Source organism: Fringilla coelebs (genome assembly GCF_963513975.1).
Source record: "Fringilla coelebs genome assembly, chromosome: 21".
Taxonomy (NCBI): Eukaryota; Metazoa; Chordata; class Aves; order Passeriformes; family Fringillidae; genus Fringilla; species Fringilla coelebs.
In genome coordinates, this window is record NC_140047.1 from 9,062,147 (window position 1) to 9,132,247 (window position 70,101).

The following is a 70,101-nucleotide window of genomic DNA, read 5'->3' on the forward strand; positions in this document are numbered from 1 at the left end:
CAGCAGATAAGAAGATTGAGAGCTTAAATTTAGCATCATCAGGAAAAGAATAAGCCCTGCAGCTCTCTTCAAAACATATTTTGTGCTGTGCTGGCCAGGGGCAGGCAGGATAAGGAGAGGCACCGGGGCAGAGAGAGGAGCTCAAGGAGGGGCTGCTCCTTTCCCACTCAGCCCTCGGTGACGGTGGCAGGAGGCTGGCAGCACACAGGGGTGTCCCTGCCTGTCCTCACCCCTCACTGGGGAGCCCCAAGGGGTACAAAGGGTGCCTGCACCTTCCCAGAAAGGGAAAGTGGGCTGGAAATCCCGCGGACAGCACTTGGGAGGACTCCCCCAGTGCTCCCAGTATGGGCTTAGCGCAGCTGGACTGGGTGTCCCTTTACAACACTGCGCACCCAGAGTTGGGTGACACCCCTGGGACTCTCACACCCGTTTTGGGGGGGGGGGGCTTCACTGCCTCCCCGGACCCACAAACCCACCTTGGGGAGCCCCACTGCCATCCCCGGACCCACACATCCAAAGTGGGGAGCCCAGTCTCATATCCCAGATGCCCGCACCCACCTTGGGGAGCCCCACTGCCATCCCCGGACCCACCAACCCACCTTGGGGAGCCTCACTGCCATCCCCAGACCCGCACAACCCTCTTAGGGTACCCCACTGCCATCCCCGGACCTGCTCACCCCACTGGGGTACCCCACTGCCATCCCCGGACCACAGATCCACCTTGGGGAGCCCCAGTGCTATTCCCGGACCCACACACCCCACCGGGGTACCCCACTGCCATCCCCGGCCCCCGTACCCAAAGTGGGGCTCCCCATATCCCCCCCATACCCCCGCACCCCCGGGTACCCTCTGCCCTCCGCACGCCCCGCTCGGGCTGTGCCGCCCCCGGGCCCTCCCCGGTGCCCCCGCCCCGGCCGTGGCTCCTCCCGAGCGCATCACGGCGGGCGGAGCCTGGGCCGGGCGAGCGGAGCCGGGCCGGGCCGGGCCGGGCAGCGCAGCACGGTGGGGCCGGGGCAGCGGCCGGGGGGCGCGGGGGACGCTCGGGGGGCGGCCCGGGAAGGGCGGTGCGGGACCCGCGGCTCGGGGCGGGCGGGGCCGGGGCTGCGGGACACGGCCCCGTGCGGTGCGCGGCGCCGCTGGAAGGGTCTGGGGGCGGGCGGGAGATGGGGGGCACGGAGAGGGAGGCTGGCAGGGCGGGGACCCCCGGTGGCAGCCCGTGGGGTGACTCTCTGTGCCCCGCAGGTGCCGTCCGGAGGTGCCCGGGCCGCCCCCCCGCCCCCAGCTTGGGTACCACAAGCGCGGCCGAGCATCTTCTCCTGCATCCCTGGGCACGTGACGTGCGGGCTCCCGTCCATCCGCGGGGAGAGGCCGAGCGCGGGCCTGGGCACCGCTGACCTCCGGGCTCTGACCTCTGACAGCTTCGGGACCCGTTCTGCAGGGAATTCGGCTCCTCCGGGCCTGGCCTGTCCTGTCCCCCGCAGCCATGGAGGTGCTGCACGGACTGTCCACGCACGGCACGTGTGCGCCCTTCCCGGCATGGAGCACGCAGCAGTAGCAGCGCCGGGTGAGCTCTCACAAGTCCTGGCGGGGTTTCTAAGCAAGGCCAGGCTGCCTGCTGGGATTTTAGGGCGCTGCTCCCTCTCCTGAACGGTGCCAGCAGCTCCTGGATGCCGAGAGCCGTGCCCTGGGATGTTCTCCCTTGAGCTGCGGGCAGCAGCCATCAGCCTGGACAGACCCATCGGGGGTTGTTTGGGAGCTGTTGGGAAGGAGCTCCTGCAGGTGGAGCTCTCCTGGGGCAGATGAGTGACCCGGTGATGAACGGCAGGGTGCCCCTGCCCGAGAAAGCCCTGTCCGAGGGCTACGCCCGGCTGAGGTACAGGGACACCTCCCTGCTCATCTGGCAGCAGCAGCAGCAGAAACTGGAGTCAGCTCCCCCCAACACCTACCTGAGCCGCAGCAGGAGCATGTGGTACTCGCAGTACGGCAACGAGGCCATCCTGGTGCGGGACAAAAACAAGCTGGATGTCTCCAGGGACACGGGCCAGTCCAAGTTCTGTGCTATTATGTAATTCCTCAGAGGAATCCACACGTGGAGAGGAAGCAGAGCCGGGGGAGGTGGGTGTGCACCACCCTCTCACAGCCCTGCACAGGAAGCAGCATTGCAGGAAGGCTGGAGTTTGATTGTTTCTGTTGGGTTTTGCTGTTGACAGACTGCCATTCTGCGTGTCGCTGAGTGTGTGCAGCAAACCCAGCCTTGCTGGGGAGCTCTCAAGCCTGTTGATGCCCAGCATCTTGGCAGGGGCTGTGCTGGACCATGTGTTGCTTCTAAGTGGCTCGTGTGCCCTGAGAAACACCCGCTGGCACCTGGGCACCGTCCCCAGCCACCCTCACTGGCCAGTCCTGGAGCATTTCCAGAGCTCTGGGAATGCTGGTGGGACAGAGGCGGGCACAGATCTGTTCCCATCAAGGCTGTGGTTTGAAGAAGTTGATCTCCAAAACCATCTGGCCTTTAATTGTTCTGTTTGCCCTGTGTGTCTTTAGTTGCTGCCCTGAAGTGGTCTCTTCCAGCCGGGGAATGGAGTGGTTTACTGTGGGAACAGGGAGAGAATGTGTTGAGAATTTAATCCAAGCCTTCAAAACACCTGGTAGGAAAGGTGTGCTGGAGTTTCATGCAAAGCCAAGGGCCCTCTCCGATCCCACAGTGTGGGATCATGCAAATAACAGGAGCTTTGGAGTCAGGGGAGCTGACTCCTTTCGTGCAGATCCCCCAGTAAACCACCTGAAAGGGAGGGACAGGCCCAGGAAAGCAACAGCAGGAAACCCCTGTAAATACACACACGTCCTAAGGGACACGAGGAAACTCCTGCACAGCCCAGAGCCGCTCCTGAGATGGGCTGCAGGAGGAAAGAGGCCGCTGGAGTTTGCTTTGCATTCAAGTTTTAATGCATGCAGTAGCTTGGAAGGGTTTAACTTCTAGTTCAGGTTGGATTGTAGGTTGGGTGCATGTATTTTAAAAGTTGTGTCTGGGATTGTTACAATTAACTGGAGGGTTTTAGGAGGGAGAAGCACTGCCCTGCTTGGGCACAGAGGCTGCTGCTTTCAGGTTTAAGTTTCAGCAAGATCACGCTGAGAAACTCAGCCCAGCAAGCACCTGAATCTTTGTTAAAAACAGAACTACCACTTCCAGGGGTGTGAATTATGTACCCAGGGGTTCAGCATGGAAATTCTTCAGGGTTCTGCCCTTTCTGTCCTGCCTAGGCCATGTGTGCAAGCCAGCAGTGCCTGGGCACAGGCTTAGCTCCAGGCAAATCAGCATTTGATGTCAGCTTCAGGATGGATTATTTACCTGCCTATTATTAGGCACAGTCATTACTTCTGTTCTATTTATCTGAAACCTCCTTTGCATTTTTTCAAGCACTTTATTTTATTTATATTTTTTTTTAAATACAATGAAGAATCTCTTCCACCTCTCCCGTGTGGGTGATACGCTACAACAAACACACAGACACTCAACCTTGCTGAACTCAATGTACTGAGCAGAACACACCTGTTCTAGAGTGAAATCATAGAGGTTTGGTGTACTCAGCCCTGCTCCATAGCACTGCAAACAATAGGCAGCTCGTTGTTTTTTCAAAAGCACTATTTCTGCATGTGTTGGTGTTTGATACCTTGTGTGTGTGTGTGCTCATAGATTTAAACCTCGCTGCTTTGCAGACCTGTGCATTGCTCTGCACACAAATAACCCTCTTGCTTTTGTCAGGACTAGCTCTGCAGGAGAAACAGCCCAGTGAATAAATGTTTTTCAAGCGAGTGCAATGAGATTCACAGACCCAGCGAGGCTCGGCAGGGTGCCGGGGGAGCAGTGCCAGGGATGTGTGACCCACCTGGGCCTCCAGGTCCTGGCTGAGTGAACAGGAGATTATTTACTCCAACAGGCAGGGCCCAGAGCTCCCCTGGGAACTGCAGGTGGATTCACCTGGAGAAGCAGGAGCGAGAGGTGGGTTCCAGGCCAGCCCTGGGGAGCACGTGAACTCTGGGAGTTTAAGGAACAGCACATCCCCCAAACCAGCTGTTCATTTTCTTTTCTTATAGAAAAAGAAATCCAACACTTATTTTCTTTTTAATTTCAGTAAGGAAGATGCTTATTTTGGGTGTAATCAGTCTCTTTTTGTTAACGTGGCTGGTAAACCAAAATTCAGTTATTTTACAGAACAAGACTAAACCCGTAAGAATGTGCATAAATTCTTCCAGGATGGAGGCTGGATGTGACAGTGCAGGAAGAAGAGGATGAGTTGTCCTTCCATCTCTGTGAATGTGACTGTAGTTTTCCATTTCTGTGTGTCACTGGTCACAGCAGGCTTGTGGAGTGGCTGCTGTGGCTGTTCTGTGAGCCAGCTGTGTGGTGGTGATGCACTTGTTTCAAACACTGTTGTAGCCTCTTTGATAAAGTGCATTAAAATGATTTGAATGCAGCTTTGTGAGTGGCTGTTCTTCCCCTGCATGTCCACAGCTCTGGCACAGGTGACAGCTTTTAGCATTCCCCTTTTGGGAGGGAGGAATTCCCCCAGTTACTGGTGAGATTCCCAAGCTGCACCACTGGAGTGGGAGCTGCAGGGGAGGCTCCTCCAGCTCCCCAAGGCCAGCAGCACCTCCAGGATAAGGAAAGCTCTGGATGTCACACTGAATGAGGGAATTATTATGGAAAAGACCTCAGGAATTGTCACATCCAGCCTGGACCTGATCCCCACCTTGTCCCCAGCCCAGAGTGCCACATCCAGGCCTTCCTTGGGCACCTCCAGGAATGGGGACTCCAAACCTCCCTGGACAGCCCCTGCCAAGCCCTGGGCACCCCTTCCTCAAAGGAATTGCTCCTGCTGTCCAACCTGAACCTCCCCTGATGCAGCTTGAGGCTGTTCCCTCTTGTCCTGGCAGGAGTTCCCTGGGAAAGACCAAACCCCCCTCTCAGCCCTGGTTTATGCAGCTGTGGAGAGCAAGGAAGTCTCCCCTGAGCCTTCTTTTCCTCCAGGCTGAGCCCTCTCAGCTGCCCCTCACAGGACAGACTTTCCAGAGCCTTCCCCAGCTCTGTTCCCTTCTCTGGACTCATTCCAGCCCCTCAATGTCCCTCTGGCAGCCCCAGGATTTAAGGCACGAGCAGTGAGAGCTGAACTTGGTGTCCTGCGTGTCCTCCACCTCCTCCCAGGCTGAAGAAACAGCTCTGCTCCCTGCCCCCAGAAAAACTCACCTGCAAATGCCTCAGAAACATCCTCACTGCCTCACAGGAGACTGTTTAGGGGACAGGTTGGACAAACAGCCCCTGGAGTGTCCCTGGTACAGGAGCAGAGTGGAACAGCTCTGCTGAAGCCTTGGAGGGGCAGTGAGCAGGAACAGGGTTAGAGAAAGATTAACCCTGGGGCAGCCTGGCTGTGCTAACCCCAGCTCACACAAAGCAAACAGCAAAGCCAGCCCCAACCCTCTCTGATGACCAAAATAGATCCTGGCCCCCAGACAGCAATGCCAGGACTCTGCTAGCGCTGGCACAGCTGCTCCAGCCCCCCTGTCCAAGCTGTGCCTTCAGGTCACCCTGAGCTCACACAGCAGGTGACAAAGTCCCTCTGCTTCCTGCAGCTCCTGGTGGCTTCCAAGAAGCCAGCAGCAAACCTGGGTGAAATGTGATCTCCTTCCAGCCCAACTTACCTCAATCAGGAGCAATTCTCACAGAATTTAAGACCCTGCAGAGTGCAGGATGCTGGGGAAGAGCTCAAGCCCTTCCTTGGCTGCCCTGGGACATGGGAGCAGCTGAGTTTCTCTCAGCAAAAAAAGGGGATTTAAAGCAGTTGTACTGCAGGTGCTCAGCTGTGATTCAGACACCCCAGAGCTGCCCCACTCTGACATTCCCCAAAACAACTCCCAAATTCCTCCAGGACTCGTGGCACCAGGATTCAATACCCTGGTGTTTGGCACCTGGCACTGCCCAGTCCACGTTTGAGTGCCACACCTGGAAAAGATGAGGAGAGGGGAAAAGATGGGATCAAACTGCACACACCAAACAATTTTTCTTTTTATTATGAAAACAAAACGAATGCCCCAGGACCAGGGTCCGTGATTACCAGTAACATCAAAGATTACTTTCTAACTCTTTTTTTTAATTCTGTTTTGTTTGAGGCCAGCAATTTGCAATAAACAAGCTAAACTACTTACATTGACTCATTTCTTTTCAATAACTGACATTTACAGGAATATACTAGAAATGGCACTAAAAAGTTTTAAGAAAAAGAGTTACGGTAAATTTGCATGCACATCATACAGAAAAGTAACAATTTCTTTTCTTTTTTTTTTTAAATATTAAAAAAACCCCAAAATAACAAAACAAAAAATACAACAACAAATCTTTCTGGATTGGTTATGCCAGTATCAGGGCTGTGTTCTAAGTGGCCTGTGTCAAATCCTAGCTGGTGGTTTAATTTAATTTTTAAAAATGACGTTTTAAAAAGATATGCAAATACCATTTTCTTTACAAAATGCAGCTCGAGCAAGATAATGCTGCTGTGTGAGGAATCCTAAATTTCTCTTTACTGATGCAGAGCCTGCCCACAGTTAGCCCTAGTGGTAACTGCTCAGGGTTGAGAAGAGACTGAGAATTTAAAATCCAGTACTAAAAAGGTTGTGGTTTGTCTTTGTCATGCCCCGATCCCTTCCCCTCAGCTCCAACCCCAGCTTAAAAAAAAACATCATTCCTTTCAAAACAAGGAAAAAAACCAAAATTAAAAACTGCTCTAAAAGTCCCCAAAGCAGAGAAAGAACTAGATTAGGTAACTGCAGTCTGCTTCTACCACACAGAGAAGAGGGAAGAGAGCTCAGGGGGAACTCAGCTGTGGATTTCCACACACAGAAATGATGTTTGTGTGTGTTTGGGGGTCACCACCCTGCCAGCAGTGACACAGCCCTGAAACATCACTCCCACACTCCCAAACCCGGGGCAGGCAAGGTTCAAACCACGCCAGTACCAAAACTGCAACGATTTTGTTGTGTGGATGACACATTTGGTGTGCAGAGAGCTGAGAGACTCCTTCGGTCGCTGGGATGGGGATCTCCCTCTGGTCCCACTGAGCCACGAGACAGGCTGAGTTTACAATCAGAGAAAAGGTTCACAAAGTTTTTTAAAAGGTGCAGTAATGCTGGTTGATTGAGAAAGGTCTGGTCAGATATTTTGTCAAAACAGGAATTAGTCCGAAAAAAGCAGTTTCAATAAAACTCTGTGTGTATGCATACATATGAAATCATACTGATTTCAGTGAAGTTTCCCCTGGAAAACAAAGTTAAACTTTGTTCATTCAAGAAAAATTCTACCATAAAAATTTTAATTTTTTTTTTTTCCTTTTTTATTCTTAAGTTTAAAAATGTCCTTCAAACGTTGTGTGTTTAATCGTTTCCAAGTTATTTTGTGACATCTGGACTGACGTGTCATGCAATAAAACCCAGTTAAATAAATGCTCTGTTGCTTCAGTTCCCAACTCATTTAGGACTGCTGCTACTTACTCTGGACTGGAAACATCTTTTCTTTCCTGGAGAAACTCAGGATGTACAAGAGGCACCCCCATGGACATGGTGGGGATAAAGAGCACTACAAACAAGCTGGGAATGGAAAAAGTGTAAGGACAGCATCTGGAAGGGAGGAGTCACCAAATCCTTCCCTCAGTCATGCCAAAATGGATTTCTCCTCGCTCCATGTCGTTGGGAACAGCTCCCTTTCCGTGCAAAGTTTCCCAGTAAGTGGAAGCCCAAGTTGCAGCTGGTGGATCAGGGATGTGCAGCAGGCTGTTCCCGTTCCGGGGTGGCCATGGCAGCTTGTTTTCCTGGAAGGCCCAGGCTGGGAGGGTTCTCCAGCTCCAGCAGGGATCCTCCTGCAGCGCCGAGCCAGCCTCAGGCTGGTTCTCAACCCTCTGGCTGCAGCTGTGCCAGCTGATTCTGGTGGGGCAGCCCCTGCAGGGATGTCTGTGTGTGCCAGGGGCTGTTCCTGATGGTGCCAGGGCTGACATTCCCAGCTTTTGCCGTGGCAGTGATGCTGTCGCCTCCGGTTTGTCCTCCCCACCACAGCTCAGGGTCAAGCACGCAGGAAAAGGTCCCAGGAAGGGAAAACTGGGAGTTTGTTAATCCAAAAGCCATGGCAGTGAATTGGTTGCAATTATTCCTTAAAATATTCCTTGGTTTTGATCGTTCAAGTCGCAGGCAACAGGAGAAACACAGGTGAAACCCAACCCCGTTAAAAAGAAACCCAAGCTCTTAATTAGGTGAATATTACATTTCCTCATAGTAAATTCTGAAAATATATTACCAGGGATCTGTGTGGGGGAAGGTTTTGTAAGGGCAGAACTTAAAAAAAAATAAAATCAGAATTGAACTTCATTGTTGATGGAAAAGAAAAAACATGAATAAAAGGTGGAACTCCGTTGTTAATGGAAAAGAAAAAGAATTAATTTCAGTCAAAATCTGAACTTTTTTTTTTCAATTGCTGTGAAAGGAAATTTGGGCTGGCCTTGAGGGGCCTCCAGGACCACTCACCTGCAGGGAAAATAAAATCTGGAGCAATCTGCACCACTGGGAGAGCACAGAAGGTGAATTTTAGGGCTACCCCACAGGGGAGAGGCAGTTTTAGGGGCTGGTGCTGGAGATGGAAAGGCAGAATTTTCTGCTAAATTCTGTATTTTTTTTTCTTTACAATAAAGAGAATTTACAATAAAACTTCTGCCCCTCAGATTACAAATTGGATGTAATTATAGAATTGGTGTTTTCCTAAAATTGGATTAGAAAAGGATAAAACCCCCATTGTTCTACCAAAACAAAAAAAGAGGGGAGGAAAAAAAGACCACTGAGAAAATAAAATTGTATTGAAGTGTATGTCTCCAAAATCTGTACAAAACAGGAAAAAAGGGGGCTGGGGTGCAAAGAGGAGGAAAAAAATCTAAAAATGAACACACCAAACATGACAGAGCACCAGACACACGAGAGACTGGACTGTAGCACCTGTAGGTAGAAAGTCCAAGGTATATAAATAAAGTTGTGGATTTTTATTTGCTTTGTTGTTGTTTTGGTTCTTTTTTTAATCTGGTTCAAACCTCATTAAATTCTTCCTGTCTGCTGGCCTGCAGAACTCCAGCTTTGCTTTTGTTAGATTTTATTCTACTTTAAACGACCAATGATGTTTAATAAATAAAGTCATGGTATATACATGAAATTAGGGACACTGAAACCAGGGTGGATTGCAGTAATGCAGGTCAAAACATTAGGCTGGACTAAAAAAATAGCAAGCTTTAAAAAAATTAGCTTTTTTTTTTCCTTCTCCCTCCCCTCTTTCTTCTTTTCATTGAGGTAAAACATTTCAGTGCCTGGAACCTGAACTCTGCCTGACACAGGAGGAGCATCCCCCTTTCTAGGAGCTCACCACCAGAATGATGAGGAGAAGGGAGAAAACCAAAGCAAACTCAAAAGCAAAAAGCCCAAACACACACAAAATCCCTCTCCACTTCCCCTGCCAGCTCAGCCTCAGCTGGAGCTCAAGTGCTGCTTTATTTTAAGCCCAGTCTGAGGTGTTTGTCACGGAGAAAATGCCCAAGATGTGCCCAGTAATGGGCACATGACTTGCCCTGGTCACTGCAGGGATCACTCCAGGCTCCAGCTGACAACTTCCAGCCAAAAAAAACCTCCTGGCAATTCCATGAAAACTTTTCATAGAGAGCGTCCCATTTCCTGGAAATTATCTATTTAATGGTAAAAATAACATTGCCAAGAAACTTGAGTGTGTCCCTTGCTCCCTTCTTCCCAATGAATCCCCAGGAAAAGTGAAGCTTTTGAATGGAAAACCAAGAAATGCAACCAACTTCTATTGCTTGTGTGCTTAAAAGTTAAATTCATGCTTCAAGACCTTCCTGAACAGGTGCCTATGCCTCTACCAAGATTAAAAAAAAAGCATGTTAGCAATCCACAGTACATGAGAATTTTTTTGGATTTTTTTTTGTTGTTTTTATGTAAAAAGATGATAGCATCTGACATTTTCATCACACTGTAGACTTGGAGATTAAGAATACTAGTGCTAATAACAAATACACCAACTAGTTCAAAAGCTAACATCTTTCAGATACAGTACCATTTTACAGAGATTTCTTTAAAAAAAGATGGTTTTTACCTTGTGTGAGCCAGGCAGGCTTATTAAAAGAGAATATTCTGGGGAGAGGGAAGGGCTGGGAGGGAAATGTACTACAAACCTTGCAGATTTTTCTATTTATCTCCTGCTAAGAGCTCAAAGTTCTTCCATTTTCGACCAATTTTCTCCAGATAAATGTAAATTTTAGAGACTTTATGCAAAGGGAACTATTTGTCATAAAGTCTAGTCACACACACACACTCAAAGATCTTTGACCTATTAAAAGAGAGCCCCCTCCCCTCCCCCCCACCCAAAAAAAAAAAATAAAAATGGAGAATACCTTTTGTAACACTGAGTTAAAAAATAAAATAAAAAACAAGTCAGAGAAAAGAGAGAGGGGATAAAACCTGACCACCGTGGCCCGAGAGCAGGGGGTAAGGAGGGGAGGGGACACTGCAGAGCAGGGGCAGCAGGGGGTGTCCGTTTGGGGGGTGTGTCCCAGTGTCCCAGCTCATTCCGAGTCGCTGCTGTCCGAGCTGGAGCCGCTGGAGCTGCTGCTCCCAGACTCGGAGGAGGAGCTGCTGCTGAGCCGGGAGGGGCCTCCGGAGGGAGTGGAGCCGGATTTCTCTGCGGGAAAAGCAGGGATGGGGTCACTGACAGGAACTGCAGCACACGAGGGCTGTCCCCCCTTCGTGCCCAGTGTGACCCACGGGGTGGCAGCGCTCCTGCCCGGGCTTGGCTGAGTGATGCTGCTATCCCCAGTTGTTCTCTTTATGTTCTCTCTATTCTTTTAAATCTCTGGATAATAAGTTTTGCATCTTTAAGGCTGGTTCTGAGGGTGAAGGAGGGGAGAAAAGCAGCTTGGAGTTTGTTTTCAGACACTGCACTCACTCCTCCACATTCCTGCTGCTGGACTGTGCAGTCTGCAGACAGACAGACAGCAAGACAGAGCTCTCCTTTGCTTTTAGTTAGTTTTTAGCTAGCTGAAGCAGAGAAGTTCCCTAAACTGTAGTTTTTATTTTCTTTAGACCTGTTTAAACCTACTCTAACCTGAACACCCAGAAGAGCACCTGGAGCTCACACCTGCAGCCCACCAAGCCAAGCCTGAGCCACAGCATTTCCAACACCAAAAAGGACTGATAAGAGATAAAGTCCAGCTACAGCCCACAAAAGAGACTTTCTGAATTTATCATCTCTTTTAAGGCAGCAAAAAGCTTTATTGTTTAATAATGTTCATTTTCTGTACTAGCAGTGCTTTGCTTATTAAATAAACGGGTTTTTCCCACTTTTCTCCAAAGAAATATTTTCCTGAACCAGTTTTTAAAAAAGCTGATTATATCTACTTTTAAGAAGAACCCCTTCAAAAGTTTTCTCCCAAATTTACCCTAAACTGTGGAAGTTTGGGCTGCACAGAGGAGCTCTGCTGTGGGGCAGTGACAACTCTGAGCATAGGAAATCCCCTGGTGAAAGCTTTGTTTGCACCAGGGGAACCTTTCAGAGCATCCTGAGCTATGTGGGGGTTTGGGATTTCTTTAACCCCACGTGTCAGAAGCTCTGTGGTGTGGGCTGCACACCAGGTTGACAAAGGGAAGATCCTCTCCCAGACAGCTCCTGTTTACCACCCAGCAGTTCCCACCTGGCCAGGGACCACAGCAGCCCCACACAGCAGCTCAGTGGGAACTCCCTGAGCGCTCCTGTCACAGAGACATACCCAAGGCAGAGGTTCTGACCCTGTGACAAGGTCTGTTCACTTTTGGGGGGCTGTTTTCCCATAAAGCCAAAGCCATTACCTTTCTTTGCAGGCTTCTTGTTGTTGTTTAGCTGCCCACTGACGTCCTGTAACCGTTTTTCTAGTTCTTTCTTCTTTTCCTGAGCTAACTCTTCTTTTGACTTTGCTGCTTGCTTTTTGCCACTGGCAGCTGTGGGGGAGGAAGACAGAGTTTCTGAAAGTGCAGGGATGCAGGGGAAAAGAGTGGACATCACTATTTTACAGGGCATGTACATCTGTGTGCACACTCTGCAGTGACACTGCCAACATCCAGTGCTCACACAGCAACTACACATCCCAGAGAGAAGACAACACCTGAAGTTGCCTTGCTCATCAAATCACCACCATCCTGTAACATGCAATTTTTTTTTAAGAGAGATCTTCTGGAAAGTATTTTAGAAGATAGAAATATCCATGTAATAACCTTGTCATTACAGGTTACTTACCAGCCAGTTATATGGTCAATAATTACAGATTTGTAATTACAGAATTGTTACATGGGTTTTCTGCCCTGTAAAATAAAGTGTCCCATTAAAGGTTGTCAGGAGTAAAGCATCTGCCATTAAAACTTCGGATCCCCTCACGCAAGAATCTACTGTGGTTTATGTTGCTCTAAATAGAAAACAAAACAAACAAAGGCAAATTAAAAACCAACTGAGGCAAAGGCTGGCAGACAACAGGAATGTAACTGCATCAGGATGGAAAGGGTGAGAAGGACCAGCAACACTCACACTGCCAAGGAAAGGAAATATTCCTCCAAAGGAGGAGTAATTGAACACAGGTGTTGGCCAGGATTGGAAGCACAAGACAGGAGCCAGATATTTTGCCTGATCCAGCAAGGAAATACCTACATTTCTGTGAGCTGTTTTAAAGCAATGGTTTAAAAAAACAACAAAAAAAGAAAACTGGAAAGCACAGTCCTAGGAGGGAACACTCAGCACAGGAGCCCAGCCAGGCTCAGGCATGCCAGGCTCACAGAGTGGATATCTGAGGTTATCTGTGTTACTCTGTGCTCTGGTTCCAAAATTGAAGGATGCTTCCTGTTCCTAAGAACTCTGGAAAATCCTTTCCTGAGCTAGGCCAACAGTGAAGGACTGGGGGGGGGAATAAAGCAAAAAGAAAGGTCAGAGTCTGTGCTTTGCTTAGGCCTTCCTGAAAATCCTGAGGAAGGAATGGAGATGATCTGCAAGAGCAAGGAGTAGCTTTAGTGTCATAATCTTAAAAGCAAAACTCCCTTAACCAAGAGGGCCAGGAGCACATCAGGTAAGTGATCCCACTGCTGCCCAGCTGGAGCTAAACTCTCCAGGGGCTGCAGGAATTGGCTTTGTGGACGAGACACAAAGTCTGTCCCACACTGAACCACACACTCAGCAGCACACTGACATTCCCCCTCTGAACTGACAGAGGGTGAGGCCAATGTGGTGATCAGGACACACAGCAAGAGCAGTTTTGGGGTGAATACACAACTCAGACACACCCAGAATCCACAGGTAAGCAGGTAACCTTGTGCAAATCATTTATTGCCTTGGTGGTTTGGATCCCAGCCACGTTTTTTGTTTCCTTCCCAATTAGATGCTAAACTATTCAGGATAAGAAACTGATCCTTCCAGATGAATGCATGTAACACCTGACACAATGAGACTGAAACCTTTACAGGGCCTTCCAGAGCCTGGGTAAGTAATAAAGGCATCCCACAGGTCTTGCAGAGGAACACATTGGCTCTCCAGGTCTCTGCAGCAGGACACCATGGGAAGACAGAACAGAGAAAAACAGGAAGTTTCTGTACATTTCCTTGGGAAAAAAAGAATATCTAAAAATTCCTGCCACACATACCCAACAGGTGGATAAGAGAATCTCAATACACATGCCCTGACTCCACAGCTGAGCCCAAGAGCTGCTGGGGGGAACACGTGCCCCGGGAGGTGAACTTACAAAATGGTTTCCTTTGTTTTTTCTGTAAACAAGATTTCACGTATCTCTCCAGTTCTCGTAACGTTGTGGGCTTCAAGGTTTCAAAATCTATTTCAATCTCGTCGGGATTGGAGTCTCTGAGGGAAGGTTCTCTGGACTGGATGATGTGAACCACCCTGCCCAGCTTCTCCCCGGGCAGGCGGTTGATGTCCAGGCTGAGCTGTCGCTTCTCGTCATAGGTCATGGGCAGCCCTTCCTCCTCCTCATCCGAGTCGTAGGTTGCAGATGCCTGTTTGCCTCCTTTCTTGGGCTGCCTGGGGAGGTTGTCAAGCATGAAAACATTCATGGGGACACAGCAATGAATTCTTTTTTTTTTTCCCTGACTCCCTCGTAACAAACATCCCCACGCTCTTGGCTTTGAAGCTCTCGTCAGATGGCTGGAACAGCACCACAAGTGCTGAAAAAGTTCAGCAGCCTGAGATCAGCTGTTGTGTTCCTATTATATTTTAGCCCTGTGAAGTGTGACAATGAGCCCAAGTAGCAGCAGGGGAGCAGCCATGAAATGGCACGTTCTTGGTGGCTGCACAAAAGGCAACCCCCAAAACCTTATCTGAGAGCAATCAGGCAGGGATTCAAAGAGCTGGACAGTGAAAACACAGTGGTTCCACTGCCAGCTCCAAGTTAAAGACTCCCCGGAGTTGTCTGGGAATGGGAACAGTATTCAGCAGCAAATTAACAACTACTGAGCTACTGAGCTTCCCCAGGAATTAGGGGCAGAGCTGGAAGCTCTTGGCTCTCCCCTCAAGGCACCTTGGCTCTCACCTGTTAGCTGTGGTTGTGCTGTTCGCTTTCTTAGCTGGGGCTTTCTTCTGTTGGGCTTGTTTTGGTGGTTGAGCCACCTTGGGTTTCTTCTCCTCCTCAGCTTTGACTTTGTGCTTTTCTTTTTCCTTCTCTTTATCTTTCTTTTTCTTCTCTTTCTCCTTCTTCTCTTTTTTTTTCTTTGGTTTGTTCACTGGCGCTTGGGACAGTGCAGCCAGCTGCTCATGGACGGCTTTCAGCTGGGAGGAAACAGTGCAAAAACCATCAAGGCAAGGTAACTGCTGTCTCCACAAACCCTTCCCTCTACGTCCCAAGGTGTCAGTATATCCTAAAGCCAAAAATCAAGCAGCTCATATCATACTCTGGGATCCCAGAAGGAAGGAGAGAGCATCAGCACTGAGAAAAACCATCTTGAAGAAAACTACTGTTACATCCAACATGCACTGACTGCACAGCTGAATGCTTTTCCCCTTAGGCTGGGAACGTTTCCCTGCATGCCAGCCTAGGTGGGATTTTTCAGGACACAATTCCTGGTGCTGTGCTCTGTTCAATGCAAGGACACCCAGCTGGGATGGTGCAGTACCTGCTCCTGGAGCTCGGCCAGCCGAGTTGCCCGCTCCTCCTCGGAGTCGGAGCTGTCGGAGTCTGAGGAGCTCTCCTCGCTGCTGTGGCTGCTCTCTGTGCTTTTGCTCACCACTGGGGCAGTTGGGGGAGGTGGAGGGGGGGCCTCTGCAGGCTCATCAGGCATTTTTGCAAACCTCATCTCAAAGACATCCTGCAAAAAGGAGGAAAATTGGTGACCAAAGGAACCTCGGCCACAAACAGCTCACTCTGGTCTCGAATACATCAAAGGCAGGGTCTTTGTGCACTACAAGTAAATAATAATATAGAGAACATGGTTGCCCATCTGGAAAGCCCAAGAAAATCCCCCAATTTCTTTAAAACCAAGGATTATTATATTTTAGGAGCTGAACATGGCATTGGGCCCATGCCATGTGAAGAGCACAACAGTCCTGCAGAGAGCACGAGGCTCTTTCCAAGGGCTGGAGGAATCTCCCCTGTTGGTGCCAAGAGCAGATCCACACCTGGATCTCAGCTTGTACCTGAACTTAAAAACACTCTGGAAGATGCATTTGCCAACACCTTTACCTGGAGCTTCCTGGCCATGGCCACCACCTCGTGGTCTGGAGGATTGTACTTGTAACAATTAGAGAACATTAACCGAATATCTGCTGCAAAACCTTGTGCATCCTGGTACTCCCGACTGTCCATCTTTTTCTGCAAATAAACAAGACAAAGGGGAAAGAAAAAAGAAAAGCAATAAGCAAAAGGCATTTGTAGCAACTGCATGCAGGACACATGAACCTCAGAAGAGCCTCAAAAATCCCATCTAAGAGAATGGAAGTTTGATTTGGGTTATTGGTTCCTAAGTAACATTCAGAGTTTCTGCTTTATAAAACAAGCAAACACCAAGCAACCAAAGAAGTTGATATCTCATAGCAGTTTAAACACTAAGATTCCAAGCTGGCCTTGTTTCTAAGTAGTACAATAGAAATCTGTCAGGGTCCACATTCTACCAGAAAACATTTAGAAATTATTAGAAAAATAATTTAGAAAAATGGATCAGGAACTAATAGAAACAAGGATTATGGATGGAAAGGGCAAGAGTCAGTAAGCAAGTTCCAATTACAGGAGTACCTGAAGTGTGTATTTCTACATATGCTTGGATGTATTTGCCTTGTAAATCTGAAAGGGCAGAAAAGATCATGAAAAATCTAACTCTGACTTCCTTCTAGCAGAGGGCAGGAGGTTTGCTCTGAGTTCCTACAGCAAAATAGGCATTTACAGTTAAACTACAACTCCCACGCTCAATTTAAAAGCCCAACTGATAGAAATGGATACAGGCTTCACCCTTTATGAACCTACTCATAATGTTATTTCCTAGAGTAGTGAGGATAAATGTCAAATATTTGTACCTTGTTCCTTTCTCTTATTTTTCAGCTCTCACTTCCAGCCATTTCTCTTGCTGTTTGGGATTCAATGACTTGGGTTTAGAGAGCAGTTTATAGCATTCCTAGCACTTAATTGATTTTATGCATATATTACTACTATGTAAAAAACCTTAGTTCCAATTACTCCTGTTGAAAGGAACCAGAAGCTAACACTAGGTTTCATTTGCATTTAAAAGACCTGGGTTTAAAGAAATTTTCTATTTGCCAAGCGCTTACAGGCTTCCCTTTTGTATGTCTTGGGCACCTGTGTGCCCAGAGAAGGGAAGGGTTGACTGGCAGACAGGCTGGGGACGTGATGGGGACAGACATCCCCCATCCCAACAGCAAGCAGGGATGTTCAGGGTCTGTCACCCACCCCTACCTCAAGCAAAATTCCCATTTTTCACAGAACTACAGAAATTTCACAGCTGTGATAGACCTTCTGTCTTGAAACACTGCAAAGACTCCTGGAGCTGTTTTTTTGCTGTGAAAAGGGCAGAATTTCACCTCCAGGAATTCAGCTTCTGAGGGACCTGGTGCAGGGTGGTGACATCCCTGCAGCCTTGCTCCCTGCTGTGCTGCAGCCAGACATCTGTCAAACTTTTGTCAGGAGACCTCATTTTCCTGGTGAATAAACCAGGAGACAGCCTGGAAGGCACAGCACAAAAGCAGAAAGGGAAATAGGTTTGTGGTGCTCCTGTCTGAAAAGCCTCTCAGGCCAATTCCAAAGCAAAACATATGTTCAAACCAAAGGGCCCATTTATTTTAAAATACATTTTACTGCATGAAAGGCCTTTTTATATTTGTTTGGCATACTCAGGGCCTGATTATTGCCTATGAAATACATTCCAGTGTCTGAGGCTTTGCTTTTCATCCAAACTCAACAGTTTTCTAGCCTTATAGTTTTTAATATGTGGATTTTTGTTTTGTTTTATTATAAAGAATAATTAGCTTAACAAAAGAAAGAAAAGCACTTTAAATCACTGGGCTGGAATATCTTTTTATAAATACACTTGGAGATATCCAGCTGCTCATAAAAAAAAAAAAGTGATTACATTTACAACTGGGAATCAGGAGTGAGGCAGGGCAGCTCACCCATCCTCTGTCCCACAGACAGCATCTGCCACAGAAATCTCATTTTCCCCCTCAATCAATTGTTTAATCATCTTTACTGTTCATAAATTTATTTCCCCATGTCTAATGTGTCCCTTGCTCTATGTCTTGTCCTGCCCACAGAGGACACAAAGAATGTCTCCTCACTTTTAAGACCCCGAACTCAGCTGCTCTGAAACTGCAGAAGTTCACTGCAGGAAAATTAAGGGGTGAGCAGAGTTACATCCCAGGAGTAAATGCTTTATTCCAAATGTAAACACCTTGTGGAAATCCTCCTACACAGCAAGGCTTGGTGCTTGTTCACCACTGAGTAAGGCAAAGACAGAGACATCCATGTCCCTGCTGGGACCTGGCAGCCAGATGATGGAGCAGAAAAGGTGCTCCAGGGTCCCCAGCCCCACAGAGGGGACAGGGATGTTCTGCAAGTGGTCCCTGCCTGCCTGGGGACAGGGCAGCAGTTCCAGTCTCAGTGGATCCCACTCCTCACAGGGAATTACAGCTGCTGCCTCTCTCTCCTCACACTTGCACCCTTTCCTACTCCAAGCAGTTCTGCCCTTTCCTTCTCTGATAAAGAGAACTGAGGTGGAGATGAGCTCACAGATCCTGTCCCTTCAGCTGTTCCCATTCTCAGTCTGAGCTCCAGCACCAAATTCCAGCACATTCCTCTGCTCCTGGCTGCAGCCAGCTCAGCTACAGCCCCTCCATCTCACCTGCCCTTGGCACAGTCACAACAGCCAACCTGCCTTCCTCCACCTCACACAGAGAAAACAACCTCCAAATCCTCCTGGAGACAACTCTGCCAGGGAAAAAAATGCTCCTGGACATGAAGGATATTCTCTGGGGAAAATCAAACCTAACACAGCCACAGAAATAAGAGACAAGATGTGTTACAGCTGCAGCAATGCTTGTGTTTTACTTTCTCACATAATTCCTCCCAGGTTAGTTTGGAGGCCCTTAGTTGTGCTGCTTTATCACAGCCATTGTCACTTGGGCAGAATTAAATCTAAAAACCTTTCAGAGCCACAGTGGAAGTCCCTGACACTGGAAAATGACACTGCCTGCAAATGGCAGGTTTCTGTTCCACACAGTGAACATGTTATGAGCTGCATCTCTGAGAAGTCACACCATGATCCGCAGGCCAAGAGCAATGACAATAAAACACTCCATAAAAAACCAATACCAGACAGCACTTCAAACAACTTAATTAAGAAAAATACTACCATGTGGAATGAGAAACCCAGAGTTCTTAGGTGTAAAAGACTCCACTGGGTTTGCCATCAGCCTGTCTCCAATTTTCCAGCCTACACTAGTCAGGTGCAGAGGGAGGATATCACCTGCACTTGCCAGAAAGGGGCAGAGGTGTACAATTTTAAAAGAATGAAGTCAGGACCTTAAAGACATTTAAGCATGAAGGAATCACCAACCCAAGAAATCACAACTTTGCACGAAGACTTTTCAAAACACAGCACAATAATCTCTTGCAGTAAGAAATCACCTAAGCACATGTGGAAATATTTGAGAAGGTCAGGAATTCACTCTGTCCATCTCTAATGTTCCTGCAATCACCTGGGGCTTCAGCTTGCAGGCTGCAGGTATGTCTGGAGAGCCAGAGGACCCCTAGGATGGATGCATGGCACATCAGAGTGTGACATGCTGCTCCTGGGTACCATGACAGGAATCACAACCACAGCTGCCCTTCTGTCACCTGGGCATTCAGACAATCCCAAGCACTGGCTCAGCTGGCAGTAAAACCCTTCTGGCAATGTCAGTGAAAGCCAGCAACATCATCTTCACCTCCTGCACATGAAAGTCTCCCCTCCACCAACACAGAATCCAGTGCATGGCTCACAAGAAGATGGGAACTACAAAGACATGGCTTTGCTTCACGGAGGGATTCAGCAAACCTCCAAACCTACTGGGAAAAACAAGAATATTGGACCATAGTAAACTAAACTCTTGAGGAGCCAAGCATGAACCACAAAACCAGCACATATCTCCCTGAGTACCATCACATCCCAGCTGGAACTCCTCAGTGTAAGTCTATCTGCCACTACCAAGTAGGTAGGCAGCAGCTTCTGGAAATGGGATACCATCAATTGAATCCTATGAAATAAAGCACCTCCTCTTCTCAGAGTGCAACACAATCCTAAGAACACCAGTTAAATACCTGGACTATCAACAAAGAGGAGAGGATGCCATGGTACTTTGCTTTGTGTACATCATCTGCTTTGCAGGGCAGAAAAAAAAGCTGTTCCAAGTTATAGCAAAAAAGGGAGAGGGGAAGGAAACAAACTATAAAAATATCCAGCTGGTATCCAAAGAGGTTCAGTTTCCACCCTTTCCCTTTCCCCCTCCCACAAAGGAGCCAGTCCTCTGCAAGCAGAGGGACCCCCTGCAAAAAGAGGTGGTAAATGAGGACGTACTTTCACAGTACTGAGATCCATGGGGTGTTTGATTATATCGTGATAGTCATGTAATTCCAAGGCCTCTGCATCCACGGGCTTGTAAAAGGGCCATGCATAGGCTGCGTGCTTCTTGGAGAGCATCTCCTTGAGGATGCTGTCACAGTACTTGAGGTGCTCAGAGAGTTTGCCCTTCTTCCCTGCGTGCTGAGGGACCTCTCCATCCTCCAGGTCCTTCTTTGGTGGTTTGATGGGGCGGCCGCCGCTCTCCCTGCGCGCGATGATTTTGGCCTGTTTGGGGTCCGACAGCGGCGTGGGGGACTCGCTCCTGCTGGCAGTGATGGCAGACGTGGTGGGGGTGGTGGTGTCTGCTTTCCTCTTCACTCCCTTTTTCTGAAACGGCACAGGGACAGGCTCCATTAGGACATACCCTGCAGAAACCCTAGCATAGCTCACCTATAGGAATGTGTCAATCTGTTGATGGAGGGACAAAGCTATCCTTTGTCCCCTTCAAAAGGAAATAAGCCCAGAAGATTCTCTCCTCAATTAGGTGAAAAGGCATCTCTAGGACCTGGGGGACTTCACCTCAAACTTAAGGATAGCTAATTGGACAGAAGCCAAAAAGTCCTGCCTGAGCAATTTACTAGAAAAGGAAGAGAACAAAGGAATTAATCGCTTTTGTGAGGTGTTTTACCATGGGCAAGGATCTCTTGCACCTGGCTTGTTTTTTCACTGTAAAAAGCTTTGTTACTTTGCCTTTTATTAAAACATTTTTGTTTCCAACACTACCAGAGAAGCCATCCTGCTGATTTTATGCCTTCTCAGGTAGCTGAGCTACCTTGGGTGTGAAATAGATCTCCAAGAGCTTATGAGACCTGGCTCATGGAGACCCATATTTCACTCATCCTTTGACAGGAAAAAAACCCAGTTATTTCACTAGGATAAATGGGATTTGTGACTAGAGGCTCCAATACTGCATGTCACCCGAGCCACAGTAACCAACCATTTGCATGGCTCCAACCCAAGCCACATCATGCTGCAAAATGTGTTATTTCCCTGAGAGGGAAGCCAGGACTCTTACCTGGCCTTTGCCAGGGGAAAGGAGGGCACCCAGTTGATTATGGCAGCTCAGCTGATGCACAGGGACTGAGCAAGTGTCACTAACTTAAGCACATGTCTGAGTCCCCAGTGGCAGGATCAGGCTATAAGTTCTGAACCAAAGCATATTAATCACCAAAGACCCACAAGTCCTCACTCCCCTGTATTTAGTGAGATTTTGCCTTAAACAAATAAACCCTCTCACATAAATTCAAGCTGGGACTGTCAAGTCAGCTCTCTCGTGCTCCTACCAAGGATTTATTTCTCTGGAGAGGAAGATAGGGAGGAAGAAGTTCCTTAGAGAAATCTAAGGGAAATCTTAAGTAAATCCCAAGAAGAATTAATTTTGCAGTGTATATTTGGCAAACTCACTTCTGGGTTCATCCTTGAGTTTTAAAATGAAATTGATTCTCAGAAGCAAGTTATTTGGACAGAAACTGAAATGTGAGACAGGTTTCTGAGGAGGACAGCTTAGCTGTAAGATCTGACTTAAAATTTCTCTAGCAATTCCCAAACTATTGGGTTAAAAACAAAACATTTCTGTGCCTCTGCTGGTCCAAGCAACTTCTCAACCAAAACTGTTGCAGTTAATTTCACAGTTTAGATAAAAAGATCCCTAGCTTTCTCTGAGCTATGCTTTCATCATTTTTAAAGCAATTCACAGCTTGCTAAGAAAATTTCAATTATTTAGGTAATGTCTTCATTTACACATAAATTAACATAATAAATAGCAAAACACCAGTGACAACTCCCAAAAGATTACTCAGTAAGGAAGACAGAACTAATGCACCCAAAACCTGCAGGCAACATCAGTCTCCTCCAACTGGAGTGACAGGCTTGTCTTGAACTAGCTGAAAGCAGAGAGGAACATTCCTAATGCTGGAGCCTGCAAACCTTAAAGGAACAGCCCCAGTAAAATCAGGAGCTCAGCTAGAGTGGGAAGAGATGCTTTGGGCTGCAAACCTTAAAGGAACAGCCCCAGTAAAATCAGCTCAGTTAGAGAGGGAAGAGATGCTTTGGGCTGCAAACCTTAAAGGAACAGCCACAGTAAAATCAGCTCAGTTAGAGAGGGAAGAGATGCTCTGGGCTACAAACCTTAAAGGAACAGCCCCAGTTAAATCAGGAGCTCAGTAACAGAGGGAAGAGATGCTTTGAGCTATCTGGTGTAAAATGGGGAGAATTCCAAGAGCCCTGGAGCAGCAGCACAGGGGAAGGCTGTGAAAGGAGAGGCTGGAACTGAGCTGGAGCAAGCACAGGTGCCATCACCTCGGCTGGACCGTGTGAAAAGTGGCAGAACTGTTCTCAACCCTCTCCAACCCAACACCCAGCGGTGAAAGCAGGACCGCAGGGATCCGGCAGCGAGGGCTGGCAGTGCGGCCCCTCTCCTGCGGAGGAACTGCCGGCATTTACCTTGACGACCGGGGGCGTGGGAGGCACCACGGGCATGATCGGAGCGGCGGGCGGGGGCGGGGCGGCGGCGGCAGGGGCGGCGACAGGCGGGACATTGGCGGTGATGGTTGGCACGGGGGTGGCAGCGATGACGGGCGTCTGAGACACGGCTGGAGGGACGTTCTGGAACGGGGCCGGCGGGGACACGGAAGACACGGCCACGGCTTGCTGAGCTCCTTTCAAAGGAGAAGGGAAAGGTGCTGGTGTGGTTACAGCTGGGAGAGTACTGGGAGCAAACTGGACTTGGCAGAGGGATCCCAAGGAGAGCACAGAGGACACAGTGGGATTTGCTGTTACACGCAGGGTACAATAAAAGTGAGAAATCTCTGATCTAAGTCCTTGTACCACGGGTTTAGGTCAGCCACACGCAAAATAATTGCAGCTTTTCACATGGAGTGCTGCTCTCAGACAGCTTTCAGCCCTTGGATGCTCCCAGAGCTGCACCGAGCTCAGGAGAACAGCAGGAGATGGAACAGTGGGAGGTGTTCACACCATGCAAATGGCAACAACCACTGCCCTGAGCCACCTGAGCAGCCAGGAGTCCAAAGCACTTCAGATTTGCCACAAGTGCACAGGGGGGAATCTTGAGGCTGTGCAGGACAGGAGTTGGGCTCAGTGATTCCTGTGAGCCCCTTCCAACTCCATCTTTTATGATTCTCAGTAGAGCTTAAGCATCCTGATGGCCCCAATGTCCCTGATGCTACACCTGCACTGCTAAAAACCTGCCCAGTGGTGCAACATAAGGGGGACAAACCCACTACCAAATAACCAAAGCAGCAATCCTCCTTCTATGTTTTATCAAAGGATGTTGAAAAGATACATCATCATTAATTTCTCTGAGCTTGGATAGATTTAGAGCTCCATTTAGCACCTGAAATGTGGGAAAACAGAGGAACAATTGACTTTCCCAGTGCAACAATTAGACCTTGTTTAGAGGAAAAAAATTACTCTCATCATTTAACTCAGCCCACACAAGGTCCTTTATGAACTGTTTTACCACGCTTGGACATTTTAGTCCAAAATCCATTTAAAATCAATTCTAGCTAAGCTGAACTAAACTTACGTTCCACTGATATACAATAGTGTACATAGCCTTTTGCAATGGCTTAATAAAGTCTCTGCTCTGCCAGATTTCTGCCAGGACCCAGGGTGAGCTGTGTAAACCCAAATCTGTAAAGACTTTCCATGCCATGCTCTAGCACTGGCAGCAGACTGGCATTTCTGACCACCTTGGTTTTTTCTTTGCATAGGGAAGCAACAGCACTGCCCTCCCTCCCTGAAATGCTGCCTGGATGGGCAAACCACAGATGGCAAGAGTGGTGTGACACATGCAGGGTGGCCTTGAGAGAGATGAGCCCTAAAACCCTGAGCGAGCATCTCCCAGACACCTCACACCTTCTTCCCCGCTGCTTTGAATGTGAGACCATGCTCTCCCTTCCCAGCCTCTTCACCACCTGCAGAGTCCAGCAGCTCAGGAGGTGGCTCAGGCCTTGGGAACAGCTCCCACCACTCCCTGTCCCTGCATGGATCCCTACCTGTGCTCTGTGTGCCCGCTGAGGGCTTGCGACCTTTGCCTTTAGGAACTGGGGGTAGCAATTCCACCTCCTCCTGAGGCATCTGGGCAACCTTCTGCAGAAATATCTTCTCCAGGGCTTGGGCCATGAGGACAATGTCATCTGTGGGCTGCACAAAGAAGAATGTTGTATCATTCACATATCTGAAGCAGTGAGCATGAAGACCAGGCTTAGAAAAGACTGAGGCCCTTCAAATAAATTATGGTATTCAAATGCTGACAATAAACAGATTAGCTCTTCTCCCTCCTCTTGCCACTCTCCTGCTCTTCTATTCTGCTCTAGCATGCAATAATTACAGTCCCTAAGTGTGCTGCATCCAAAGAATTATCAGGAGTTCAGAAGGAGCCTGATAAACCAGTATGCAGTGCAGCAGTGTGGAAGCAGCAAACTGGAACGGATGAGCTGTCCTTCCCTGCTTGCCAGCAGGTCCAAGGGAAGAGGCTAAACACACATTCTGTGGCTCAAACTAATTAATTTGTCTGTTTCAGCTGTTCTCCAGTCTGGGTCTATGATGACAAATGACTGGAGAAAACAGAACACAAAGAATTTTAACAACCTAACAAAACAGCATAGAAGCCAAACCCAAAATAATAATAACGAGCAATTGAAATGTGTGTAAGTATGAACATATTTATGGAGACAGTCAAAGAACAGAGTTATGATTCTTGAACTCCTTTCTGCTGCTAACAGATACTATTTAGTGCCAGACAGTCTAACACACAGCATTAAAGCACCTCAAAACATCTGCAGAGCACTGCATTAAGTGCAGCTCATCCCAGAAAACTCCTAACTGAAAATAAAAGGAGTAAAAAACTTGCTGCATAACCCCAAAACAGAAATCTACCTATAATTAAAAGGCATATTTGCCATTGTAACTAGTCTGGGGGAAGAAAGAGGCAGCACAAAGACAGCTTTGTGCATTTCAAGTAACGTGGTTGCAATTAGTGGCATTTCAAATCCTTGCAAGGAGGGCCCAGAGCCGGCCCTGCTCAAAACCTGCACAGTAACAGGGGTAGGTGGGTGTTTTCTAAAGGCTTTTCTGGGCTTTTTTACCTTGTTATAAATGTAACAGTTTGTAAACATGGTGTTGAAATCCTGCATACATTCACTGGCACTCCAGTAATAGTTGTGTTCCAGGCGCTTCTTGATCGTCCCCATGTCCATGGGGTTTTTTATTATTTTGTGATAATCCTGTTGGGAAACCAGGGAAGATGTTACATCTTCTGATTCACATCTCCCTCCAACTCCTGCTTTCTTCTCATCCCCCCTCCTAAAAAACACCCGCCCAAATTTTGTGGAAATTGTAAATGTAAATATATATTCATTTATTTTCTAATTTGTATCTTTTTAGTCTTACCATTATTATGAACCTGACTCCAAAACACACAACCTCCAGTCTGGGAATCAGCATTTCTGCCTCCCTTTTTAAAAGGCTACCTCTGGCATGCACAGAAATTTATCAGGGCTGGCTAAAACTGTGCTCAAAGTTTCAGTCTCTAATTTTCAGAGTATTTTGGCCTTTAAAAGATTTCCACCTGTTAACCCAGTTTCTCCCTGGGCTGGTCTGGAGCACCTGCAGAGGCTGTGATTAGGGGATGATGCAGGGCTGTGAAGTGTCATTTTCTTGTTCTGGATTAGAGCACCAAAGCCTCTGCTGCTGCACATGAAGCCACTGGCTGGGCCCATCAGGCACTGATATTTCCCCTCTAAGCAATCCCAGGCACTGATATTTCCCCTCTAAGCAACCCCAAAACTGACCTGACCAACACAAAGCTTTCTAGGCTGAGATGACGACAGAAACGTACCGGCAAATTCAGTTTAATTGCATCAACAGGCTGGTAGAAAGGCCAAGCAAACTGATGCTTCCACAAGGTCTTCACCACAACATTTTGCATATATTGCAGCTGGTTGGTTTTCCGGCCAGGTTTGTTGGGATTTGTCACCTCTGGAGGCGGTGGATTCACGGGGCCCTGAGGAGCCTGGATGGCTGAGGCGACTGCCGACATCTTCCTGCTCGGGCTCTCACTCGCTGTCACTGCGGCAGCAACGGGGAGATTTTCTTTCTTCCTTTATGCTCCCTGAATGGGACTGACATCCCATTTCCAGGGTGCAACCATACAACCTAGAGCAAACTAGACAGAGAGAGAGAGCAGGGTGTAAACACAGACTTTTGGAGCAGGCAGGTTGAGACATTTCTTCTGTGGACAATATTTAAACTCAGGCTCTTTACCCCACTGACTTTGCTCCTGTGGCACAGTTTATCTTGGAGATGGGAACCAAGTTCAAGACCCAAGAGACAGTGGAACAGCAATTCCCAAATTCAAAGCCTGCAGAGGCACAACAAGCTTCATGGGACTAGTTCTTGCTTTAGCTGGCTCAGAGAGCATCTTCATGTCAAGAAAACACTCGGGGCAACCTAAGAATCTGCTCAGGGAATACAGTTAGGATGCAATGCAGACTCCCATGAATGCTGTGCAAGCTGCTACATCCATAGCTTCCAGCTCTATGTCAACTGAAGTGCATTGTCTCTAGACCCATGCTGCCTGGCCCCGAGTCAGCTCACAGGGCCCTGCTCTGGTGCAAGGGATAGTCTGAAATCCCATAATGAAGAGCAGACAGCAGCTGCCAGAGGACCTCAGTCTGGGGAAATGAAAGAAGAGGCAGAGTGAGATGCTGTGAACTGCTGAGAGCAAAAGGTGTCACCAAAACCAGCCCAATTTGAAGTGATCTGCACTTTGAATCTCATAAATGTCTTATTATGCCTCTTACTGCATGCACCTGACTGGTTTTGACCCCAGTTTTATATTAAAGTTTAGAGATCCAGGCTCAAATAATAACTGGTGTTACACTGATATCCCGTGACCTGGCTCAGACAGTGCTGTCATGTTCTCTCTCAAAGACACATTTGAAATAGAGGAGAATACATAAATTGCATTATTGTATTCTGGTTTTCCCTCTGCAAACTGCAGAGGTAAAAATAGCCCAGTATCACTGTGCCTCATGTAGCATATGGTAAACAGCTTTGCTATGTCATCTTCCATAAACATTGGATAGTTCAGCTCACATCAGGACTGCAGCTACTCTTCTCATGGCAAACAGACCACAATCACTTTCTAGAGGCAAATTATTTCAAATATGTTTAGAAAACCATACAAATATTCTGACATATACTTTTTGTTGAACAGAGAAACATGAGCAGGGACAGAAGCTGCAGCAACACAGGAATGAAAAAGCAGGGAGACATCCTAGGAAAAACCCCAAAACCTCTGCTTTAATACAGCCCTAATCATCTCTACTGAATATTTGGACTAAATATAGAACATCAACTTACCCTGTGAGCTGCTGATTAGATGAAGGCAAAAAGTAAACACATACCTAACTTGGGGAAATTTTACCAAAATAGCTGTGTACAAACAAACAGATCTGCAGCAGAGAGGGAGGGAACTGCTAAAAACCTAAACCAAATCCCTGTGTGAATACATGTGATTATTTGTGCAGGAAACAGCCAAGTCCAGTTCTGATGCTGCCACCACTTGTTCAACACTCACTACATTCCAAGGATGGAGAAAAATGCCAGTAGGACTCTCTTGTACCATAGATTTAGGTATAGCTCCAGAATCAGGCTTCTGGTCCCTGCTTTTTGATAACTCAGGAGCCCAGCTTAGTTCCAAAAGGATTGGTTTCTCATGTGCTCATGCTGCTGGTGGCAGGCAGGGTGATCAGCAAGCAGCCAAAAGGGGTGCTGGCATCCTCTGGACAAGGAATTTTGTAACTAGAATGCTACTTGGGATTTCAGATTTAGAAGAAACTGGGGAAAGATTTTATCCCAGTGTTCCATCAAGTCAAAGCAGCAGCGGAAATATTGCAAAATTCCGACTTCAGATCGAGGGGGGTAAATAGACAAAGAATTAAAAACAACAAAAAAAGGATAATTAGGAAGTTTCACTCAGTCTCCTTCTGGGGAGCTCCCTGCATGGATTCAGGTTTCTGAGCAACATCCATCATCCCAGAGAATGCAAGGCTGGCTGCAGGTCCCTGGTGACCACCACTGAAGCATTTTGTTTGCTGTCTTCTTGATTAACAAACTGAATCCAGTGCAAGGATTGAGGGGAAATAAAACACCCACAGAGAGCAATTCCTACTGCTAGAGAGCATTTGGGTCACAAGTTTGAAACTATGAAGTGTAACTTAAGTCTTCCCTTTAAATAACCTGAGGCTAAATATGAGTCTCTTTTCATTTCAATTTCCTCATGTCCAACAACTCAAACTCCAATTTGATAAGGATTTTTAATTAATTTGTATTAAATCCCAGAACTGTAATTCAACAAACCACAGATCCATAGCTCCTACCTCTCAGTCTTTTTCTCCTTGACCTTAGCCAAGGCTTTCAGTATCTTCACCCCACAGCTCCTCATCTGTGCCATGGAGATAGTGGGAGCTCCTTTCTGTCCCCACCCAGCAGAGAAAACTCTCTGGCACAGGCACTGCCTCCCCACAGGGCCATTTTGATCCTCAAGCTTAAACAAGGCTTGTACAGTCCACATAAAAGGATGGAACAGTCATCAGTGACACAACTCAGAAAGGATTTTAATTAAGAGCATTACCAAAACAAGGAGGGGCAGAACCATGATAGCCAACTTGGTCAGTTCCCTGCTCCTCTTTAACTTCCACGCTCCAACACACTGGTTTTTACACCCAAAAGTGGCTCCAAACCTGCCAGCAGCACTGGCATTGAACTGCTGGATCCTGCAGAAGACAGAAATAGCTACCTGGACTATCTGGCAGCACTGGAAGTACTGTCCTGCCATAAATAAAGCTTTAATGTGCCTCACTGTACCTTTAACCCTTGGTCCAGCAGCTGCCTCACCATTTGCTGGGGAAGCTGCTTCTATACTGGATCACTTTGTAATTTTTAAAACTAAGAATTCGCTTCTATAGCCATTCCTTTACCTTAAAAACCTCAAAATGGTATCATTTTTATAAATGTAAAAAGCAGGACTATGAGGAATCTGGAAGATTAGGGTAAAAATGCTTTGAAAATGTCCAAAAGGCAATGACTTTGAATTAAAGATAAATTAATCCGTGAGAAATCTAGTCCATGTGAAACATCATTTATTAAGGGAGGGAAGTGAGAGCCCTGACCATTTGACATCCCAAATTACCACACAAATCTCCCAAGAGGACACTTTAGTAGACCCATAGACAAAAATTAAGTAAGCTTCTACAAACTATCTCATAATTATAGGTAGAATTTGAACTACACAGCTCTTGTCTAAGCACTCCATCACCCTCTGAAACTGCACTGGTATCAATCACTATTTCAACTGTTAGGGACAGTGACTCAGGACATCACTTTACAAGGAACTGTACAAGCCTGGAGTGAAGACTGCCAAAACCAGACACCATGTGCACCTTCCAGTGAGGGGCTAAGGTGAGACTTCTTTTAGCCCTGCAGTAATAACTCCTTAAATTTTAATTTTTAAATCACTACTTATCCTGCTCCTCAGGCCTATAATGTTCAAGTAGCAGGAGCTATTCTTGATTTCTCTGTCTGCACAAGTGGTTTTGATATTGCAAGTTTAAAATGCACCCTAAAGTGCTGTCATACACAAAGAGTGAACACTGCTTCTCCTTCTTATTCAATCTGAGATAGTAATTAAAAGCAAAACTCAAAACCTCAAAGAAAGGAGGTTTCAAGTCCTGGAGTTTAAGTCTTTTCCTGCTAAGTTGCAACCTCTGTGTGGCAAACCAGGCATCCAAAAACCCAGCTAGGTTGGATGGAATTTTTCTTTTAAAAAACCACCTTTCTTCCATTGAGTCCCTCGCACAGGGTCAGTCAGCAGAGACAGCTGGCATGGAGAAAACATGTAAATAATTCCCTACACTAGCAGGATAACATTTTCCTGTCTGCAGTGGTGGGGACTATTTTAAAAGCAGCTCTGAAGCCCATGAAGTGTGCAGTGTGCCAGCTCTCCTGCTGTTCCAGCCAACGGCTCTGCCACTTCCTTTGGCAGTGCCCAGCATGTAACGGATGCTTTGCCCCTGCGCAGGACCCGATGGGGTTTGTTTTGATTGCAAACTTACAGCAAACTTTATGGCAGCCTGGCAGCCCAACAACTCCTTGGTTTTCCCCATCCTTGGTATAGTATTTCTGTGTGGTTACTTGAACATTGATCAAAAACTGGCAGAATTCCAGCTCGGCGAAGAAACAGCCACATAAATCATCCCATCAGGGAAAATTATCGAGTTTGAGAGATGTTCCTTGACCTCGTTGTTATCTGCACATTTTTATTTACATTACAGTAGCACACAGAGGCTGGGCAGAGACCAAGGTCCCTTAGCAGTTCACACTCTGCACACACAAAGACTTTGTTCATTCCTCAAAGGGCTGCTGCTCACAACTCACACTTTACACACCACGGTGAGATGACTTGCCCAGAGCCCCCCAGTCAGTAGCCAGACCCAAAATTTGCCAGCAGGGCAATCAGAGCACTGTCCTCCAAGCTGCTGCTCCAAGCATTGCTCCCCCACATTGGCTCCAAAGCAGATTCTCAGTCTCTTTTTCCCCAGCAGTTGGAAGTTTGGTCAGATTTGCCACCATGTGCCACTGTCCATGTCAGAGAAGCAGCCCAGCCTTGGTCATCTTGCCCAGACTTTCTCTGCAGGAAGGTTTAGCACTACTAAACCTCAATACAAAGACAGGTAAGGTTATTAACGAGGGTTGTACCCATTTCATTCTATGCCTGTAGAAATTAAGGGCTATATCAGTCTCCTCAGAAGGAAACAAAACTTGTGGATGCCTCTTTTTCCTCCTCCTTTGCATTCCCTTCCCACCCCATAGAGGAACTGAACTTCAAGCAGCTTTCAGTACCTACTAACATGTCAGCAGGGATGGTGTCTTCAAACACAAGGGATGTGCAATTTGAGAGCAAGACTTGAGGACAGATGAGTTGCTTTATCAGCCAACCCTGCCCTGGCAGACAGACACACTACACACAACATGCCACCCCCTCAAGACACTGGGATTTACACTTTGCTTCTCTGCAGGAGCTGGGAATTTGGCTTGCAGTGCCCCTATGGCACACTGCAGCACTCTGAAAGTCCATTCAGCCCTCATTGCTGTCTCCCAAATCATTAATTCCACACTTCACAGATTTGCTTTTCGTGCATATTATTTTGAGCACCGCCCTAATAACATCCTGAGACTGGGAGATGCAACTGTGTCCTGAGCTCACCTCTGCAAGAGGGAGGGGAAAAGATCACAGCAGATTAAGTCAGTTCCTTGGCTTTTGACTTGGTTGGTTTAATGCTCATTAGATTATGCAGATGGCTTTCCTACCCTTGGTCTCTCCTTGGCTATTATAAGAGCAGGTGTTTCCTCAGTAAGGAGCCTGTGTGTTCCTGACCAGTAGGTAGAAATCAGCCAGGAGTAAATGGTAAGTTCAGGGGCCTTCAGTTTAGATGCCTACTCAGTGCTCCCTGCAAATCAGGCTGCTGTAAGATCTCTTGATGAGATGCCTTCAAACCCAGGGGCAGCCAAAAGTCACTCTAATAAAAGTGCTGGAGAGTTATAAACACTGTTAGGCACCTCAAATAAAGTGATGGACTTTCTTATAATTTGAGTATTTCTCTCCCTCAAGTCACTAATGCCACAGGAAGCACCTTCTGATCAAGTCTGAGCAGGAATTTAGCTGCATGTCACACACAAATCAAATGGGGCTCAACTGATTTCTAAAGGCTGCAGTTTCAAGTGCAGGGAGTGATGTTTAACACTAAACCAAGTTCATTTTCATAGCTTTGAATTTGGCTTTGAGAATAGTTTTAAGTGACCAATGTCAGTAATGAATTAGGCATGGTTGACCTTCCTTTGCATTGGGGAGGACAGAATGACCTCTGGACATCTCTTCCTGCCCTGCTTTTTGTAGAAAACACAGAGGCAAATTCCAACTATGTTGGTTTTGTGCAAGCTCCTGAGTTACAGGGTTTTGTTAGAAAGGCTACAGGAGGAAGGAAAAGTGAGTGGTTACACAGCTTACTCTGAGTTGGATTCCTGACTGAAGGAGCTCAGCCAGCTTTGAGACCTGACTGCAGTAAGGTCTGGACTCAGATAAGCCAAACTGCACTTGCAAAAAATCAGCCAGGAGGTACTTCAGCAAATTAACTGGGTGGCCTATCATGAAAAAGTTAACTTAATGTTTAGCTGTAATAAATAAGATCTATGAACAGGTTCCAGAGTACTTAGAGTAGCTGGTGGCTTGCACATCCAAATCAGCAGGATGGGAATGGGTAGGTGCTTAACAGGAAAATGCTGGTGGTTGTGCCTCTCACAAGATACACAAATTACACCTTTATGGCAATGGAAAAAAAACTGCTGGGCTTTTACATAAGAGATTTGGCATGGCAAGTGAAGTGTTTGGGATAACAACATGTCTGGGCAGACTCTGCTCGTGCCATTTTTCCCCCAGAGGGGAAAGGTGGAGATGAAATGGAATTACCTTGTGTGACCCACAGGGCTGAACCCACAGCACCTAATGGGGGGAAGAGCCACGGAGAAACCAGACAGCCAAAATTTACAGGGGAAAGATCCTCCTTGGAGCAGATTTTCTCTCCTACCCAGTGCACTGCACACTTATTTGGCAACCCCTAACACCTGTAGGGGTGACTGCAGCCCCCCAAAAGCCCCCATGCAGCAGCAGCCCTGCAGCCTGGGACATGAGGCAAAAAGGAAGCACTGGGAAGGTGCTGGCACGTGGCCACATACCATCCATGCTCTCATGTCAGGAGCAGGATGAGGGGCAGGAGAGCTCAGGGAGGCAGGAGTGTGGCTGAGGGCACACTGGAAGTGCAGTGCAAACCACAACAAAGCCAGCAGCCCAGTCCTCTGGGATTCAGGAACCACTTCAAGCCTGATCCTGCAAAGTGCTCAGCAGCTTTCCCCTCTCACTCAGCTGCATGAACTCTGGCTCAGCACCTCACCACAGAGGGTTTTGTAGACTTATCACCTGCAAGATACAACTAATTGGTCAATCAAGATAAACCTCTTTCTAAGGAAGATTTAAACACAGGCAGGAACAAACTTAAGCTCTGCACACTTTGTGGTTTCTCTACCTGAGTCAATTCCTTTTCCAGCTGTTAGAGAGAGGTAAAATGACAAGGGAGGTTCAGTGCTGCATATCAGGGGCTGAAGACTCCTGTCAGGCTGCTCAGATGTGTGGGTGCTGCCACTGTCTCAGTCACAATAGCTGGGAGAGCTGAGGGTGTCAGTGCCACCCAGCCCTGCAGCAGAACAGGATCCCAGCAAGAGAAATCCCACTGCACAAGGGCAAGGGGTGCAGGAACATGGAGATCCTGCCCTCTGCCATAGCATTTCCTAAAACAGTACAAAAAGAAATTGCAACCTAATCAAGAAGAGATATCTCCATGTTTACATGAAAGTTGGCCAAGGAGTGGAAAACTTTTGGTGACCCCAAATTCAAGGCTTGCTGATGGGCACAGCAAAAGACTCCACAGACTCAGTCACAACTTCTGCAGGCTGGCCAATTCTGCAAATTCAGAACTGGCACAAATGCTGTCTGCTGGATGCCTTCTTTGTTATTCCACCTCTCTCTGTTTCTGGAATTACTATCACTTTAAGCTTCACAGAGGGACAGAATCCACTCTTCTACTCACCTCTGGTTTTCCATTCAAATCCATACTTCAAGGACAACCAGAACTACAAATCCATTTCCTCACCTGGGTTTGAACCTTTCTAAGCATCCTTCACATCAGCATCACCAACTGCTCTGAAAGTGGGAGACAAACTGTGGGACCAACTGATGTTCCTCCAGCTTGAACTTGCTTGTAACAGATCTCTGTGGCAGGGAATCTCTGAATTCCTGTTTGCCATCAGAAATCCATCCAGCCATCAGAAAATGCAAAAGAAGCAAAAGAAAAATCCCACTTGCTGAGAGCTGTTAAGAAGAAACCAGCCAGCTAAAAGTGCAGGAGCAACAGGTCCATCCTGGACACACCACCCCAGTGCCAAGCAGCAGGCTGAGGCTGTTATTCATTTCAGAACTGGATGATAATGCTGAATAGTCTTAACCTGATACTCAGTGGCTCCAGTAGAAGTCAGCCTGGGGCTGCTTCTGCTTGTATTCCTCAGGAAACAAAATTGGTGGATAGAAACAGATATAAACACTACCAAACAGATAAAGTGCAAGAGGAAACAGGCAGCTAACCTACCCCCTCTGGGAGAAAACAAGACATAGAGAAAGTCAGCGAGAGAAAGGAGGGATGAATAGAGTGAGGAGACAGAAGTGAAAGTCCCTGTTTCATGCAGTTTAAAAATGTGATTGACCACAGGCTGCTGTTAAATGCTGGATCACACCCAGACTACTTTTCTGAACTACAGGCTAAAGCATCATAACCCATCTCCTTCAAGGCTCTGCCTCCTTATCTGATTTCCCATATTTCCCCTATTCCTTTACAGCCTCCCTTCTCCAATAGTGACACTCTGACCATTCATCCTGTGACTCCAGCAAACCATTCTGCCAATTTCAGTCAACACACTGTATTTTAGATACATGATTAAAAACAAACCAAACTAACTGAAATGAGAACAAGAAAACCCACACACACTGTGGCCCTGTCCCAAGTTTCAGCTGATGCATGCACAGCAGCAGCATTTAGGTACAGCCAGTAAAGCAGAATGTGGCAACACCCATACAGGGTCCAGAACTCCTAATGGGATTATTTTACATCTACACCCTCATTTTCTGCTTTTTAAAGGATGTGATGCACACAGTTAAACATCTGAGTCCTGAAAAAGTCAGCCCTTCCTCTTTTTAATCAGCATATGGTGCTCTGTGTACTTTTAGAGCATAAGGAAAAGCCTCAAACTCACTCTGTTTGATTCAGCATACAGTGAATAAAGGACACAGAGCCTTTCCACAACAGGTTTTGTCATGATTGCTTCTTTCTCTGCACTTTGATTTCCAAAAAAAGAGATTATTGGACTGAAAGCTTTTTGAAGAAAAGTCTAAAAAAAAGGAAAAGAAAAAGCCACAAGAGCTCAACTACTTCCCTGCTGGGCAGAGCATCTCTGAGCATCTGCTGTACCTGCACAGAATTATAAAAACTCCTGCTACAAGCCAGCCTGCTGACAGGTCTGACACCCCAGGCTGCAGGCTGGTTATCCCCCACTTGGAAAATGGGAATATCAATATTTCCATTGCCATCTGCAATTAAAGTCATTAGCCTTTTCCCACGCATTTATAGATTAACCCCTTCTCAGCGTTAGGGTTGCACTGATTTTCAAGAAAGGGAAAAAAAAGACTCAAGAACACAAAGGAACTTGTATTTACAGAGTGTTTAAATACCATCACGGGGGTTTCTGGAAACAACTTCTTGACTAAGTACAATCCTTCTTGTAATTGGAAGAAAGTGCAAAGCTAAAACTGCCATCTGCTTTATCCCTTTGCCCACACTGCAGCACTCTTTAAAAACGTTTCTAAAAGATAAGCCACAACACCCAAAAGGTCTTTAGTGGCACCTATTAGGGAGGGGGGTTAGATACAGTCAAATTCCACTTCCAGCTGAGTTTAAGAGGCTACAGAAACAGGAAGATCACCTCCTCTTTACAAAACTAAGTACAAAAAGTACTCTGAGCAAAGTATAAAATACAGAACCCCTGGAAATAGCCCTTAATTCCTCTCTATTACCTATTTAAAGGGTTGTTTCCTGCTCTGTGGAGCTAAGAACCTATACTGCAGTTCTTCCTTACACCACCAGTTCTGCAAGGCCATATATCAGCATTATTAATATGATTTACAAGTGCTACAGATGTTCTCCTTAGGGGCAGCTCCATGCAAACATCGACAGACTTCTAATAAACAGACCCAGATCCATCTGTTAACTTGTTTGAAGCATTTCACTGTACAGAGCAGAACCAAAGTGATTCATTAGAGAAAATATCTTCATCAACAACCACCCCTGTACACTTCTTGTGCTCCAACACTTTCTCCCACTTAACTTTTAAATCTGTTTTTATGTATTTAAATGATTAAAGTTACTATTTTGAAACAGAACAGATTCATTTCAGGACAAACAGCATTACAAGTGTAGTAAAAATGGATGAGCTGCCACTGGTTTAAATCATGCTCTGGGTTTACAACTACAGCACTGCACCTTTCCCATGCAAAGTCCACCTAAAATCAATACACGACAATCAAGTCAGTTTAAGGGGATGAAGGATGAAATGAAAGGGATTGAATTACCATGACATAAATATACTGCTTGTTAGCTGAGCCACAGTAACGTTAGAGCTGCTAATGGGGCAGGGTAAGAGCCCCCACACACCAAGGGAATTACTGCAGCTCTGCAGGCAGAGCAGCCACTTGTTACACCAGGCACCCTCCCATTTAAGACCACCACTCATCCCCTGTGCACACTCCCACCAGTTTGGCTTTATCTGTTTCCAAAGCAATTGAAGTGCCCTGTGTTTGAACAAGCACATTGTCCCGGAATAACTCCGTGTGTTAACTTAAAGCAAACACAGCCACACAAGTACAAAAGGCTCTATGGGCTCTACTACTTCCGATGAAAAGTGATTTTGCTAAGGTTGGGTACATCCATAAACTTGCTCAGCTATGCAAGGAAGTTCCAGGTCAGCTGAGGTGTGAACAAACTGTGGTAGTTAAGCTGCTGTCGCTCCCTTAGAGAGCATCAAAGCAGTTTCTGAGCTTGAATTAAATCCCCAAATGGTCTGCAAAAAAAAAAAAAAGAAAAATTTGGATCTTAAAGTTTATTACCTATGCAGGGAGCAGAGGCTGCTGATTCAGGAAAAGGGGGGAAGGTGCTTCCTACTGCCTCAGACCCCCCGGAACAGTGCTGAGGGCAGATGGACAGAAGGACACAGCCTCCCCAGCACAGCTCCTGCTGAGAGCACCCACAGCTTAGAGCACACAAGCCCTAAGCTGCTCAGAGCTCCTGCATATGGATGAAGCTCAAGTCCAAGGAAATACGACCATGACAGTGTGGACACAAGTATCCCAATTGATTCCCATGTGGCTTGTTCCTGCCCAGGAAAGGAATACACTTTCAGCACACTGGCTGATCCATAATACTCCCACTCACTCAGGCAAGCACTTACTCCAGGGGAAACTCAGAGGAACATTCCCTCTCTCTTCACTGAAGTGCTGCACTTCAACATTATTTCACAGACCCTGAGCATGACTGTAGCAGCAACAGAAAAGCTGTAAAAAGCAGTGCTTTCCAGGAAGGAACAGCAAAAAGCAGTGCTTTCCAGGAAGGAACAGCATTCTCCACTAAACTCAGACAATTCTTACACACATGCTCCGTTTACCACTTTCACTACAGCTCACAGCACAACACAGTTCCTAAACCAGCCTTGGTAAGCAAAAAGGCAGCTACATCCTACAGCCTCTCCCAGCAAAAAGCTCTGGACTGCAAACTCTGCACTCGCTTATAGCCAAGCCAATGGACCAGGGCAGTTTTAGAAAACAGATTTATCTCAGCATGGCCACATCGAAGGGTTTTGAGAAAGGGAGATCCCCAACCAGGCACTCTCTGTGATGTTATACAAGGATGAGCTGAGCAGCTGAAAAGACGAAGTACAGCAGGAGAAATGTGCATTCTCTTCAACCCAAGCAGGGTTTGGTTACTGCAGGAGAGTCAGTCACAATGAAGAACACCTCAGCCTGCACCTCTGTGCCAGTGCATGCTCTGCATGGCCGTCAGTGCAGCTGTGTCAGGAAAGCTCTCCAAGTGTAAACTTTAAGAGTGGAACAGCAATCCCTTCCTGCCCCTGCTTCTCTCTCTTTAAAGGAAAGGCAGGAGCAAACAGGATTATTCCCAAAGCAGACCAGTGTCAATCACATCCAAGTCTAAATCTCAAGGTTTGACAGTAAATGGGATCAGTGCAGACAGGGAAATTTCTTCCAAACTAGTCCCTCAAGCACAGAAATTTCACCTCAGATTGTTTTTGCTACACCTGTTGCAATGTTGGTGGAGAGGAGAAAACCCTGCTCCCAGGAAAGCAGAAAAGCAAACTCCTCTGACCAGGTCATCCACGCTTCTGAAACCCTTCCAAATATGACAACATCTGCTGAAAAGGGACCAAGGCCTGGAAAGGTGCATAAAGAACCCAAAAGAGAGGTGAATAGTTTCTTCAGTCAGCATCTAATCAAGAAGGGAAAAGGACTACTAGAAAACACAGCACATTACAGAGAATTTCTGCACTGCTCTCCAGAAGAATTTACATCCTTCCAACACTGGCTTTAGCAACAAGTGGGTTAAAGAGTTAGTGTGCCACAGAAAGTTTTTCACCTCCAACAAGCACTAACGATTGACAAAACAACCCTGATGTCGCAGTAAGATCCAGCGGAATGAAAAGCTGGAGATGCACAGACCCTTCCAAAATGTCCTGACAGCTCACTGAGCACAGCACACAATGGCTCCCTCCCAACTCCCACAACTCCACTGCTTGCAACAGGGTTCTGGGCTACTACTAAAGAACAATGTGGCAAATTGAAATAAAAAACAAAACCAAATAAAAAAACCAACACCACGCACAAAACAAAACATATGGCTCATGGTAATGATTGGGAAGCCCACTGAGGATTAATGAATTTTGCAAATTAGCAAAGAAGGAGCAACCAGGATTAAAGAGAAACAATCAACAACACTGAGATGCAAAACACTCTCTGTTCATTTATTTAGCAAAGTGTAGTTCTGCCTGCGCTGAAAGCACCTGATAGCTTACCAAATAAGACAGAGTAATATATTTTGTAAAAGTAATTAAGCCTTTGAAATATGAGACCTCAGTACATCACTCAGCTGCTGCCGAGGAGAGGGATTTGACTCCCAAGTTGTTTGTGCTGTCAACAAGAGAGATCAGGCTCCCAGATTACTCCTGCGAGGAGGAGTGAGATTCTAGGAGTGCAGCAGGGCTTGGCTGGAAACCCACACCCCACTGCACAAGTGCCTCCCCTCCAAGGGAAATGGTAAATATTAAACAGCATCATTCAGAACATGCAGCAGGTAAAAGATGGGCCTGAGAAAACTCTGGGAAGCCCCAGCCCAGCGTGTGCACTGCCTTCAGCCTCACAGGGAGAGACCCTCAGGTCAGGCAGGCACCCCTGGCCTGCAAGTGAGGTTCGAGGATACCAAAAACGTCCATTAGACTTGCTCCATCTTAAGAGATGGGTTTTAAATACACAGTTCTTAACTCAGCAGAGGCCTTTTGCAAGATTATTAAGAACTGTGATTTCTGTCACTGCATACAGCAGTGCAAAGACACAAGCAGCTATGAAGCCCACAGAAACATTTGCATTTGCAGACACTGACTAATAACAGAATCAGCCTTCTTTCAAGACAGTGCAAGGGCAAGGCTGCCCAGCACGCTTACTGAGCTGGAACTCAGTAACATGCTTTTCCTCTAAATACTTATTAAATGACAAGAACTAAAGTTTTTGTAAGCACTTTGGTGCTTATATGAAACCTGTTTTATTTCTAGAAGCTTAGTTTTTATTTGAAGATAACAGAACAAACACTCCAGAGTCAGCTTTGAAAACACCCCTCAGACACTTCACATTGCACGTGCATTCTTTCTTAATTTAAACTCTGCATGCATAGGTCACTACAACTAAAAAGCCTTTCACTGCAATAGCTACTGTCTCAGCACTGAAGAGACAATATTGCAATCAAGCTTATGCTAAAGATTGTATAAGACTGTTACCCCCTGCCCAACCCTTTTATTAAACATTGTCTCAAAACACTAAATAAGCATGAATATTTTTATCCAGTGCAGACTAAAGAGAAAGAAATACACAATCCTAGCATTTCTTCTTTCCAAAAAGGAAGGCTTTGAGGTCTGGAGTTACTCTGTTTCAGCAGGAGCCTACCAGGGTATTATTAAAAACTCCCCAAACTTCTGTATTAAAAAAATGAGACAGCCAGGAGTCTGCCAGTGCTGTGATCTGCAGATCAGGAGGCAGGACCTGCATTCACAGCACACTCAAGCAGTTAGGGAGTTGTAAGCAATACAGATCATGGCTTTTTCTGCTTGTAAAGCAACCAGACTGCTTTGGGGACTTCTTGTTTGTTTTGATCGATGCATATTTATTCTGCACTTGTCACCCAGATCCTGCAGCACATATGGTAGTCACCAAGTCCCCTCTAATACCTTGGCTTAGCACTGTGTGAATTAAAGACAACAGTTTCAGCTTTAAAACTAAACTTCCAGTTTCATGTAGACACACCCCCCAGCACACTCACACTGTACACATTAAAAAAATTAATAAGCATATTAAAAACGTGCTTCTCTATTCCCAGCAAGGAACAGCAGGTGTGCTTTGCTAATTATGTCAGCTCCTAACCTGCTATTATTTACCAGTGTCAGGGAACTTGAGATGTAACAAAAGAAAAAAAAAACAAGCCAAGACCTACATATAAAAGTTTGAAATATTAGCGAAGCCATCACATTTGCTCATCCAAACAAGTTTATTTTAGTAACTTTTGGCTCCTGAAGAAATCAACAGAAAGGAACATCCACACTCTGGGACTGTCACAGAATATTTATCCCGAACCTGACAGAACACATTCTCCACGTTGTCAAAAGTCAATTGTGGAGGAAAACACGTTCTGAACTGACACCCTGCGAGACCCAACCAAGTAAAGACGCACACAGACCCGCGACCTGAACACTACAGCTTTGTTTGAAAGTGAAACCAAGCAGGCTACAAATAATGCTCTATCCCCAGCGCCCAGGGAGGTGCCAAACCCAAACAAGAAGTATAAACGGAGGAGAAGGACGGCTGAGTTTTGAAGTTTTACATTTTATTATCGGTAGCATTATTTAAAGCGTGACACTTCTATATATAAATCTGCGATCTGCGTTTCTTTTTACACCTAGAAAGCATATCAAGTTTAGGCAGCGAACCCTTGGGTTTCCATTTATTTGCAAAAGTTTGGTAAACACCGGATATTTACACGAGCGGAGCAGCTGGGTACACACACACACACACATATACACAAACAAATGCATGCGGACACGGACAACACGCGAAACGCGCACTTTCCAGCCCATCATCCGCCGCCTGCTCAGACCTTTTTCCAGCTCCCAAGCCAGCGGGGAAATGGCCGGAGCAGGCGGGCGCTGGCCCAGGGCTGGGGCCGCCCCGGGCTCCGCTCCGCGCCCGACACAAACGCAGAGCCCGGGACCCGCGCACCGCCGGCACCGGGGGCTGGAGGCTGCCTAGTCCCCCCCTTTCTCCGCGCTATTTTTTAAATTTTCTTTTTTTTTTTTTTCCCTCCTTCTCTTCCCTCCCTATTTTTTTTCCTCTTTCTTTTTTCCTTGTTTTCAAGAGCGCCTGCAGCCCTCCTTTTCTTCGCCCCTAATTTTCCCCTTCAAAAGATGGCGGGCAGAGAGAGCGAGCGAGGGAAAGCGAGCGAGAGAGGGGGAAGAAGAAGAAAAACCAAAAAAAAAAAAAAAAAAAGAGAAGAGAAAGAAAGAAAGCAAGCCCGTCCTGCGTTGGGGCGCGGGGCTCGGCGGGGCCGCGGCTGCGGCCGGCCGGGGCGTCTTCGGGCGCTCGGCGAGAAGGGGAGGGGGAGCAGAAGATGGAGAAGAAGCGGCAGAAGAAGAAGAAGAAAAGGGTGGGCAGGAGCGGCGGGGCCGGGAGGAAATCAATGGCCAGGCTGCAGCCAGCCCCGCCGCGCTTTGTTACAATTGTGGCGGCGCACAAAGGCTGCGGGGCCGCGGGGAGCGACGCGGGGCTCTCGCAACAAGAAGGAGCAGAAGAGAGGAGGGGAAAAAAAAAATAAAAAAAAAATTCAGCATTGGCCTTTCCCAAGTGGGTTTTGCTTTCCTCCCCCTTCTTCCCCGGCCTCCCTCCCTCCAGAAACCATGGCCCAGTGCTAGCAATGCACACCCAAGCATCTAACAAATAAAGGGAAAGATTAAATAGATTACTTTGCCCAGGCAGCTCCAGCAACGTTTGCCTTACAGTCCCTCCAGTTGCTCTTCTTTTTATCCTCGGCAAGGCAGTATAATAGATGCGCTACAGCGCCCGAGCGCTCATGCGCCGGGGCGCAAGGCCATGTGGGCACCGTAGTCCCGGGCCGGGCCGGGCGAGAAGCGGCGGCCGCAGCCCGCACTACAAGTCCCAGAAGCCGGCGGGTCCCCCCGGCCCCCCGCGCCCTCCCCGGAGCGGCGGGCAGGGGACGGGAACGGCAGGGGTGATGCCCCGGTCAGCGGGCGGCGGGGCCGCCCAACGCGATGTCCCCGGCGGGGGAAGCGCCTGGCGGGGCTCGGCGAGGGGAACCCGCGACACGGAGCCGCGCGGAGGTGGCGGCGGGCGGGTGTCCCCCGGGCAGACATGGCCGGGGAAAATCCCGGCTTCCCCCGGCCGCCCGCGTCGCGCCTCCCGAGGTACGGGCAGAGCCTGAAAAGTGCGCCTGGAAACGCGCGTGGGAGCCACGCGTGCTGCGGGAGGCCGAGCTGGAAATCACAACTGCTCTCGCCCCCCTTTTTTTTTGTTGTGTTGTTTTTGTTTGGTTGTTGTTTTTTTTTTTTTTTTAATCGCGGTTTGCATTGGGTAATGCGCTCTCGCAGGTATTACGCAACAACTAATACGAGCTGCAATAAAAATAGCCCGCCGCCGATGCACGCTGGAGTAGCGAGCGGCCAAAAAAAATCCATCAAGAAAACCCACAGCCCGATGTAGTTTGCACTGGTTGGTGCATTTCATAACATTGTCAACTGCTGAAAACAACAGAAATTAATCTAACGTATACAATAAAAACAATGTGAATTTCACCAGCACACCACCATAAAAGCATCAACAAACATCAGCGCTGTTAAAAACACTTCCAAGTAACAAACACACACAGCCCATGTCCTAAAGCAAATCCACAACTGCAAACAGAAGTTAAAACAAAAAAAAAATTGTTATAAGCCTGAATATGATTGAATTGCTGCAGAAAAAAAATACAATAGAGCTATTGGAAAATAAATGAGAGGAACATTTGAGTGCCAATATGGAATAAGGCAGAGTGAGGGGATTTCTCTGTGGACACGTGTGCCAGCAGAGGCTGCCACGCTGCTGGTTCAGACAGCCACATGCTGATGCCAATTAATAAGTCAGTTTATTGTAACCATAAGGTGAAGGCAGTTTTACTAAAAGACCTTATTTCCAGAAGATTAGCTTTAGAAAAAACACAACCAATGGGACTGAAATTTCTCCAGAGGTATGATATAAGCAGAAAGATTGTACAGGCTTAAGAGAATTCCATTTAGCCAGGTTTGCAGCTGCCTCAGGATAGAACCAATATTGTGCACATGCCTTAGCCAAACTTCCCCAAAAAAGGACTTTTTGGCACACAACTTCAAGGCTTGTGCAAATTCAGGAACCAGAAAGTTGCTCACAACTCTACCACTCTTGGATACGTTTACTAAGGCAGCATTTGTTGTCTCTGCATCAACACTCAAACCCCACTCTGGGTCAGTGTGTGAGACCTGGGGTTCCTTCCTGCCAGCTGACCCTTTTGACTTGACCACCAGGTACCCCAAAGTCACCTCCCCACCCAGAGCACATGGTCTCTGCAGGAGCACAAAGCATGTAAGCAGTAAAAAAAAATTACATTCTGGGTCTACTTAAGGAGAACCACCACATTTCATGAGCTAGTGTTCACAAGCCAAAAAGAGAGGAAATCCCTTTGAAAAACCACCTGAACTCTGCCCTGCCCACAAGTGTCCTGAAGTCCAGATACCTGGGAGTAGGGGGAAGGACTTTGAGCACTTTTTACCGTTGTTCTGCTCTAAGGCCATTTTTAAGGCAATCTAAAAGACCACAAGTGTATCAAAGCATTGGAGAGCTGGAGAGAGCCAGGGCAGTTCTTTTGACTGCACTGTCCTGCTCCAGGATGTCCCTGATCCCACATGGATAACCAGAGTAGGAATTCCTGCATGCCATAACATACACAGACACCAAATCATGAGCATGACCAAAGAGCCCCTAAACGAAAACTGCTGCAGCTCTAGGCATGGGGGCTGGGAAAAGTTGGCAGCTGAAGCTTTCTAAGGGAGGGGGCAGGGAGAAATGGGCTAAGTATTCATTATGAACACTTGGAAAAATGGACTCCATGCACTTTAAAGACTCCTTTTCAACTAAATCATAATCTGAAAGGCTAGGTTTTAAAAGTATTTATATTTTAGTTTAAGACAAACTCCTGCAACAAAAGAAGCGTTGGCTGCAATGTGAGACTTGGCAGACCCACAAGGAACTGAACAGGGGTCTCCTAATGCAAAGTGTTCAGCAACCCCAGCAACAGACACAGCACAACAGCAGAGCAGAGAGAAATTGGGGAGTGCAGACAGAAAGGCAGAGACAAGAGAAGCAAGAGAACAGAAACTCTGTGAGAGCGTTAAACTCTCCAAGCTAGCAGTGCACTCACCTCACAGTGAATGGGCACAAGTTCAGTGTTGGAGTTTGATCCTCACTGCAAATCCACTGTCAGGAGCACAGTGATGAAGGGGGCATGAAAACTGCACCCCAAAAGGAGTCTCCAATTGCACCTTGTGTGCCTTATCTCACTCAGGGTGGGTGTAAGAGAGTTTCTTCCCAAATTGTCATGTTCATTATGCAGCAGGCTGAGCAGGCAAAACAATTCACGTGGGAAACTGTCCCCAGAGATTTCACCACTATCAGCTTTCAACCTGGAACACAGCAGTCACTCACACACCTACCTGTAGGTCTGTAGACTTGTGCTTGAAGAACCCTGCTGCATCCTCCAAAGGATTAGGAAAGCAAACATATTTTGGGATCCCTAAAGCCTTCTTTATGCAAGGCAGTGAGTTTAGATAATGGTTTAGCCAAACAGGCACAGGCTGACTCAGTTTGAATAAGCCCCTTAGGAGGTACAGTGAAATCAAATCAGAACAATTTAAGCTCAAGTTACCAAAGCCAAAGTAAAAGCACTTCAACCGAGGAAGAGTTGTAATCTTTAAATTAAATTCTGAACTGATTTTGTCACACAGTTTCATGCACAAGATGTAACAGGCTGCCTCTTCTGAGACACCTTAACACCAGCTTTACCATAAAATAGAAACTTGCAGCAGCAGCTCTTTATTTTCTCCTGCTCCCTAAGCTCAGAGGAGCATCCTAGATTCACCCAAAGCTTCTCAATTGGCCTCTGTGGTCTTTTATGCTGCACCTCCAGTTACCCAATTAGTGTCTTTTTAATGAACACCTGCCATGTATTTATTCCTGGCTGTTACAGTACTTTTAACTTGTAATGCCCAGTGGTACCTACATCTTTCTCAGAAGCTTGTGCACAGGCTTCAAGTAGAAAAATGTTATTTACGCAAAACCAGAGTGGTTTTTAGGGCTGTTAAGCACTGGCACTTTTTGCCTCTGCTCATGGAGTGTTGAGTGTTTTGAAACCAAGAGGGGATGGAAGCAGAAAAGGAAATACTTTGTGGGACAGATGAGTTTTGGGAGGATGGATCACACTGAGTGCCTTGTGTGACTGCACCCAACAGTATTTAGCAGGAATCAGGGACTGCTGGGAACACCAGATTTTTTGATCTTTGCCACAGGTACTTCCTGCAAGCTTCTGATTTTTACCTGTGCCTGTTCCACTATCAAAACCACAGATTCCCACTGCAAGGGGAGATTACATGACTCAGATCACTCCAGTGTCAGGCACAAGGGGATAAATGCTCTTATTACAACAGAGAGTCATCTTTTCCAATGATCATCTTCAGTGTAGTGGTAGGATTTCCTCGATTGAGTAAGTGTTATTCAGTAAGTTAAAGATGACAGGATTAGGGCAGAGGTTTGAAACAATAATTGCAGTTTGTTCTTCTGTAGTACCTTTCATCTGTGGAATTCACAACAATGCAATAATCCTCCTAACAGCTTTTGTAAGGAAGGAAATATTATGACTCCTGTTTTTCAGCTGAGGAAGCTGAGAGGGAATATGATGATGCAGAGAATCATGGGCAGAGGCAGAACTGGGACTCAGCTCTTCTGACTCATTCTTTGTAGTTCTGAGAGCCTGGACACACCAGTTGGTGAGGCCACCCTGGCTACTCACTCCCAGGAATGTCAGTGCCTGCAGGGCTTTTGGATCTTCAGTGTTCCCTCTTCATCTGGAAAAGGGTGAGCAGAGGGCTTCCCAAACTGGGAAGCCAAGATGTCTACAAGCCCCAAAAGGCACAGGACTGTGCTGTTTGAAGGGAAGAGAGGAAAGAATTGGGCAACCCAAGACCTAAAGGATCTTGTATATGCTCATCTGCAAGAAGAGTTTTGATCGTGATCTGAATGGTGCTCTCGAGTCAGCCAATATCCAGTGGAGGGTGTGGAGGAGATTGAAATAAAGTTCTTCCAGATTGAGTGTTCTCAATCCAGTGAAGCAGAGATGAAGTGTTTCCACTGCAATGGTCAGGAAGGGCATGGAGAGCCCACAAAATCTTCTGTCTGACTATGATGTGTCTTACCAGGAGGGAGCAAAAAGCTTTATTTGGAGGAGCTGGAGACTGGGATACACTAGACTAAGATTTATATGTAAGGAAAGAGGCAGAGCAAAGGCCTAAACTGTTGTGAGAGAAGGACATGACCACAGAATTTGGGAATGGAAAAGAAACTGCCCAGCCAACATGGCTACATATCTTTGGCCATAGTTAAAAAAGTTCCTTTACCTGGATCTGAATGGTTTTGTTGGACATTCAGTGTGGTGTGAAGATCCAGCACCTCCTGTGAACACAGTGTTTGCACAGGTAAGCAAGGCTGTGAATAGTGTGTGTTACTGAGCTGGCAGTTTAAAGTAACAGACACTGGAACATGCCAGAGCCCTAAAGGATTCCTCTGTGTTTTCTTCCTCCTGCCCCCTCACAAAGATTGGAGAGAATGGCAGAGAGATCCTCTAACAGTAACACCTTCAAACATCTTCATCTGTAAATGACAATGAGTAATAAATAGATTTCACTAAAACTATTTCAGGGGTGTGAGTGAATTGCATTGAACTGTCCCCTGACTGTGGCTGCAGCCAAAGAACAAAGCTCCTGATTCACACAAGTGCTGAGAACCTGCTGCTCCAGTTGAAGTGGCTGGGAGAGGCAGGCTGTCATCACGTCTGGCAGTCAGAGCGTGTGTGACTCAGGCTGGGCTCTCAAATCAGCAGCCTCTGTGCATTAACTTGGTTGGGGCTGGCATTGGGGGGAATTTGTGCTGAATGAATAGCACATTGCAGGACTCCAAACCTGTGGGAAGTCTGACCTGCTCTTCAAAATCATGTTTCTTACCAGATCTTTACTAACAAGGGTTTGATACATGCAGTGTTCAATGATCTTACACTGAAATGAGTTCTTCAACTTCTTCCAGGTCCTTCATGCCTGGATTAAGTGTTTGTACACATCCCTCCCAGGGCAGGAAGATTCCAATCCTACCTGCTCTCCACTGGGCTAAGATTTCCTAGCTTTAAATGAACAAATGTTGGCAATGATGCAAGCAAGGCTTAGAGTGTAGTGGGGGAGGTAGAAATATCATCCTGGAAAAGGTTCAGTGTTTGTTTTTAAATCCCAGAAGAAACATATGAATGTGATGTATCTGGGATTTAGGGGGAAAAAAAAAACAGAGCAGAATGTTAGGAACCACCCAGAAACAGCTCTGTGTCAGGGATCAGCTGCTCTTTAGAAGCCTAAAAGATGCAGCAGGTCTCTCCTGAGTTCTTCCTCCCTGTTTCTGGAGCAGAGTGTAACACACAGCGAGTCTGTTCTGCACTTCCCCTGTCTGCTGAGGGGCCCAAGCAAATAAAAATGCGAGCTGAGATTGCTAATTGTGCCAAAACATAAACATGGGCTCACACAGCTTGTGAGCTCTGTGTGTGATTACTCACCACTACAAACCTAAGCACGAGCTGGTTTGCAGCAGGCAGGTCTAAACAACAGGTCCAGGCTGTAGTGAAGTTCCTGGGAGCTTTTCCACAAACAATAATGTCCTTTGGGTCAGCTCTGCAGCTCTGGGTTAGCTCTGGCCTCGGTGCAACCTGGGACAAAATCACACACACTGGTCACAGCAGGAGCCACGGCCTCAGCTCCTGACACCCTGGAACCCACCCAAAGGGACCCCAGTAACACTGGGAGCAGCCACTTCCTTCCAATCTGAGCATTTTCCTCTCCCTTCCAACACCATGGGAAGCTGCTCTCCCACAAACACCTCAGACAGGTGTCTTTCCCAGTTCACTTGGCACATCCCCAGATTCAGGCTGTTTGGAAGCAAAGGGAATGAAAGATTTGGTGAGGGAGAAGCCTGCCAAGCCCCACGCTTTTCCAGAGTTTGGACAGATGTCACATCCTGCTGATCCCAGCTGTGGAAGCCTGGCCTTGTGGAAGCAAGAAAGACCTGCACAGATGATTCATAACCATCAGGTGAAATTTAATCCAAATTTTTGTCTGTGCAGAGCCCTGGGGATGTTCTGCAATCCCAAAGAAATGCCCCTGCTTGTGCTGTTTCTGAAAGCTCATGCTATCAAAAACCCTGCCTGGCATGGAATCAGGTACTTGGCCGAATGAAGTTTATCATACTTTAAACTAGTTTAAAAAAACATCCAGGACACTTAGAGGCTAAGGGTTGTTTAGAAATACACTTAATTTGTAGTCAAGGCTACATTTTTCAGGTTCCAGAGAGGTATTATTCAGAGCAGATAAGGACTTTTATACATGCACATGTATGTGTTTTCTACACATATATAAACATATTTATATGTATTCTCTACATATATAGAAAAATATCAGGCAAAAATTCCCAAAGCAGACACTGAGAGGCAAAATACGAACTTATCTCCAACATGAAAGAAACAAAAAACACCCTGCCACAAGGAAGTTCTATAAATAGCATTATACTGCTGATTTGCATTCTCCCATTTTATTTTATATTGTTTAAAAGACTGAAAACATTGAGCCAAAACCATCTGGAAGAATCAGCACCAGGGATTTAACTGGATTTGTTCCCTAATATTGTTCGGGTGACTCTGCAGCTCTTCTGTGTTTTACCTCCCTGCGTTTAGAGGGCAGGGCTAATTCTCCAGATTTCTGCTGCAGGATTCCAGGCTGGAGGAGAAGGGCCTTGGCTTCACTACACCACAGGGTTTTTTTCATCTTTTCCTTTCTCAACTGCCACTAGAATTTTTGGAAGCCAAAACTCTTCCTGTGTTAAAGGGCCAATGAATGACACACGTCTCCTTTGCTTCCCTCTTAACTGAAAGCAGACTGCAACGTGTGGGTTCAGAAATAACCCACTGCTCTCCAGAGAAGTGCTTAAACACATGTTTAACTGTAACTGGGCTGTTTGGCCTTTATGAATTAAACACTTTACTGAGTCAGGGCTTTTTGTGTGACAATACGCTGAGAAAACCACCTTGCCTCAGATACCCTCTCGGTGTTAAAATGGCTCAAACATCAGCATTTAGAATCACTTGGGTTGGGAAAGACCTCCGGGATGGTCGAATCCAACCTTTGATCATCACTTTGTCAATTAAATTACTTTGTCAATTAATAAATTTAACATCAGCATTTAGAGTCACAGAATCACTTGGGTTGGGAAAGACCTCTGGGATGATAGAGTCCAACCTTTGATTGATCATCACTTTGTCAATTAAATCATGGCACTGAGTGCCACGTCCAGTCACTCCTGGGACACCCCTGGGGATGGGGACTCTGCCACCTCCCTGGGCAGCTCCAATGTTTAATATTTCCCCCGGTTCCAACGTTTAGCACCACTTTCCCATGAAGAAATTCCCACTGATGTCCAGCCTGAACCTCCAGTGGCGCAGTGAGGATGACTCCCCGCTCCCTGCCGGGGAGAAGAGCCTGAAGAAGAGCCCCTTTACAGACATGATTATGGATATTACAGCCTTATTATAGCCATGACTGCCGTGTGAATGGGCCTGCCCTTCTCACAGCCGCTTTTATCGCTGTACATCCAACGGGGCCAGCTGCGGTCGCACCCCAACGACACCTAACCCCCTCCAGCCGAGCTCAACGGCCCCCGGGCGGCGGGAGCAGCGCCGTGGCCACCGATCCCGGTGTGTACGGGACATTCCCACACGGGAATGTCACACCGGCGAGGATGCGGCCCGCACGGGCAGGGCGCTCCCCTCAGCGAGCGGGGAACGGCAGCGGGCGCTGGGAGGGAAGGAGAGAAAGCAACGAGAGGAGGGAAGAGAGAGAAAAGAGGGAAGGGAGGGAAAAGAAGGAGGGGAGGGAAGGGGCGGGCACGACGCCACGGGGATGGGCTCCGCCCGTGCGCGCACTCGCGCCGCTCTTTTGGCTCTCGGGCCGCGCCGTAGCGCTCCCGGGAGAGAGCGGCATTGTGCGGCCTCCAGCCCGCTCCGCGCAGGCGCCGGGCCCCATTCCCCGCCTGGCGGACCCGGACCCGCCGCCGCCGCCGCCGCGTCCCCCCCTCCCCTCCCGCGGCCGCGCTCCTCCCTCGCCGCGGAGGAGGCGGCGGCCGCCCCCCTTTTCCCCATCCCCATCCCCCGGTAAGTCACCGAGAGAAATAGCGAGAGGGGCGAGGCGGCGGCGGCGGCGGCTCCTTTCCCGTCTGCTCTTCGTCTCCCGCACCGCCCGGGGCTCTCCTCCCGCACCGCCGTTGCCCGCGCGCGCCGCCGCCGCCGCCTCCCCTCAGGCAGCGCGCGCGGAGCCCGCCCGCTCCCCCCCCCCCCCCCCCTCCCCGGGCCCCTCCGCGCGCGCCCTGCCCGGCCCCCCCCTCCCCCCCCAACCGCGCGGGGACCCCTCACCCTCCCCTCACCCCCTCCCCACATTTTCCGGGTCCCCACGGGGAGCTGCCCCCACATTCCAGAGCATTCCAGAGCGAGGGAAGGGCCGCTCGGGGCTGGGGGGGCTCGGCGGGGGGTGCTCTCGGTACCGCGGGAGGGGATGCGCTGGGAGCCCCCCCGGGCATGGAGCCCAGGCGGGCCCGGCAGCGATGCTGCGGTGGTTTGGCAGCGCGCTGCGGGCTCGCCCGAGTTGCTAGATGAGTTCCAGATGAAAAGGAATGGGGATCTGCGTGTGGAAAGTTTAATTTCTGCTCGTGGCCCTCAGATTGGCCGGGGAGTGTCCCTGAGTGGAGATGGTGGGGATGCAGCGCTGTGCCATGTGCTCTGGGATGACCCTGCTGGTGCTCCCTCCCAGCCTGGCCGGGCTGGGATTCTGGGATCTCCCCACACCCAGCACAGCCGGCAGGCAACTGGTATCTCGGGAGGGAGATGCTTGGAATGCCAGTGGATCCTGGGAGCAAACGCTCTCGTTCCCCAATGTGCTGCCACCAGCAAAAGGAGCTGCGAGGTGGCAAGCGCACTTAGCAGGCAAATCCTGACAGTGTGAGCCGGGGGTGATTCTGTTCCCGAGCTGAAATGTGGCTGAGCTGCAGTGGAGATTTGTTCCCTCTGCAGCATCAGCCCCGATTACGGAATCCTGGCACTGCACTCCATCAGGTCTTGTTACAGAAAGCGAGTCTGGAGAGGCTGATCCAAGGCTGCTGCCAGTCAGGGTGGAGAAGGGGGTGGTTTGATGCTCAGACCTTTCAGCAGGGAAATATGACACCAAAATATTCACATTCTGAGGTGAAAGGAATCTAGTCAGGTCTTGAGCTTTGCAAGAGCCAGGGTTTTTTTGTGTTCATCATCATCTCGTATTCTCTGCTATAATAAATTAAAATCGGACTGATCCTTCCATCTTCCATACAAACCACTGTATTTACCATGTGCTAAGTACTTGTTACAAGTGCTTTGGGGTCTGTGATATGAAGACCCTGCCACACCTCAAAGCTATTGTGCTGTACTTCTGTTTGGAAAAAGCTTTCCAAGGAGTGATCAAAGGCTGTGGCTTGAGTTCTTGGTCTTGCACATAAGTAGGTCTGAAGGCCCTAAAATACTTCTGTGCTGCTCAACAGATAATAAATAGGGGTTTTCACACTGGTTTCTGGCAACCTGCACTTTGACCAATCTCACTCTTGTGCATGCTGAGAATCTTTTTGACAGCTAATGAGAATATTTTGTTTTTCTTCCAGGTTTTCCTTGCAGCGTGGTTCTCCTCTCAGTGGCAAGAGCTGCCTTTTGAAGCAGCACATTCATTCTCCCCTTCAAGCAGCCATAAGTCTCATTTGCCAGCTCCAGAACCATGGCAACAGAAGAAAAGAAGCCAGATGCAGAATCCACCAAAACACAATCTACTCCTTCCTCCTCGACCAATCAGAGCAAGGTGTGTGTGGGGCCCCAAAAAATATCCCTGTAAAAACACCTGGAACTACCTGAACACTCAGCAGCCAGACCAGAATCAGGGATTTGAATTCTCCTGAAAATTGAGATCTTTTCCATGTGGCTGCTTCTGCTATTGTCTCATGCTGAGGATTTTAAGGGAAAAGTGGATGGAGTGCAGCTCTGCTGTAGTGCTAAGTGTTCTTTTCTTGGTTTTGAGTATGTTCTCACTAGTGAAATACTTCTTGTCACTTTGATCATGACAAAGGCTGTTTGTTTGTATCCTTGGAATGCCTGGAGTTGGCTGGAGAATTGGTGAATCTCTAGTTGTGCAGTGGGAAAACAGTTATTCAGGTTCTTTGAAGCCTGGAGATGCTCAAGGGAGGTGTTATTGTCTAACCATGAAGCCTTTTCAAAAGGTAAAAGTGGGATTTTAGGGGCGGGGAGGAATTGGCCTGTGGTTTATTTCATGATCAGGGTGAAAATACAAACACTTGAAAGCATCTTGAAAGATCAAGAGTGTCACTTGGAAGTGCCAGGCGCTTTGTGGTCGGGCTGTTGGATTATTGTCACCTGTTGGTTACTGGCTTGGATGGAATTTACCTCAGGGGTGCCTTGGTGTTGTGCTTGGAACAGTGAGGCCCCAGACTGAAAGGCTGTTTGGTTATTTTCTGAATTTGGAGTGGAATGGGAATGTAAATGTGATTTAATGCTGGAATCTGTTATGGTGAACATCCACATGGTCCGTTCCCCTGTGCTGGCCACTGAGTATTGGAATTAAATTGGAATTTAACTCGTTCATGCATATTTTTCTTACAGCCTGCCCCAGTAAAGCCAAACTATGCTCTCAAGTTCACGTTAGCAGGACACACAAAGGCAGTGTCATCAGTCAAGTTTAGTCCTAATGGAGAGTGGCTTGCCAGCTCCTGTAAGTATTGCTTTTGTCTCATTTCAAACACAAATGTGGGCCTTGAAGAAGGGCTTGTCTGCAGCCTCCATCAGGGACAGGAGGGATGCCATGTCATGACATGGTTTTTCTTGAAAGAGTGATACCAAAGCTGTCACTCTTTGAGATAATCTGATTGAAGTTCTGTTACTTTGAGCATTGGGTCCTTGCATTGCCAGGAGAGCCCTCACCTGTTCAGCTTTCCTGACTGAGCAAATGGGCAAAAACCAGCACAGGATTCTTTCCTGTGCAGAGAAAACCCTTGTGCTTTTCTGTATCACTAGAAGTGAACATTCAAATTTAAACTTTGTGCACAGTATCTGCAGGCAAAACTTTCCTGTGGGAAATAAGGAAGGTGCTGCAGAGTTTGGGGGCACATGCTCTGTGCTGTGTGCCTGTGGTGCTTGGCAGTCAAAGGCTCTGATTGCCCCAGTGAAGTGCAGAAGGTTGTTATAAATAGTGTTTCACTGCTTGCTCTCTTAAGTGATAGAACAACTCTCCTTTCTGTCAGCTTTGGTATTTCCTAAGGGTTTCTTTGGTGTTCAGCACTGCTTGACAGCTTTGCCTTGAAAATGTGCTTCTGTGACTGTCAGTGATCCAGAGAGAATCCATGTGTAAGGAAAGGGCAGTTGGAAATGTTGAATATGACAGTGAGGGTCACTGGAACATCTTCCAGACATGGGAATGGCTTGGGGCTTTGACTTAACTGCAAACAACCTCAATAAAACCAGTTTACTGTGCCAGATAAATCATTCTTACAGTGTCCCTATCAGAGTTCCCCTTCCCTTTCTCCTGAAAATGTTTTCCAAACTCTATATCTGGCATATATTAACTTTTTTTTTTCTGGCTTGTTTTGCAAGTTACCATGGATAATATGTTTGGGTTTCTTCAGGCATCCATTCAGTCCAGCTTGTGGTGTAATTATTGTTCTTTTTGGGGTAAAAGCCTTTCAAGCATTCCCGTGAACCAGCACTACTTTTACCACTGGCAATCTAAAACAAAAGTAGAAACCCAAGTTGTCAAGAGAGAAACTAAAGCTGCTGGAGTCTCTCTGCATTCCAGGCAGCTTATGTAACCTCAGCTGCTGCAGAGTGCTGTGTAGGAAGCTGTTCTTCACCAATTCAATATCACCTTCTTCCCTGAGGTCTGCCTGGGGAGGGAGAGCTGCCCAGAGACAGAGTTAACTTATTTCCTTTCACCTGGAAGGGACAGCTCTGGTGGTGCTGTTAATTAACCTCTGAACTGGCACATTCTTTTCCAGCTGCTGACAAACTCATTAAAATTTGGGGAGCATATGATGGCAAGTTTGAAAAAACAATATCTGGTCATAAGCTGGTAAGTATCAGGTGATTAGTGTGGGACTTTACCTGGGAAGAATTTTGCTTTCTTTTCCTCATTCAGAAATTTCCATTCTTGGTTAGTTCTACCCGTGTAGAAAGTTTGTTCTTCAATTTGTACAGTCCTGGAATTGCTGGATTAATATTGGGGCAGGCTGGGAATATGGATGCATTCCCAGTGCCCAGCCAGCTTCTTGTGTCCCCTGAATTGCAGGAGAACCCACCTCAGACACAGGGCAGAGCATTCCTTGGTGAAAATCCCTGTGTATTCTAACACTGTGTCCTGTTCCATCTTTCCTTTGTATAAGGAACAAAACACTTGCCTTTTAAGGAGATTGAATTTTTCTTGTGGGTTTGCCTACATAAACACAACACTTACTCATTCTGCAAAGTTCTTAAGAAAACACAAAACTTCCAAGCTCTTTGGTTTTCCTTTTTTTAAAAAGTTTTTACATGCTGAAGTTTCATGAGCAAAAATGAAGATTTATCAAAAGAAAAACCACTGGAATCTTCTCCAGCCTCTGGGGACTTGGACTGTAAACAGCAGCCATTTGTCATGAAGAAAAGCCATTTACTCAAGTTAATTTATGAGCATTCTATTTAGGAATTCCAACAAAGGGTTTTGGTGGCCACAGTAAGAACTGTTAGAACCAGCTACTGATGTTCTCAGTATGTGGCTCAGCTTAAAATTAACTTGTGCCAGAGGAGCTTTTAACCCAGCAAAATCACTGAATTCCTGACTCTCAGTGCTGAATTTTCATTCAAGCTTCAGCTGGAAATGTAATCTGCAGTCTGTGTTTTCCACTTTTCTGTGTGGCTGAACAAACAGAGCTGAGAAGAGAATTGTTTTCCTTTGTTTTAGGGGATCTCTGATGTTGCTTGGTCATCAGATTCCAACCTCCTTGTCTCTGCCTCTGATGACAAAACTCTCAAAATATGGGATGTAAGCTCGGTAAGGGCAGGAATTATTATTTATTTACCTTCATTTTTCTCCAGCATTGGCTTCTTCACTTGTGTTCCTGCTTGTAACAAGCTGCTGGATGGGCTGTGAGGATGAATGAATTGTGCTGTCTGCTCTTGGGAAGAGTGGGATGCTTGTGGATACCACGAGGAGCCTGTTATGCTCTGAGAGAGCACTAAAGCCTGATGATGGAGATAGAACCACAGCAAAAAGCCTCTCAGATGAAACCATTTTGTAACTTCTTACTTCTGCTTTTCCCCCCCATTATTTTGTGACAGAGAGAACTGGATAATTTGGTTGAGTTTTGATTAGGAATATTAAATGGTTTGGATCCTCCTGAGCTGCATAAAGAGTTTGCACCTCATCTACAATCGTTATGATTGTTTTATATTTTTTTGTTTCCTGTTTTGTTGCAGCTGGCCCTCTGCCCATCTAAATCTGGGCTTAGAGATGGTTTCTTTCTGTGCTGCACAGTGATTAACCTTAATGTGCTCTCTCTGGGTGCTTTTATGGTGCTGGGTGATGCTGTGTATTTAACTCTGCTGAATTTTATTTCAGGGTAAGTGCTTAAAGACATTGAAAGGGCACAGTAACTACGTTTTCTGCTGCAATTTCAACCCTCAGTCAAACCTCATCGTTTCTGGCTCAGTGAGTGGTTTTTAATTTTTTTTTCCTTTGTGGGAAGCAAGTACTGCACACTCTGTCACTTGTCACTAAAGGGACAGACAGGTTCTTTAGGGATCCTTGGCAGAATGATGATGGTATTAAATCATAGTTACAATTACAGCTTTATTTTCTTAACAGATTATTATGATTAGTGTAGCACACTAATTTATGATTAGAATGGCACAGGATTTCTGCAGGCAGGATTGATGTAGTACAATTTATAATTAGTGAATACAGAATTTATAGTACAACTTATGGTTTCTAATCACCTGGATTCTGACTTTCCTAAAGGATGACTTCTAATCACCTCTCCTCCTGCAGATTGGGTCAGATCATGGTTTGAAAACAATATTAAATAAACAAATATGAATCACACAGCCCATTTCAGTTGTGTTTTCCCTCACAAACGCAGCTTGTGGTCAGGTGAGCTGTGCATTGCTCCTGCTTTGTTTGCTTGGGAAAAAGCCCTTAATCCATCCTCAGTGCCCTACATGGATGGGAGTGGAATGGGAATGTCCATGTGATTTAATGCTGGAATCTGTTATGGTGAGCATCCCCATGGTCCAGTCCCCTGTGGGGACATGGACACAAGGAATTCAGGGAGGTGTTCCCAGACTATTGGTTGGCCCAGCTGGGCTGAGATTGATGCTGTAGCTGAGTGCTTCAATCAGGTGCTTGACTGAAGCCCCTGGTGCCTCTCTTGCCTCTCCAGTTTGACGAAAGCGTGAGGATATGGGATGTGAAAACAGGGAAGTGCCTCAAGACGTTGCCTGCTCACTCTGACCCAGTTTCAGCCGTAAGTCCTTCCTGATCAGTGAAAATCACAAAAATGCATGTTTTGTTAGCAGAGCTCCTCTCCTGCCCTGTAGAGGGGTGAGTTTGGGCTGTTACCAAGCCCTGCACAGTGTCCAGGCTGGGCTGTGGTTGTTGCTGGGGGCCATTGCTCAGTGGGAATGAAATGAGGGGGGTTTTCTCTAAGATCAGTGTGGATTTTGGTCCTGGCTGTAAGTGTGAATAATGCAGAGGTGTGCCAGGCATGCCTGAGTGTCATTCTGGGACACAGATTTGTGGCACTTGATGCTCGGAGAACAATCTGTATTTCTTTTGCTTTTTTCTGTTGCTCCAAGTCATTATTGAAGTTATTCCACAGAATACTCCTGTTTTAAATCTCAGTCATTTCATAGGAGAAATGAGCTTGGAATACAGCAATATCCATTGGAATTAAGGAAGACCACAAGGTGTTCATCTCTTAATGCCTTTGAAATGAAAAACACTGAAAAAAAATCTGAGCCTCAGATATGTTGAACTGTGGCTGTTCTAGCATGGTTGTTCTCCCATGTGTAAAAGATATTTCACATTTACAAATGTCTTTTAATAGTAATAGTTCTAAAGAATTTTTCTTTAGATATAAATAGCAGAAAATTCACCTTAAAACATACGAGAGGCTACATAAGAGGTTCTATTCCATGCCCTTAAAATAATCAGGTTTACCTGCATGTTTTATTCTGCTGATGTGTTCCATGTCAGAAATGGAAAGTGAGGAGCTTAAACATTTGATCTTTATGAACATCAGTAAAGTTATTAATCTTAATAATTAGTATTAATAATATTACAGGTGCATTTTAATCGTGATGGATCCCTGATAGTGTCAAGTAGCTATGATGGACTCTGGTAAGTGTTTGTCTTTTCTGCATCACTCTTTGAACCTTTTGCATTTAAAAATATTTTAAAAAACAAAATTTGTAATGTTAAAATTGTAATAAAAGACTTCAAGCCCAATAATAATTTTTTGTGTGTGTGTTTTTAACAGTCGTATCTGGGATACAGCATCAGGCCAGTGCTTAAAAACACTGATTGGTAAGTAGAAATATTTCTTGTCTGGGCTGTATTTTTCACACAGATTTTGTGTGTGTTTAGTGAAACTATTAAAAACAAATGAATGTCAAAAGAAACCCTCTGTCAGTGAGACAACACAGCTGTGCACTTTGTAACACTGCTTTTAATTTTGCTGTAGATGATGATAACCCTCCTGTGTCTTTTGTGAAATTCTCACCAAATGGCAAATACATATTAGCTGCAACTTTGGACAAGTAAGTATGAAAAAAAAGGAGAATAACACACAGATTTTAAATTTGGAGTATCAGATGATGCTTTAATTTGCTTTTTGGCTGCCATAGTAATGCCAATACATGACTTCATATGTAGTGTTCTTTGTGGAGGAGAATATGAATGGCATGGCAGTAAAATTGATATTTTGGGGTTAACTAACCCTTCATTCCAAAGCCAGGCTAAAATGATCCATGTAGACTTTTGGAAATCTGGTATGGAGAAATATTTTTCATCTGCTAGGAACTTTTCAGATTAAAAAAAACAAACCCAAGAACTAAAATCTTTGGTTTTGTTTTCCAGCACTCTTAAACTTTGGGACTACAGCAAAGGAAAGGTAATTCTTTCTGTTTATGTCGATTTAACTAAGCTTTTAGGAAAATGGATTTTACATGTGATTTACAGTACTTCTTTAGTGGAGAGGATAAACTTTTAGCAGAGCCTGTTGCAACAGTACAAGGGGTAATGGTTTTGAACTAAAAGAGGATTCAGATTAGAAAGTTTCCTAGAAAGTGAGGGTGGGGAGGCCCTGGCAGCTCATCCCTGGAAGTGACCAAGGCCAGGTTGGAGAGGCTTGGAACACCCTGGGATAGTGGAAGGTGTCCCTACTCATGTCAGACCTTTAAAGGTCCCTTCAAACTCAAACTATTCTGTGATTCTGATTAAAAATGTTTTTAAAAAGAAAAAAAAAATGAAGATACTTTCCTTCTGCATAGCCCTGGGACATTAAGTACAGCAATATTTCTGCATTTTTCTCTTCATGAACAATAAATTGTCTTTGATCTCTTTCACTGTTGTAATGGGACAAATTTAGGGCTTTGTTTTGGGTTTTAGAGCAGAGCTGCACTCTGCATCCTCTAGATCACCCTTTTTGGCAGAGTGAGAATCACAGGCTGATGTGTTTAGTCTTTTTTTCCTAGAGACTTTGTCCTTGACTGAGAAAACTCTCTCCCAGCTGCATTAATGTCCTGTGGCTCTTCCCTTGCAGTGCCTGAAGACCTACACAGGACACAAAAATGAGAAGTACTGCATATTTGCCAATTTCTCTGTCACTGGTGGAAAGGTTGGTGTTGATCTGATTATTTATTGTTACCTATGTGCAGTTCTTACTGCTCTTATCTGTAGATAAAGGAGGATTTTGGGGCTGAAAACCTCCTTTGGTGGGTGCTGGTTTTCATTTCTCTGGGTGGGCTCACTGTCAGGTTTGCTGACTTTTCCTTCTCCCTTTCACATGAGAACAATGAAATGTTTACTGAGAAATAGCACTTGGATATGGATCAGAAAGATTCAGATAACTTTGTTTTCTCTCTGCCCCTCCAGTGGATTGTGTCTGGTTCAGAAGACAACCTGGTTTATATCTGGAACCTTCAGACAAAAGAGATTGTACAGAAACTACAAGGACACACAGGTGAGGGAGAGGATTCTGGTTTTATTGATAAAATATCCCTCATATCATCAGGCTCAGCCTGAGCATTTTCTCTCTTATATCAGTTTTTACTCTCAGACCCATAAATTCTTGACTGGCTGAAGCTTAATTGAACCCTGGGAGTTTTGCTCCTTTTTATGAAGGATTTTTTATGGGCATTGAAAATATTTTATTCTTCACCTGTGAAGAACTTTGACATCAACTTGCAAAGGAGATTTGCTTGAGCACAGAACTGGTCAAGATTTTTGAATGTCTCATAAATTTTTGACTGTGAATGGTCTGTTAACACCTTCCAGAGCTGCAGCTCAAGGATGAGGATTGATGTGGGCTGGAAACGTCTGTGCATGTGCCTGGTCTTGAACCATGAGATGTCACCTGCTGGGTACCTCAGTCTGAGTCCTGCAACAGAGCAGAGTTGAAATGAAATCTCAGCATGCTCAGTCCTTTGCTTTGGGCTGGATCTCTGTGATTTTTGGGGCTGGATCTCTGTGATTTTTGGGGCTGGATCCCAGTGATTTGCAGTGTAAGGAAGGCAGTGGCAGCAGATTTTAACTTTCAGGCTCTGGAGATGAAATGTTACCTAAGAATGCCCGGGATGTTGGAAATACCCTCCTGAAAAAAAAACTAATCTGGGTTTTGATTCAGCTGTGTCTAACATGATCTGATAGAAGTAAGAACTGGAATCTAGAGAGTTCTCAGATTTTGAAACCAGTCAGACACTTTCCTACTGCCCTCAGTTCTTTCCTGCTTGTATTTCCTTTCACAGAGGAGCAATAGTTGTAAGATATTTACAAATAACACATTTAATTCTGCTAGGAGGAAATAATAACTTGGCTTCATAAAACACAGTTGCTAATTTTCAGAAATGCCTGCTATGAACCAGATTGAAATAATTGCATTTTTTTATCTTTTTTTTTTTGCTCAGATGTTGTCATCTCCACAGCTTGTCACCCAACAGAAAACATCATCGCGTCAGCGGCGCTAGAAAACGACAAAACAATTAAACTGTGGAAGAGTGACTGTTAAACGTTCCAGGATTGCTTTAGAGACTGTCAGGAAAAAAAAATAAAACATGTTTTTAAAAAAATTATTAAAAAATAAAAACACCCATAAATCCAGTTTTGCAGGAAACCTGAAGAATATTTGATAAAGTGGTTTCTGTTAGTCTTGGCCCAAAGAAAACATCTTAGCTCTGCTAGAGCTGGGCAACGTGGTGGAAAAAAAAAAGAAAAAAAAAAAGATGCAGTGTCTCCTTTTCTTGCCTGATGTTTTGGCAGACAAATGGATGATTCTGATGTCGGGTCAGAAGTCTTGGACACCCCAAAGATACTGTATTTTCTGATGGCATTGCTTCTGGGCACTGTTGCTGCTTAAGGAGGAGCTGCCAGTCTACTTTGTACCAGTAAGTTAAGTCACAGGCCTAGAGATGTGTGGAATTTTTTTTAAATATGTCGAATTTTTTTTTTTTTAATTTTTTAAGATTTTTTTTTTTCCAGAATGTAGTTTCTAGTCTCTTGGGAAATTTCTGTATTGTTTTAAATAGGAGTACTACATCTTTAAGGGTGCTTCATTTTAAAACACTCAGCTCAAACTTTGTGACCAAATAAAACCATGCAGTTCCAGATTTCCCTCTTCCTGCCCCTGACTTGACTCCTGTGGTGGAATCTCTTACCTTCTGTATAGTTGCTTACCTCTTGTTACGTGTGTTTAATAGATGCTGTTCTAGAGCAGTTACAGTTCTTCTGTTAACCATTAAAATGAATCCTGCTTGTAGTTGTTCTCAGCATATTTTAATTTTTTTTTATTTTATTTTGCCTCCTCTGGTTCTAAAGCCAACTCTCAGAACACTGTAAAATTATTTCCATGTAAAAAGAAACAAATCCAGACTTTTTGTATCTTGGCAATCCATGGTATGAAGCTGTATTGCAAATGGCATGACTCTGTATCTATCTCAGCATTGGTATTTCTTTCCCTTTTTGTCATATCCATGTGGTATTTACACATCCAGAAAAATACCATGTGCCATAATAAAAAGGTGGGATTTTATGTGTATGTTTGTGGTTAAGAGTGTGCTCGTGTGAAGTGTCTGTGCCCATGGAGGCTTCTCTGAAAAAATATTTTTTAGGGGAGATGTTTCCTGTAGAAACTCCAGTAAGGGAGGATGAGGAGCAGCAGTGTGGAGAGAAAAAGAGGAACAAACCAAAGTCCAAATTTATTTAATGAAGGGAAAAGGATTGGGCTGCAGTTGTCCTCAGCAGAGACAACATTGCTACAATCCCTCAGCTTTCCCTGAGGGAAAGGATTCCTGCTGCCCCCTCCTTGCAGGATGGGCAGGGATCCAGGATTTACCTTGGATGGATGCACAAGTTTTAGTGCACCCAAAGGGTTCTGCTGCAAAGGGGTGTTTTGCTCCTGGTGAAGCAAAACCTCATTTTTTTTGATATTTACCTCATGTGCTTGATAATAACAGAAAATCAATTACAGTCCAGACCTCTGGAGTGCTGCTCTGAGGCTGCCTTGCTTTGAAACACTTGGAGAGAAAGAGCTGCAAGACATGAGGCATAGGTTTTCTTTTTAAAATATAAAAATAGAGTTCATGTTGAGCTGCTAAAATGGCTATTAATAATACCAATGCCTTTGGAGGTTTTTCGTTACCCCCAGGAAGGGACACTGTCTAGACTTGGTGTCACTGCTAAAATGATCAACTCATGGTTTTTTTCAGCCTTATTATTGAAGGCCAGTGCAACTCTTCAATGCAAGATGTGGCTGTGCTGCTTTACAGCGTGGAGGTGGTGGAATTTCACTCCAAAAAGCATTTTAATGTTGATTCAGAAATATTTCCTGGCATAGTGCTTCCCGTGTCCCTGTGTGTGAGTGGCTTTGCTTGCCCAGCTGTGCTGCCACAGTGAGCTGGGAAGGAGGGAGATGAATTTTCTGCTGAAATCTCTTGAACAGGGATAGAAAAGCCCCTAATGTAAAGGATCTGCTGTAAAGCTGCTCTTCATAAAGGTTGTGTTTAAATCCTTAATATCCCACCTGGGATTAATGCTGGGGCCTGTTGGCATGAGCTCTACTTACCTCTAATTCTGTGCAGCCTGGCATGGCTGTGGTGGTTGGAGGGCCAGGATTAGCTCGAGCACAGCTCTGAGAAACGAGGATTGTGCACAGGGGAGGTGTAACTTCATTTTGGGTACGGGCTGAGAGTGGCTGGGGTGTGTTGCATCGTGCTGAGAGAGGCTGAGCTACTGCTGTGAGCTCATCTCTGCTGCACCGGCGATACGAGGGAAAAGGCGACTGGGGGACCAAAAAAAGAGCCTGCCGCGCTTTCTTTAGGGTCTCCCGGAAAGAAAACAAGAGGGAAAAACAGGAAAAAACATGGTTAGATGCCACGAAGTAGGTGGCAGTGCCTTAACCGTATGTGTGTTGTACAGGCCACGAGGGCCTCTTCCATCCTTATCAAGGGGAGTGCTAACCTTCTCTCCTTTCATACAACACGGTTGTTGTCGTGCACCCGATACTATTTAAACCTCCAGCATGCTCTACCTACACAGAACAGAGCGAGCCAATTTTTACATCACTTTTTCCCCTCAATTCGAATCCCTTTCTAATTCCCATTTAAAAATCTTTTATTTACGTCATAACTTTGCCTAAAAACCCTAAAAATTTTGGTAAAATCGCTAAAACGCGCGCTTTCCACCACCCTCTTAATATATTCATCATATCTAGCCAATCAGCGTGCAGAAGGCGGAGCTTCCCCTGCGCCGTGACGCGCGGGGCGCGGTTTTGCTTTGGCCTCGCTGATGGAGGCGGGCGCGCCTGGGGGTCGCCGGTTCGAGTCCCGCACCCGGCAGGGCGGTGCCGCGGGGGTGAGCTCACCGCGGGATTGCGGCGGACCCGCGTAATTTGCGCGGGGTTTGAGCTTTCCCGCCGGATATCCCGCGGGTTTGAGCTTTCTCTCCGGGTATCCCGCAGGTTTCAGCTTTCCCGCCGGGTATCGCTCGGGTTTGGGCTTTCTCTCCGGGTATCGCTCGGGTTTGAGCGGCACCGCGGGATGTGCTGCTGGCATCTCCCGCAGCCGGAGCAGCGGTGCCGGAGGGAGCGCATTCCCGAAGCGTTCCCGCCGCCCGGAGCTCGTAAATCGCTCCGAGTTCCGTCATCGCTCATGACGAGTTACAAGTCCCACATGTGGGAGCGGTGGAAAAGGTTGTGTGGGGTTTTTTCCCTTTTCTTAAGGCCTTTCTCTCCGGTATCCCGAGGGAATCAAACCAGACAAACACTTCTCTAAATGAGCACTGCAGCACCTCAAAACAGCCCGCGGAGCTGCCGTTCCCAGCGGGATGACTCCCCCCGCATCCCGCTGCAGGTGCCACCGGCATCGCTCCATCCCCCGACCCCCGCGACTCTCCCTGACCTTCCCGCTGGGTTCCCGGAGCGGAGGAGCCGCTTTTCCGGATGATGCTGCGGATCCAGGTGCAGCGCCCAGGGGTTTGCACAGCCCCGCCAGCTGTGCACAGCTGCTGCATCACAGACTCAGAACAGCTCGGGGTGGAAGGGACCTTGCAGCTCACCCCATTCCCCTCCCCTGACAAGGGCAGGAACACCTTCCACTCTCCCAGGTTGCTCCAAGCCCTGTCCAGCCTGGCCTTGGACACTTGCAGGGATGCTGCATCACCGCCACAGAGCCCAGGCTGCTCCTGGCTGCCCCTTCCAGATAACTGATGAGTTTATTAGGGGATTAAAAGTTAGTTTCCCCTCCTTATTGAATGCTCTGATTTATGCATGCGTTTAAATCAATCCCATTTCCTGCCTTTTATCCCTTCTCCCCCAGGCTTTCAGGCTTTACTGTGTCAGACATTTGTTACAACCACATTGTTTTGAGACACCGTGGGTGGTTTAAGGGATTTAAATCCATGAGCTGCATTTCTTGGGCACTTCTCCCAGGTGCCAACTGCCCCTCCTGAGCTGTAGATGCCCCTCCTTGGGCCAGTTTGTGCTGCCTCCTGGTGAAATATGAACCAGCATCCCTGCTAAAGATGCTGCTGGAGATTAGGTCTGAGCCTGCCTGGCTGGCACAGGAGGTGCCTGGTGGGCTGGGCTGCCCAGGGTGGGGGATTTCAGGTGCTGCTAGCAGGCAGTTGCTGGATGAGCTACATAAGCAGCTTATTTTGTCATTTTAATTTTTTAATCCCGTGCATTCGGTCGCGCTCTCTTATTAGTAAGCATTAGCTCCCCAAGTCCCATTAGCTCCGCTGAGAGCTGGGGCTTTGCTCGTGGGGACAGCTCTGGAGGAGCCCATGGGGGTTGGGGGCCTGCTCCTGCAGCTGCTGACAGCCCTGGTGTCCCGTGTGGGTGTGACCCTGGCCCTGCAGAGCCATCACTGCTCAGTCCCTCCCTCTGCTGTCCCCCTGTCCCCTCCCCAAGCCCCTGGCAGTCCCAGCTCCCTCCAGAGCTGATCCAGGCCCGGGGCTGGCTCTAACCTCCCCCTGCTTTGTTAGGGCAGCTATTTTCTTGTGGGTAAACACACACATTCCATTCAAACCCTCTTCCCTCTCCTTCAGGTTTTCCCCTTAACCCCAGGGCCATCCCCAGAGCTGTACTTTGTTAGAGGATCTCAAGTCTCGGATTTAAAATTAGTTGACTGCTTCTCTTTAATAAAATTATTCCTTTCCTCTTTAAATAGCACAATATGTCACAGAAAGCCGGTGGGTCCGTTCATGAAGATGAGACAGCTCAGAGAGGAAAGAGACAGGCAAAAAAAAAAAGGAAAAAAAAAAAAAGTAAACCCATACATCTCCCCAAACCCCTTCTGCCTAATCCAACTGAATTAGAGGATTTCGAAGTGGATTTAAAACTAAATCTTGATTAGGGAGAATTTCTCTCCAAGAGCTGCTGCACGGTGGTATTAATGGGAAGTGATCGTGGACAGAGGAAATAGGACAGAAATAACTGAGGGTAGCACATACGCACTCAGGTCTGTGCAGGGACTGAAGGAATCAGGGAATTTCTCCAGAGGAAGAGGGAGAAATTAAACATCAGCATAAGGAGCCTGGGTGCCAGGGGCTGGCTGGGCAGCCAGATCAGATCCCTGCTGCCCCTGGCACCTCCCGAGCCCCGGGAAGGGCTGGCAGGTGAGGAGGCAGCGCTGAGGACGAGGAGGGCCGGGCTGAAGAGCCGGGAGGAGAGGAGAGGAGGTGTCAGCCCGCTCCCCCAGAGCTGACAGGTGAACAGGGCTCTGGGGGACCCCTGGAGATGCCCCCCATGCTCTGCGGACACAGGGCCGGAGGTGCCCACGGGATCCTGTCCCTGCTGACCGTGGTGTTCGTCCTGCCAGAGGGTGAGTGCTGTCTCCTTTCCTATCCTCCCCAAACCCAACCTGCCCAGGTGGGATTTATCCTTTCCCATCCTCCCTAAACCTGCCCTGCCCAGGTGGGATTTATCCTTTCCCATCCTCCCTAAACCTGCCCTGCCCAGGTGGGATTTATCCTTTCCCATCCTCCCCAAACCCAACCTGCCCAGGTGGGATTTATCCTTTCCCACCCTCCCCAAACCCGACCTGCCCAGGTGGGATTTATCCTTTCCCATCCTCTCTAAACCTGCCCTGCCCAGGTGGGATTTATCCTCGTGGTGAATTTAGGGGCGCTCCCGAGCCGTGCAGCTGCATGCTGGTGGTTTTAGGATGGAGGTAGTGTCACTGTGTTTTGTGCAAAAGGGGCAGTGTGCCAGGATTTGGGATCCCCTGGGCTCCTCTTCCCTGGTTTGGCCGGAGCAGGGACTCCCCTCGCTGTGTCTGGCTGTGTGAAGGTGCTCCAAAGCTGTGGGAGCAATTTTGAGCCCCCAAAACCTCTGTGGGAACACAGGAGGGCTTGAGAAGGGCTCTGGGTCAGTGTTCAGGGGAGAGGAAAGGCAACAGCAGCAACCTGATTGATCAACAGACGTTGCCTTAACCTCCACAACAGAGGTGGATGGTGTAAATTAATATCCTTTAAAGGCTTTTTGGGTTGTGGCTGATTTTTTTTTTTTTTAAAGAAACCTGAGAAATGGCTTAATTCCCATTGTGGCAATTTTCAGACACAGTGGCTGCAGGGAAGGGCTGAGCTGCCGCCAGCGCAAGTGTGCAAAGCCCTGGGGACACCCTGAGGCCATTGGCCCGGGGTCACAGGCACCGCGGTGGCTCTGAGTGCTCTGCAGGAGGATTTCCCTTCTGTTTCCGAGCAGGTCTGCCTTCCTGATAGACCCCGTGATAACATCAGGACTGTGTCCGGGGGGGAAGCCAAACCTCGCTGATAAACCCATCCCTCTGGAGCACATCCCTCCAAAGCAGGCACAGCTAAACTGGAGGCATTTGGTGAAAGAGGGAAAAGCTGTTTCTGAGCCTGACCGAGCCCTGAGCCGGCGGCGTCTGCGGTTGTGAGGTTTCACCTACTCTTTACACCCCCTGTTTCAAAGCTCCCCTTGTTCCCGCAGTTTGATCCCAGCTCAAATCTCGGGCTAATCTCTGATTTCGCACTGACCTCTAGTGGGAGATGAGTCTGTATTTTCGGGCCCATGGGTAAACAAGTGACGGGCAGCTCCGGCTTAATGCGACTTGGCAAGGCAGGCAGCGCTGCGAAGCCGTCGGTAGAGAGCAGCTCGGAACGAGTTGAAGCCTTTTCCCCCCTGGAAAAAATCCAGCCGCGTTTCTTCTGGTTCTTGTTTAGTGTCTGGACTCCAGTGTTATGGCTGCAACATCGTGGTTGGCACCAAAAACGTGGACATGGGGTGCTCCAAGCCCGAGGTGATCACCTGCTCCCAGTCCCACCAGGGCTTCAAGCACCGGTTCTGCATTAAAACAGAGAGCGGTGAGTCCGCCCCGGGGGCTGCTCCAGCCCTTCCTCACCCCCAGACCCACCCTCGCAGGGCACGTCCCCTGTGCCAGGCTGTCACAGCATCCTGTCCCCTGTCATCCTGATTTTTAAAAAATTTTAAGCCTTCTTGTCATGGACATATTTGGATTTTTCTCCTGAGGAGCTGAGAGGACTCAGAAATGAAATGTAGACAATAATTATCTGCTGCAGTGGAATGCAACAGGTGCATCTTTGGTTGGTCTCGTGTGGTTGTCTTTTATTCATGACTAATCACAGTCCAACTGTCTCAGACTCTCTGGTCAGTCACCAGATTTTATTATCATTCCTTCCTTTGTCTTTTGCTTGCTAACTTTCTGATGAAATCCTTTCTTCTATTCTTTTAGTATAGTTTTAGTATATAATTTTCTTTTACTATAATATACATCATAAAATAATAAATCAGCCTTCTGAAACAGAGAGTCAAGATTCTCATCTCTTCCCTCATCCTGAGACCCCTGCAAACACCTCCACACCTTCTGATGTTTACATTCTTGTAACAAACTTTCTCACATGCTTCATGTAAATAACTTATTGTTTTGCATTCTTTTGTGGAGGAGGAGAAACTTGATGGTCTGTTAGTTTGTCCAGTGTCACTGGAGAGGTGGCACTGTCACCCTCCAACCCACTGCCACTTTGGGAAATCTGCAAATGTTGGAGTCAGGAAATAAAGGTCCCTTTTTGTGTTCACAGGGGTCCCAGGATGAGGGGAGAGATGAGAATCTTGACTCCATGTTTCAGAAGGCTGATTTATTATTTTATGATGTATATTATAGTAAAAAAAAATTATATACTAAAACTATATTAAAAGAGTAGAAGAAAGGATTTCATCAAAAGGCTAGCAAGGAAAGAAATTGAATAGAATGATAAAATCTTGTGACTGACCAGAGAGTCCAAGCCCGCTGGACTGTGGTTGGCCATTAATTAAAAACAACCACACGAGACCAATCAAAGATGCACCTGTTGCATTCCACAGCAGCAGATAATTATTGTTTACATGTCATTTCTGAGGCCTTTCAGTTTATCAGGAGAAAAAATCCTAGCAAAAGGATTTTTCATAAAATATGTCTGTGATACTTTTTTTTTTTTTTACCTTGGAAGGAGCAGCCAGTTGGCGTGGTGCAGTCCCCCTGACGTCCCTCCCTGTGCTTGCTTTGCAGTGGTCCTGGGCATCCTGCTGGCCAGCGGCTGCGCCACCTCTCGCCACTGCCAGCAGCAGGAGCTGCCGGGGGTCCGCATCCACTGCTGCGACACCGACCTGTGCAACGCCTCCCCCGGCGCCCCCCGGCCGCCCCCCGGCCGCCTCCTGCTGCCCTGCATCCTCGCTGCCCTGCTCCTCTCCTGAGCGCCCCGGGCCCGGGGGGCTGCTGCCAGCTGGGGGGGCTGCTGCCAGCTGGGGTGCCCCCCTCGCTGCTCCTGCAGGTGGGCAGCACGCCCACCCTCCCGTCCCCTCTCTCAATAAAGGTGCCGAACGCTGCGGAGCTCTCGGTGATGCCCCCGCGGGGAGGATGGGGATGCTCCCCAAGTTTTGGGGGGTACCAGGGAAGGGGGGAGCGCAGGGCCGGGGGTCTCCCCACGGCCCCGCGGGGATGGGGAGCGCGGCCGAGCCCCGCTCTTCCCACGAGAGGGCATCCGCGACCCTCGCTCCGCATCCCGGCTCGGGGATGGATGGATGGATGGAGGGATGGAGCATCCCCGGCGCGGGGCTGGGGGACGGCGTGAAAGGAACGGGCAGAATTCTCAGAGGTTTTTCCCAGCCGAAGAGGCCGAACGGGAGCTTTAAGAGCAAAATCCCATCCCGTGCGGATCGCAGCCCGAGCGGCTGCTCCAAGGTCAGCGCGGGGGTTTGCGGCAGAGCTGGGAATTAAACGCATCTGTCTCAAGAGCCAGCCCCGTGTCTTTATCACCAGGGAAACAGCATAAACCTCGCCATGAGAAAGGGAAGAAGTATTTTTATTCTATTTTTTTCTTCAGATGAAAAAAAATAATAATAATGCAGAAGACCTTTTCCATGCAAAACATCAGCTTTTGATGACATTTCTCAGATGTGTGTCAGAAAACAAGCCAAAACTCTACTAAAAATATTATCTGAGGCACCTTCCCAAGAGAAACACCTTGGGACTGATACAAAACACGCTCAGATTCTGAAGATTCAAAATAAAAGGAAATCAGAAAACAAATCCTGGAAGAAAAGCTACAAGAGCAGCAACAGTACCCAATTCCCCTTCTTTCCCCTTAAAACATTCCTTATGATTTTTG

General features: G+C 47.1%; 4 protein-coding genes across 4 annotated transcripts; 3 read left to right on the forward strand and 1 right to left on the reverse strand.

Moving 5' to 3' along the window:
• Positions 1-944: 944 nt before the first annotated feature.
• BRD3OS (BRD3 opposite strand) lies at positions 945-4,442 on the forward strand. The gene is made up of 2 exons (XM_084219789.1): positions 945-1,002; positions 1,243-4,442. The coding sequence occupies exon 2, from the start codon at positions 1,800-1,802 to the stop codon at positions 2,067-2,069; it is 270 nt and encodes an 89-aa protein (XP_084075915.1). The 5' UTR covers positions 945-1,002; positions 1,243-1,799; the 3' UTR covers positions 2,070-4,442.
• A 1,592-nt stretch (positions 4,443-6,034) lies between these two features.
• On the reverse strand, positions 6,035-42,301 carry BRD3 (bromodomain containing 3). The gene is made up of 12 exons (XM_084219894.1): positions 42,235-42,301; positions 26,069-26,395; positions 25,317-25,454; positions 24,225-24,372; positions 22,651-22,865; positions 20,164-20,535; positions 15,786-15,914; positions 15,220-15,411; positions 14,640-14,875; positions 13,839-14,131; positions 11,929-12,057; positions 6,035-10,765 (listed from the first exon to the last, which is right to left on the reverse strand). The coding sequence occupies exons 2-12, from the start codon at positions 26,267-26,269 to the stop codon at positions 10,650-10,652; spliced, it is 2,169 nt and encodes a 722-aa protein (XP_084076020.1). The 5' UTR covers positions 26,270-26,395; positions 42,235-42,301; the 3' UTR covers positions 6,035-10,649.
• An 8,436-nt stretch (positions 42,302-50,737) lies between these two features.
• Positions 50,738-61,972, forward strand: WDR5 (WD repeat domain 5). The gene is made up of 14 exons (XM_084219716.1): positions 50,738-50,804; positions 52,334-52,524; positions 53,340-53,448; positions 54,728-54,801; positions 55,666-55,755; positions 56,323-56,412; positions 57,143-57,226; positions 58,046-58,101; positions 58,241-58,287; positions 58,445-58,520; positions 58,840-58,873; positions 59,525-59,599; positions 59,857-59,944; positions 60,888-61,972. Exons 2-14 carry the CDS (start codon positions 52,444-52,446, stop codon positions 60,986-60,988), a joined length of 1,005 nt encoding a protein of 334 aa, XP_084075842.1. The 5' UTR covers positions 50,738-50,804; positions 52,334-52,443; the 3' UTR covers positions 60,989-61,972.
• A 4,248-nt stretch (positions 61,973-66,220) lies between these two features.
• LOC311161868 (uncharacterized protein) lies at positions 66,221-69,187 on the forward strand (the record flags this gene model as incomplete). Its single annotated transcript, XM_084219825.1, has 3 exons — positions 66,221-66,296; positions 67,660-67,800; positions 69,003-69,187. 3 exons carry the CDS (start codon positions 66,221-66,223, stop codon positions 69,185-69,187), a joined length of 402 nt encoding a protein of 133 aa, XP_084075951.1.
• Between the last annotated feature and the right edge of the window lie 914 nt (positions 69,188-70,101).

Coding starts and splice junctions, on each gene's coding strand:
- BRD3OS (XM_084219789.1), top strand. CDS start 1,800: ATGAGTGACCCGGTGATGAACGGCAGGGTGCCCCTGCCCGAGAAAGCC.
- BRD3 (XM_084219894.1), bottom strand. CDS start 26,269: ATGTCGGCAGTCGCCTCAGCCATCCAGGCTCCTCAGGGCCCCGTGAAT. Junction 25,455..26,068: donor CAATTAAACTGAATTTGCCG/GTACGTTTCTGT, acceptor GTTTCCCAACAG/GATTATCACAAAATAATAAA. Junction 24,373..25,316: donor ACTGTTACATTTATAACAAG/GTAAAAAAGCCC, acceptor TTCTTTGTGCAG/CCCACAGATGACATTGTCCT.
- WDR5 (XM_084219716.1), top strand. CDS start 52,444: ATGGCAACAGAAGAAAAGAAGCCAGATGCAGAATCCACCAAAACACAA. Junction 55,756..56,322: donor AAATATGGGATGTAAGCTCG/GTAAGGGCAGGA, acceptor ATTTTATTTCAG/GGTAAGTGCTTAAAGACATT. Junction 58,102..58,240: donor AGTAGCTATGATGGACTCTG/GTAAGTGTTTGT, acceptor TGTTTTTAACAG/TCGTATCTGGGATACAGCAT.